This window comes from Polyodon spathula, chromosome 5 (assembly GCF_017654505.1).
Source record: "Polyodon spathula isolate WHYD16114869_AA chromosome 5, ASM1765450v1, whole genome shotgun sequence".
NCBI lineage: Eukaryota > Metazoa > Chordata > Actinopteri > Acipenseriformes > Polyodontidae > Polyodon > Polyodon spathula.
The window spans coordinates 10,617,127-10,669,256 of NC_054538.1; the positions used below are offsets into that span (position 1 = coordinate 10,617,127).

Sequence of the window (52,130 nt, forward strand, 5' to 3'; positions counted from 1 at the left end):
TAAGAACATAAGAAAGTTTACAAACAAGAGGAGGCCATTCGGCCCATCTTGCTCGTTTGGTTGTTAGTAGCTTATTGATCCCAGAATCTCATCAAGCAGCTTCTTGAAGGATCCCAGGGTGTCAGCTTCAACAACATTACTGGGGAGTTGATTCCAGACCCTCACAATTCTCTGTGTAAAAAAGTGTCTCCTATTTTCTGTTCTGAATGCCCCTTTGTCTAAACTCCATTTGTGACCCCTGGTCCTTGTTTCTTTTTTCAGGCTGAAAAAGTCCCTTGGGTCGACACTGTCAATACCTTTTAGAATTTTGAATGCTTGAATTAGGTCGCCACGTAGTCTTCTTTGTTCAAGACTGAACAGATTCAATTCTTTTAGCCTGTCTGCATATGACATGCCTTTTAAGCCCGGAATAATTCTGGTCGCTCTTCTTTGCACTCTTTCTAGAGCAGCAATATCTTTTTTATAGCAAGGTGACCAGAACTGCACACAATATTCAAGATGAGGTCTTACTAGTGCATTGTACAGTTTTAACATTACTTCCCTTGATTTAAATTCAACACTTTTCACAATGTATCCGAGCATCTTGTTAGCCTTTTTTATAGCTTCCCCACATTGTCTAGATGAAGACATTTCTGAGTCAACAAAAACTCCTAGGTCTTTTTCATAGATTCCTTCTCCAATTTCAATATCTCCCATATGATATTTATAATGTACATTTTTATTTCCTGCGTGCAGTACCTTACACTTTTCTCTATTAAATGTCATTTGCCATGTGTCTGCCCAGTTCTGAATCTTGTCTAGATCATTTTGAATGACCTTTGCTGCTGCAACAGTGTTTGCCACTCCTCCTACTTTTGTGTCGTCTGCAAATTTAACAAGTTTGCTTACTATACCAGAATCTAAATCATTAATGTAGATTAGGAATAGCAGAGGACCTAATACTGATCCCTGTGGTACACCGCTGGTTACCACACTCCATTCTGAGGTTTTTCCTCTAATCAGTACTTTCTGTTTTCTACAAGTTAACCACTCCCTAATCCATGTACATGTGTTTCCCTGAATCCCAACTGCGTTCAGTTTGAGAATTAATCTTTTGTGCGGGACTTTGTCAAAAGCTTTCTGGAAATCTAAATAAACCATGTCATATGCTTTGCAATTATCCATTATCGATGTTGCATCCTCAAAAAAATCAAGCAAGTTAGTTAGGTATGCATGAAAATTAATTCAACTTCCCATTCAGAACGGAATCCAACATTCCAGTACCTAATTTAGCCGAGTAGTTTTACCTAGTTAATTTAGTTTAGATGTGATATACCAAACTAATATGTTATCAACCTCAATTGATTATATATTCAAATTAACTCAAATTCTGTGCATTTATAATGTAACTCATTTGAGTTGCAAATTTCAATAAACTAAATACATTTCTTAGACACTCTAAAACATACCGTTATAGTCTTTTCCTAGAGCAGTTTATCCACTAACTTGATAACATTGGCTACAGTTAATTTCTCGAGTCATAAAGTAATTAATATGCTGAATACTTATTGATTTTCAACAAAGAAGTTAATCTGTGTTGATGAACACTACAGCTCTCTGGATCTGAAGATCCAATGAAAGAAGATGGTACTTTGCTTGAAGTATGCATTGTATTGCGTTGGCTTGCAATAAACAAATAGTTATTTTCAAATGGAGGTCAGCTTGTTAATTTCCAGTAGTCTGGAAGCATTATCTTTGTTGTTGGCAGTTTTCCAACTGCAAATAGTTCTGTTGATCAGACGTAACTCAGTTCAGATACTGCGTTGCAATTAAAAAGTTATGTAGTTTGTAGAGATGTTCTCTTTGCAATTCTTCTGTATGACTAGTACATGACCTTAGGCCCAGCTGCTGGCTATGCTTCCAACTGTTTTGTGCAGCTATGTGGAAACCAAGACCTGCTTTCAGATTAAAGCAGTATCTCGTTTACTGTTTTAGTCTCTCCTAGGGCAAAGTGCTACGGCTCTCTTCAAGCTGATTTTAGCCATTCTTCAGAACATTGGTTCTTCCTTGCCTTCCGTGAATTCGAGCAATTATGCTCCCATGACTTCAGAAACTTTCTTCAGAGTAGTTTAGTTTTCATTTCAGAACTCACCACTTCCCCTCAGAAGCACTTCTCCTGATTGTCAAATCTCAGAGACTTATTTCTCTGTGGAGCCTTAGGTCTTGACTGGAGCACTTGCCTGTGGAGCACACTGACTGGGAAGTGTGCCGTTTCTCCTACGGGGAACCTGTTTCTCCTGTGTGGAGCTTGCTTAGTGTGGGGAGCTTGCTTAGTGTGGGAAGCGCGTCATATGGGAAACATATCTTTTGAAAGTCTCGCGGCTACTTTTGTTATTCTCACTTCCACCCTGTGATTAGTTAGTTTGTTTATTTTGGGCTGTTTCGGAGTCAACGTGGGGTGTTTCCCACTGATTGCAGGGCTTGAATTTCATTTTTGTGTGCTGGCGAGTTTTATATATACAATGTTTTACTGCATCATCATTCACACTGGTGTTTCTTTAAAATAAGCTGCTTTCAGATTAACTAACAGCTGCTCATCAGTGTGAGACTGCTCCATTTCTTTTAACTAGAACTACTCTGAATGTGCTCATAGTGCTTTCGTCATTGACACCCACTCCTTAGATAGTTTTAGAGTTTCAGGCATTCTAAATTGGGTAGAAAATACAGTAGCTTGGTGTCTTCAAATATCTCTACACCATTTTCCCGCACTGAAAGTTGCAGATATGCAGGAGCAATTTGGAAAATGCGCGATTCCCACGATCCTGTGCTGAAATTCAAGCCCTAGGTTCTTCTCATTCCTAGATAGCCCATTGTTCTCAATTGGTCCGTGGCTTCACCCCGTCGGCTGTATTATGAGGGGTACTGTTCTCGCTCAGCGTTCCAAAATCGTCTGATTTCACCTTTTGAAAGACACTGATGGCGCCAAAGGATTTATTCAGAGATGGTGAAAGACAAAACACTAGTCCAGCATTTAGTTTACAACCCTTTTTAAAAGCATTCTTTGTCTGTGGGGGAGTTTTTTGACCAGAAACCAAGTAGACACAGAAAATGGCTTAGGACCCCCCCTTTTATATATTTCAATTCTGTTAATTTCATACACAGAATTATATTATGACTCACTCTGATGCTACAAAGGCAATCAATAAGGAATACAATATTATAACTTCGTAGCACTTTAGATTACAGTGCACAAATAACCATGTAATTACTGTGTCATTTTTTGGTAATAATCAAGTTTTACTGTGTAAATAATAACTGTCTTTTTTCTTTTTATTGTAAGAACATGTTTTTGTACAGTAGTTCAAAGTAACATTACAGTTAAAATGTAAGGCTCTAGTTAATGCATATCCCATAAGTTAGCATTAAAGTATGCACAGTATTTAGTGAAAGTGTCTTTACATTTAAAGCTATTGCTCAATTAATATATTTAATTATTTTCAGTTAACTTAGAATATAATCCAATATTTAATGTAGAATCACTTGAGCTTGAGACTTCATGCAGTCTGTGGATTTCTGGAAAAAAAAAAGACATGATATTAAGATTCAAAATGATCTTTGATATTTTAGAAATTTTTTCATAAAGGTTTAACTCATTAGTAACTGAACCGTATAAACGCCTTTAGCAAGAAGTGTCATTTTACAGTCCCCCATAGTGTGCCAATGGGAGGTTTACAAATAAAGTTTTTAAATTTCTGTTAGAAATCTATCAATGGATTGATGCATTTACTTGTAAAATGCTTAAACATATTTTAATATGGTAGAGTAGGGGCCTGGAATTCTTTTACACGACAATTTGGAATGTTTGGAATGTTTTATTTTAATGAATTAAAACTCCACTTAAATCATGAGTTAAAGCTTTGTGAATATGGTCCATTGTTTCATAATTTGTATTACTATGTATGCATGCTACACATATGTAAATGCTACTAACATTCAACAGACATCCGCTGGAATGCTAACATGCACAGTACCACTAAAACACAGCACAAAACGTTAGGTTACTTACCGTAACCCTGGTTCCCTGAAAGAGAAGACGACCACCAATATACTTATGGGATATGCCTGCCTTAGGTAGGTATTCACTGAGCTTTTTCTATCAGAGCTGCCCTTCATTTCAAAGATGACCACCAACATACTTACAGGAAAGTATACCAGAGCAGTTGCGAAGGAGAAGGAATGTATCAGATGAGGGACGCACCAGAACCGCATAACCCAATGTTAGCAGTGTGAGCTTGCAATCTCAAGGACCTAATGAAGGTAAGGAAGGATCTATCACATTAAGGTGGTAGAACCTGAAAAAACTATGCAGCTATCCCAGATGGCAATCCAGTGCGACAGTTGCTGCTTTGAGATGGCCTGTCCTAGGGTCCCTGTACTGTGAAAGACAAACAGCTTGTCAGAATGACGCAGAGCTCTTGTCCTATCCACATAACACCTCAATGCCCGCACTGGGCAGAGGAAATTTAATCTCCTATCCTCCTCCAAAGCAAACGTACGTGGATGGAAAGACTCCAGTTCCACAGACTGATTCATGTGGAAGGCTGTAACCACCTTGGGAAGGAAAGCAGGGTTTGTACGTAGTGACACCCTGCTGCCATCATTCCAAATACACATACAGGAGCTGTGCACTGGCAGCACCTGTAGCTCACTGACCCACTTTGAGGAGGCGATAAGAGGCAGGCTGTCTTCATAGACAGATACTTCAAATCTATGGAGTGTATAGCTCAAACGGTGCCCTCGTGAGAGCCTCGAGTAGCCAAGAAATGCACACCCAGAGATATAGAATCAACTGGGGCATGGCATGCAGAAATGGCCGCCAAATACACCTTCAATGTAGAAGGTGAGTTATTGGCATCCTGGCAAGATAACTGGCATAAGGCAAGATACTGGGTCATGACCCCTAGTCAGGCACCAGTTCTGAAAATATCTCCACTTATAGGTGTATAATTACCTAGTCGATCCTGCCCTAGCATTGTGCAGCGTGCCCACGACTGCATCAAATACCTCCACCAGCGCAGGGCTGCTGAACACAAGCAAGACACTGTCAGCCGACTATGACTGCCATGCTTTCAATGCAAGTGGAACACACTGAGCCACGCCTGCAGCAGGCGCATGAGCAGGAACCCCAGCTTGATGGCTGATACAGCTGCGGCCATCAGACCCAATAATTTTAGACATAACACCAAAGTCACCTTTGACCCCTGCTGGAACAGGGAGAGGCAATCTTGAATAGCTGCTACCCTGTTGTCCGGCAGGTATGCACTCATCGTATTGGAGTCCAGTTCAGGTAACAGTGCGTGCCTGGGGAGGTTGCCAATGGCTCACCCTGCCCCTCATCGAAGCACAGGGAGGGAGTAACACAGACATTTGCCGAGACACTTTGCATTCTCGGTGGGAGCGCTGCAGGATATCCTCCCCTGCCGGTCCAAAGGTATGCCCTGGGGATATCCGCGCACCTAACAGCGCCGCCTTATCCGCATTGGGGACCCTCGTCTGTGACAGCCATAGCTGTCTGCAAGCCACCACCAGACTTGCCAGGCTCAGGTCTAGGGCTTGCCCTTGAAGGCCGGAGATCTGCAGCAGCGTGCCTGAAAGATGAGCTCTTTCAAAAACACACTCAGTTTAGTAAACACAGATGCTTACCTTATGTTAGGTGAGAGGCAAAAGAAAAAATGGCTTCTGTGGGCTTACTGTTTAATCCCTCGGGAGGTGGGACCGAAGACATCACCCCAGGAAGGGGCCTATCTGCAGCTCTGACATAAAATGATCAGTGAATACCGACCTAAGGAAGGCATATCCCGTAAGTATGTTGGTGGTCGTCTTTGTATTGAAAGGGAACCAGCACACGGGACAACATCTATGGCAGCAAGCAGAACAGACAGACAAACTGTAGGAGAGCAGGTGGAAGGTCTATGACATCAACACCCAATGAGTCCAACAAGGGTGCATTTACTGTATGTGATTTATGTCTTCAGAAAACCAAGGTGGAGTCTCATTCCACAAAATCAACCTTCACAGGAATGCAATAAAAAGAGAATTCTAATAGCACTTCAAATACTGTGTAAAATAGGGGTGTGTCCAATATTGATAGGAACTGTAGTTCATCACGTCAAGTTATCAGCAAGAACTGCCAGACTCTCTATACATCAAGGATAGTTTACGTGTTTTCAGGGTATTGGTGCAGCAAAAGCACCATTTCACTTTTAATTTGTAGTTCCCAACTATTAGGTGAAATGTAGAAAGAAAAGTCAATACCTCTTATACAGTAAGAGAAAGAAGTTGCCAAGTAAGGTAAAAATGTCCTTCTCCTTCTTTTTTAGTTTTTTTGCAGATTTTTGCAGACCTCAGGCACTTTTATCCACGTATATGAATATTACAGACCATTGGGCCAGAACAAATCAAAGTTAACACTTAGCGAACAAGGACGCAAAAGCATTCATGGTAATAAAACACAAGAAAAATTCCAAGCAGAATTTTGCGAAACCAAAACAAGCCCCTTTCACCCTTTAAAAAGCAGCTATCGCTTGTTGACTTCAAGTAGGTTGAGAAGGGGGAGTGGTTTGCTATTGCCTGACCAAATCTACTCAATTCCAGCTTTAAATCACATTGCAAGACTTTCGCAAGACCGGACTTTATAGTCAACTTCATGCTTGTCGAAAGCTATCGCGTACATCCTGACATTTGCAAAAAAACAATACATGCCTCAAGATGCTCCACTGACCTTATACAGCGAACATTTGCACACAACACTGAATAATTTCAAATTAATAATTTGCAGTATCAAATATTAGTATATGTATTTTTCATATTATCATAATATATGCACGCACTTTTTTGTTTGCAATAGTTTGAGTTAAATGTTTAATAAAGCAATACGTATTATTCCTTTAATATGTACAAACAATAAACTATTTTCTACTCAGAGAGCAGTGTCTCTTTTAGTGGTGATAAAGCTTTTTAGATATATTTTCTTTCATTTCTTATCTTTGCAGTAAGCTATGACTACAGTACATTTTTATTTTTAAGTCCATGGACATACTCACACAGCATCTGTGACGTCACCTACTTCCGTTCAAATTATTAATTTCTTAAGGCACAGTGCTCAATTACATTGAACTTCGACCAAACTTGAGGCTAGCAAATGTAAACAAACTGGAATATTAATAAAGAACGCATTAATCTTTTAACCACTTTAAAGATATTGACTTTCAGTTTTTAACATTTGGTTACTCTTGTAAAGTACTTCAACATGTAGGCCTACACAGAAACATTACATGAAGCCCAAATTCTCGGCACGTAAGAAAATGTTGGTTTCAATGTCAGTGTAATGCATATTGTGGTCCCTCTTGGCACAAGGAAGTACGGTTTCCTTTTAATACTGTACAAAAAGGAACGTTAATTCCTGAGAATTGGCTGTGCTGAAGTATAGCCTATATATTTGGTAAAAGTAGAACATAAATAAATACTTAAATAAATATTGAAATAAATTAATACATAAATCAATACATAAACATGTATTTCTTTATCTATCTTTACATTTCTTTATTTCTTTTTCACTATCAGATATAAGCACAGCCATTTAATAGTCTATGAAACAAATATAAATACTCAACAGCTCTTGTTCATTTGCATATTAGTGAAGATTTTTGATCATAAAGGTTGTCATGCTTTCATATATTTTTACCTTCAAATTAAAAAATATATTTAACAACCCAGACAGCTTTGTTGCTGGACTTGTCTGTTCAGTATGTCTCTTCTGTCTTTTATGTTACATGCATTGTAAGTGGAACAGGTCATGTTGTTACTTAGCATGGGAAGGGGGAGTGAGTGAATGAGTGGGGAGAATGTGAGTTGTTGTTTTTCGGGGGTTGCAGACCATGGATGTGACTGGTTGATGAGCCGGACAGCGGTGGGAAACTTCGGGAGGTTATGCAAGGGGGTACATGGGTGCTTTTCATAACTTGGTGTTTTTTCACACTTCTAATGTGCTTTTGTTTCAGATACAAATAACAGATACAATCGTAACGTTCAGGCAAGTTAGAATGTAATTAAAAACATGTAACTGGTATGAAGTACCAGTCTGGTTGACAAGAAAAAATAAATAACTGTACAGGTCGGTTGCTGACTGGAGGCAAATAAATAAATAAATACATCATTATCACGTTTCATGATATTTTATAGTATTAAATAAATAATACAAATCTCCAGCATACCCCATAACTGGTTTTAAAATCCTTACATTTTGGTCTTTGTGGGTGTAACTAAAGCAGGTATTTTTCATTTTTTATACTTACTTTTTTTGCCAAAGATATTATATCTATCACTCGAAATACCACTGGTTGTGTTCTGTAACAGGAAAATAAAACACAGTAAGTCTATGTTCTTATTCATCATGAAAGCACCTTTCAAGTGGGTACTAGGGAGTTATCTGCTGCATAGCTCTGTTTACTGTAAGTGCTGATAACAGTGCCTGCAAAAATATGTGCTTCTAGATTTGTATGTATATTTTGGGAATAGAACATTGCTGCAACTAATTCCTACTTTGCGTGTGTTGGAATAAAATCTAAACAGATAAGGTAACTGAATACATGTTGGATTTCCATAGTAGAGGCTGTTAATGTTACACTTTTTCATATTGCATGTCTAGCAGACAGTATAAAACTCACACCAGAACTAACACCATTATCACAGCCAGTAAATTAAACCCAAACCTACAGCAGCTACAGCACCAGAAAGAGTTGAGGTAAAAAAAAAAAAAAAAAAAAAAAACAAAATACAGAAATCTGAAGACCAGAAATTTGATAAGTTGATAAATCTGCAAGTTATTTCAATTTTATTTACAGTATGTCATTTATAACAGGGACAGACAACTCCGGTCTTAGTCCATTGCAGGTTTAGTAGATATAATTGATTTATTAAGCGCATTATGAGTGGTCAAATTTAAAAGATTCAATTGACACATTTGGAACAAAGGTCTCAACTAGAAGTGTTGATATTGTCTACTGTTAATTTACATCTGTAGCGACATGTAAAGCTTGTTTTTCAAGCATGTTTGGAAATTTCTTTGGGATTATCATCTGAACAGTCAGACTGCTCTAAGTAATTTACACAGTATATGCTCCCTGGCTTAATGTTCTTGAAGTAGCTTTTGAGAAAGTGCTTTGTGGCAGAGCAAAGCTCTGCTCTTTAGAAATTGGCAGGGATGGGGTTAACTTCCCCTACCTGCCTGGGTTTATTATGTTCAGGTGGCTGGGGTTAATTAGTTGATTAGGTTGATTAATGATCAATCAGCGCCCAGCCACCTGCTATAAAAGGAGGCCTCTGCTTCTCATTTGGGGAGAGGGAACTGAGGAAGCAGGTTGGTGTTTGTTTTGTGGTTTTTGAATTTTCTAAATCCAGTGAAGGCATTGCCCAGCCTGGAAACTTTATTTTTGTGAGTTTTGTTTTTGCTTTATTTGTGTTTGAGTATCTGTTATTTTGCCCTTGTGCACTTTATTTTTGTTTATTTATAATAAAATAGTTATTTTTTTGAACTGCAGTCTGTCTCTGGGCCTCTAGGTGGCGCTATCCCACTTCTGACACCAAATATGGCAGGCTGGCGAGTGGATAGAGGCCCAGAGACAGACTGCAGTTCAAAAAAATAACTATTTTATTATAAATAAACAAAAATAAAGTGCACAAGGGCAAAATAACAGATACTCAAACACAAATAAAGCAAAAACAAAACTCACAAAAATAAAGTTTCCAGGCTGGGCAATGCCTTCACTGGATTTAGAAAATTCAAAAACCACAAAACAAACACCAACCTGCTTCCTCAGCTCCCTTTCCCCAAATGAGAAGCAGAGGCCTCCTTTTATATCAGGTGGCTGGGCGCTGATTGATCATTAATCAACTAATCAACCCCAGCCACCTGAACATAATAAACCCAGGCAGGTAGGGGAAGTTAACCCCATCCCTGCCAATTTCTAAAGAGCAGAGCTTTGCTCTGCCACATGCTTGTTTTAATCTTGCATTAAAAACACAAAATTGCACTCACTGTTTGTTGAGAGCTGTATCTTGATAATGAAAATTTCTTCAGCAGTGCATCTCGTATCTAAAATATTGTACATAAATAAAGTACATAAATATTGGACATTAGACATGTATCATGATTTGAATTATAGGGCACATACTACATACTATACTAAGTATTTAAATAAATAACTATATCACTATAATTGTAATTCCGGGGTCATTTTATTGTAACCATTAGGTTCCTATTGTAAAATGATTTGGTAACAACTTAGTGATTACAGTTATTCATATAGGTGCAATTGTGTAAGGACTACTGAGTACAAACTAATAGCCCTCTTTTGATTATTATTAAACAATTTTGTGTACTGTAGTAATAACACATGCATGATAATGTATGCTGGGATGTACCCTGTAAACTTTACCACTCACCTACATTGTAATGCAAATAGTTAGCAAGTAACGCTTAAAAAAATGACCCAACAGATACACTAGTTTCCAAATAATTTATTTTTATAAATAAATGTAATATGTGGCCAATTGATATTGTTACTGAACATTACACAGCAATCCCAATTACTCAACACTCGTTTAATAATATTAAATTTTTTTTAAGAAGCCTACCTTACTGTCCAACAGTGTTCCAAAGACTAGAACAAAGAATCCCTAATGAAGAGATAAAACATTAGCACATATTATTGCTTTATGTGTTAATGCAGTTGTTCTACCCAGTTTATTTGAGATCCTAAGATATAAGTCCTAGTCTTTTTCCCTTTAATGCTCTTACTTGACCATATAAACACAAAATAAAATAAATAAATAATTTTCAACAGTCAGTATATTAAATGTATATTTGTCTACTGTGTTTCCTAGATCTCTCTTGGAAAACAAGCTGGATGTGCCAAATTAATGAGGTTTTCCTGATGTGTATGTGTAAAATTTTAAATAAACACATAGATTAGTAATAGCATACCCCAATGAATATTTGTCCCTATAATGCATTTAATGAAAAGTGGCCTTTGATTTTTGTATGCATTTTACACTTTTGTTTGCCATCTGGTGGCAGGAAGAATGAAGTACAGCTGCAACCAACATCACAGAAAAAAAAAAAAAAAAAAAAAAAAAATATGTATTTCGCTATGCTGCAGTATATTATATCTAAGAACTGCATCTGCACTCTGCCATTAATTATGGATATACTGTTTCATACACATACCTGAAATGAATTGAGCACTGCGAACACAACAAGGATTCCCATGCTGCAAGGTGCAAGCAATGTTCCAATTCCAAATCCCCAGGTAAGACCCAGAAATGGTGTTAAGATGGCGATGCATCTAGCAACTACTTTTAAGGTGCTTGTTTCTTCAGCCCTAGACATGTCTCCGATAGTTCGTCTTACCATCTTGACAATTACCACAATCAGAATGATGAAATTGATGGTAATTATGACAAGGGCAGGTATAACAAAAGCAAGGAGGACCATGGTGTTATCCCAGTTGAGCCAGCATGCCCCTGTTCTTGTGTAATTACCCCCAGGGGCAGTAACAGCTACCGAAACAACAGCAATAATAAGTGGACAGCCATAGCCCAGGCAGAATGCAATTGCCAGCATTTGTGACTTGCCTAGGTCTTTGAAGACCAGGACTACTCTGAAGAAAAGCAGAATAGCTAAAGTTAACATCCAGAAGAATAAGGCCAGGTAGAAAAAGTGAGTAAAAAAAGTAGCTGCACTGCAGGCTGGGGTGGAGACGTCAATCTTAGTCCCTATGATGAACCATATATCAGCGATCAACAGAGATAAAGCGAGGTTCACAATTGAAACGTGTCGAATGTAAGAGGTCTTATTTTTGTTCACACTCTGCCATACAATTGCTTCAATAAGGAGGCACAAGAATAAGCTTCCTATGGAGATGCCCAATCCAATATAAGTAATGTAGCTTAATGTTTCATCTTTGTGCGGTATATCTTCGGGTGACATTAAGATTGAAAAGGAAGTCAAGTGTTCACACTGACAACGAATGTTATTCTTTCCCGATGCCACTGATCTACAGCCAAATGTATCCCATGATCCTGTGTTGTTGAAGAGATCAAAGTTCCAAAAGACACACTCAGGCTTGCCCAAAGAAGTGTTTTTCATTTCAAAGTCCAAGGAAACATTTTTAACTATGCTATTCACTATTGTCGTCAACACAATCCCGTTTACTTTTTCGTTTGTTGTGTGGTTTCTGACTGGGAGAATGTCTGAAAGACTTAAGTAAGCAATGCTGACGATAACAGGAAGAGTGCTTAGTTCTGATGGAGGAATAGATACACTACCACCGACTGTATTATTAAATTTAAAACTCTCATTGTATGCACTGTTTTTGTTAGTTATTTTAATCGCCTTCAAATTAATGTTGTTTGTTTCTAGGTTGAAGGAAGAATTTGTAGAGAATGACGTGGCGAAAAGTTCCACTGACTTCAGTAAGTGAGAGCTGGAGCTATCAGCATTCTGCTTATTTAAGGCATCCCAGGATAGTATCGATTCTGATCCTATTATATTGTTCACTGTTTCAATAAATCCCTACAACAAAGAAGAAAGGGTAAAAAAAACATTAAATAACACTTGAAATAGCAACATTACTTTCATCTTATTGCAACAGCAACAAGTCTATTTATATATAGCAACTATTGAGAAGTAAACGGGTCATAATGGCAAAATGCACATACACCAAGCTAAAATGTACACCAGCCAAAGGCTGATAGACCCTGGCTATGGGAAGCAGAGTGTAGGCAAAACAGTAATGTATCGACAAGCCTGAAATTGAATCAATTGAACCACTATAATAATTATTATTTGTTGAAAATAAAGAAGCTGCATCAAGGCATACATTGTAGGAAATAACTAGGCTAACTAATCAAAAACAACATACTAATTGTGTATTGTGTATATATACTGTATGTATGTAGTATGTATATATATATATATATAATTCTATATTATATATATATATAATATATATATATATATATATACATGACAGTCACATGTCGTGTGTCAGGCCAACAGCACACAGTCACATGAGCAAAAAATATTTAATCAATGTACTGTAAATATTTCAAAACAGAGTTAGCATATTATCACTTTTCATCAAGGTGAGGTCCTATAGTACTGTACTGTGTCAGACCTGCCTGGTACAGTAAGTGCAAATTAATGGGACATCTGATAACCTATTAGCTGTTTTTTTCTCAGTTAGTGAATGGAAACTTACCTTCAATTCAGTCTCACTAATGATGATATTTTTAGCAGCGTTTGAAAAGATTGTCAATATATCAACCACTGAGGAAATGGTTGCAGCTGATAAAGTTATATTGTTTTTAAACAATGTTGAAGTATTCTTTAGCTGTTCAATTAAGATGGGTAGCTCAGTAATTACTGGTTTTGAACTGCTTTCCAGTTTCTGTTGTAAAGGAAAAATAAACAATATTAAACAATAATGGGTAACAAAATAACTAAGCGGTAAAACATTCTGAACCTGTGATATAATATATTATAACATACTTGGGAAATTCCACCAAAGAATTGTGAACACGTTCCTCTGAGAATATGAACGGAAGACATTACAATACTGTTTTAGTTTAGTCATTATGCCTGGACCCCAACATTACAAAACATTGGTTGATTCCTGTGTGTTATTATGGTTCTGAAATAAGCATCATAGATTTATTTAAGAAATAATAGAAATGCAACCCTATTTTTACTGTATTTTTCATTGTAAACATAGCCAGAGAGAGAGAGAGAGAGAGAGAGAGAGAGAGAGAGAGAGAGAGAGAGAGAGAGAGAGAGAGAGAGAGAGAGAGAGACTTTTTTGACTTTTAAGATCCTTTATTAAATCATTGCAATTAAAATCCATTAAATAAGGTAAAACACAACACAATTAAGATACATGCTAGCTCCAGGGAAACCTCCCCAGGCAAGAGCATAAAATCCTAAAAAACATCATGTTCTCCTTTAAAAACAGATTTGAACCAAATAAAAGGATCATAAAATGTAAATAAAAACAAACAACCCTATATCAAAAAAAAATCTAAACAGTGCTTTTCCTGTAAAAACAGATTAGACCCAAAGTAAAAACACTGTAAAACAATAAAACCAAATAAAATTAAAACTAGAAGTTAAACAGCAGCTCTCTCTCCTCACTCAATGAGCACAAGGCGTCTCCTACACACCACCTCTCCTGAAAAAAAAATCCACCATTATCCGGCTGACTACTAAAATACGAAAAAGTCTGACAACATCTGTTAGTCCTGCCTCTAAAATTTTATTTTTCCTGGATTTTAAAATGGCCGTTTTGCCTGCTCTAAAATAAAGTTAATTAAAACACTCCCACTCCTTGTTTTAAAACTATAAGGGAACCCAAAAATAAAAATCTCCTTGCTGAAAGTCACTCCAAGAGCTTGCAGGAGCCCCTGCAGGAGGTGAAAGAATGACCCCAGCCTGACAAAGTCACTGAACGTGTGGAACACGGTCTCCTCCTCCCCACAGAAACAACACTCAGCACTGATGCTGGGGTCCACTCTGTGGAGGAACCTGCCTGTAGACACAGCACAGTGCAGGATCCTCCACTGCAGGTCCCCTGCTCTCTTAGTGAGGGGCTGTTTGTACAACACCCTCCATACCGGCTCACTCTCTTCCGCTACCTGTAAATGGCGTCTCCATTTTGTGTCCACAGTCCCTCTTAGGTGTTTGGAATGGACTGTTTTAATGTGCAGCTCATACAGTTTTTTCCCCTCTGCTGTGTGGAGAGCTATATTTCTAACTCTCTCCACTTTCCCTATTCTCACTCCATCCCCGTCCTCCTCCTCACCTAAACCTGGGGATAAAAAAAACTGTAGGGAAAAAGGGGTCCCCTCCCTGATCCGACCCCCCAGCTAGCCCCTCCCCCAAAGGCTCCTTGAGCTTCGGGAAGAGAGAGTTCTTCAGCTCATTTATCATTCTCTCAGCCAGCCTCTCCGAGCGCCAGCCCAGCCGTCTGGCCAGCTGAGCCGCTGAGATCCAACTGGGGTGGCCGAACTCAGTCAAATGAACCAGTCGGGTTACTCCAGCCTTAATAAAACTGGCACACAGCACCCCCGACTGAAAAAACTGAATGGGAAAAAGGGGATTAAAGAATAGGGGTTCCTTTAGTAATGACTGCCCTGTCACTGACCCTTCCTCCCTCTCCACTCTTACTATTTGCCACATTTTAAAGATATTAACATAAAAAGAGAGGAGACCTGTCTTGTCTAGCTTGACAAAATCAATTAAAAACAAGTTCCAATCTAGCACCATTCCTCCTACTCTTCTTAAAAAATAAAAGGCTATCTCTCTCCAGTGAGCACCTTCCTCAGCGTACAGGAGCCTTTTCACTGCCTGCAGTCTGAAGACTGCCACTCTGCTGGCAACGTTGACCAGGCCTTGCCCCCCTTCATCAGTGGGGAGGTACAGAACTGCCGGCCTCAGCCAGTGTCTCCCGCTCCAGAAGAAATCCAGCAGTATTTTCTGGATCTCCTCTACCATTCCCTGTGGAGGGTCCAGACATGCCAGCTTGTGCCATAACATGGAGGCCACCAAATTATTGATGACCAGGACCCTCCCCTTGAACGACAGCTGAGCCAACAGCCCCTGCCAGCTGTGCAGCCGCCCCCTCACCTTATCCACCAGGCCCTCCCAGTTCCTCTGCATGAACAGCTCTGTCCCAAAGTACACCCCCAACACCTTAATCCCAGTCCTGTCCCACTGCAGGACCTGAGGCAGCGTGGGGGGCCCCTCTCCTGCCAACCACCTGACAGGAAGGTGTTGCATTTTGCCCAGTTTATCCGTGCTGACGATGCTCTCTGAAACACTGCCAAGCTCTCCTTCAGGGCCTGGACGTCCCCATCACTGCACACAAACACGTTCACATCATCAACGTAAGCTGATACTTTCACAGAGACAGGGACGGGTGAGGCAGGCACCGCCCAGCCAGACAACCTGCCCCTCAGAAGATGCAACAGTGGCTCTATAGACAACGAGTACAGCATGCCAGACAGAGAGCAGCCCTGTCTAATGCCCCTGCTCACCGAGAAAGGTTTGCTCAATCCATTATTAATCTTCAAAACACTAAAAACATTAGAATATAAAAGCTCTACGTAAGAGATAAAAACAGGGCCAAACCCGAAGGCTTCCAGGACTTTCACAAGGTAGGTGTGGTCGATCCTATCAAAAGCCTTCTCTTGATCAAGGGAGACCAATCCCACATTAAAATGACACGTTTCGTTCAGAGTTAAAAAATCCCTAATTAAAAACAGGTTACCAAAAATAGATCTTCCAGGGATACAATAACTTTGATCTTTGTGTATTACTGCACTTATACATTTTTTAAGTCTATTTGCGAGACACTTGGAAATTATTTTCGAATCGACACATAACAGTGAAACAGGTCTCCAGTTCTTTAAAAGGCAGAGGTCTCCCTTCTTGGGCATGGATGTGATCACTGCCCTGCGGCAGCTGAGAGGCAGTTCTTTTTTCTCCAGACTCTCCTTTAGCACCTGGAAGAAGTCCTCCCCGATCACCGGCCAGAAATATTTGAAAAACTCAACGGGGAGGCCATCTATCCCAGGCGCCTTTCCCCTGGAGAGCTGTGTCATTGCAGTAGTCAATTCTTTGAAGGAGAGCTCTGTATCAAGTCCACTCTGCTCCTCCTCACTCAGGCTGGGTAGATCCTGGAGCAGGGTCTCTGTGTCCTCAGGATCACACTGTTCTTTTGTGAATAGCTGCTTGTAGAACTGCACCGCTGCCTCACTGATCTCCTCTCTGCTGTGTAGTTCTCTGCCGCAGGGCGTCCGCACACACCTCAGCTGCTGGCTGCACGCTCTCTTCTTCTCCAGGCCAAAGAAGAAGGAAGTAGGAGCGTCCATATCCCCCAGCTCCACGAAGCGAGAACGCACCAACGCCCCCTTCACCTTCTCCTCCAGCAAGCTGCCCAATACATTTCTTTTTTCTTTTATTTTTTGTAAGGTTTGCTCATTAGAGTGATCATTATTTTCTAAATTTAGAATGTCTCTCTCTAACTCCCTGACTGCTTTGTCCAGTGACCTGGTTGCCTCCAGAGTGTACTGCTGACAAAAAATTCGAATTTGTTTTTTCCCCCAATGTCCCACCACTGCCTTAAATCTTGATACATGTTCTTTTGTTTTTGCCAGACTTTCCAAAACTGTTTAAAACCTTTTCCAAATTTGCAGTCTTTTAATAATTGAATGTTAAAATGTCAGTAAGATAATTTGTGCCCTCTGGATGGAATAAGTACATTGACTCTCAGGCAGTGGTGGTCCGATAGACTACTGGGAATGATACTTGCCCCTACAAAAGAATTGAGGTGACAACGGAATGAATAAAACTGGTCCAGTCGTGCTCTAGAAGTGTAATTATTACGAGACTGAGACCAGGTGTACTGTCGGGCATGAGGGTGCAGACAGCTCCATAGGTCAACCAGATCACTGGACTTTAACACTGCAGTCAGCTCTCTGGAGGATTGAGGATGTGGCTCCTCAGTATTCCTGTTCTTTGTAAAATCTACAGTGCAATTAAAATCACCCGCAACCACTAATACATCATTATTATTACATTTTAAAATGGTTTGTTTCAACTTGTTAAACAATACAGTTCTTTCTCTTCCTGTATTTGGTGCATAAATATTTATAAAAGTAAAGTTAAAACCAGCTATTTGTGTCTTTACTTTTAAAAGCCGCCCTTTCTCAATCTCTTCAACTTGCTTTATACTGACACCCAGGTCTGGTTTAAAAAGCACCGCTACTCCAGCGCTGGTGCTGGAGCCGTGACTGAACACACCCTGCCCTCCCCACTCTGACAGCCAGATCGCCTCGTTCTCCTGCTCAATGTGCGTCTCCTGCAGCATCGCAACCCCAGCCCTTTTCTGCTTTAAAAAATCAAATAACTGTGCTCCTTTAAAAGACTGTCTACAACCATTAACGTTAAAAGAAATAAAAATAGACTTCTCCATGGCAACTAAAATATTTAAGACCATCAAGTTAAAACAAACACTAAAAAATAAAAATGTCGTATTATAAAAATCCATTTTAAAATGATGTTTTCAATCATAGCAACTTCTTTACTGTCTGTACAACTTTTTTTAAACGGTATCTCTTCTGCTGATCTAGCTCCTCGAGCGTGGACTTCCTGGAGACTACATGCGCAGAATGTAAAAACAATTTAAAATCGGGGAAAAAACTTTTAATGTCCACTCCCCTCTCACCTTTGGTACTGTCAAAAAAGTTACTAATATACTGTAATGTATATAGTTTTTTCCTGACGGGTTGACTATCAGGGACGTCCGAGATTAACGAGGAATTGGAGAGCCCCTCGTCATCCGACTCGTACGTGCCCTCAATTTCCTCACCGTCTGCCCCGTCTTCTTCAGCGGCCTCGCCGCTCTCCACAGCCACAGCTTCAGCCTCAGCCTCAGCCTCATTGCCCCCTATCTTACTACCTATCTTGTAGTCAGACTGGGGCAGTTCTGTACTGCTTTGTTCCTCCGGGCAAGGTGGCACAGTCGCCGGGGAAGACGTCAGCTCCTCTTCTGGCATCAGTTGGGGTTCGCCTCCGCTCTCTGTAACTTTCACTGTAAGTCTTCTCTCCGCTGCCCAGACACTAACTCAGAGTCCCGCTTTATTTCTCCTTCTTCAGGCTGTTTGCTTTTATTTTTTTATTTTTTTTTGCTGCCATTTCAAACCCCTCGTTTTGTCCAGCCTCTTCTCCTGAGGCTGCTGGCGCTTGGCTGTGGCTGTGTCTCTTTTGTTGCGATGTTGGCTCGACTTCAGGCACTGCTGACTCGGGCACTGCTGACTCGGGCTCCGCTGGTTCCGGGGGCTGCTCGTCCTCCCGCTCACCCCGATCGCCCCCAACCTCCTCCCCGCCAGGAGCTCCCTTATCCAGCTCTGCTTCAGCTCGATCTCTGTTTCTCGGGCACTGTTTTCTTTGATTTCACTGACTACTACAATTCCACGCTACCTCAATAACTAAATTAGGGTCATTTAGTAAAATAAACGCTTGCCTTCTAAAAGACAAAACATGTTTCACACTGAGATTTCTACAACCTAGAGGGATCGTCTTAATGGGTTACATTAATTTTCCATAACTTGATAACTCTCTTTCCAGTAACTCGTTTCTTAAGAAGGGAGGGACATTAGACAGTATTACTTTGTTTACGAGTGTTACTAAAGGTGAAACTTCAATAAAAGACCCCTGCACACTAAACCCCTCCTCCACCAGCTTATTGACCAAATCCACATCACTTAAAAAAATGACTAGAGCTTTATTCATCCTTGAAGCTGACTTTATTTTGTCAAAGCCCACTACCTCTCCTACTGCCACCAGGCAATCCTCCACCGACACCCCGATATCAGGCACACAGCGGCAGCCATGCCGGCGAGACAATACCCCCCCTCCCCCCGAACTATACGCCATATCGGCGCTTTTTTTTTTTTTTTTAAACAAACAACAAAGACTTAACACTATTACCAACAAACATAAAACACAGAATATATATATAAATAATTGCAAAAGCTTAGACTCTCCTGAATCACAACTCCCGCGCTCCACTCACCACCTGGCTCCTCCCAGAATCCCACAATCCGAGAGAGAGCGAGAGAGAGAGAGGGAGGGAGGGAGAGAGAGAGAGAGAGAGAGAGAGAGAGGAGAGAGAGAGGAGAGAGAGAGAGAGAGAGAGAGAGAGAGAGAGAGAGAGAGAGAGAGAGAGAGAGAGAGAGAGAGAGAGAGAGAGAGAGAGAGAGAGAGAGAGAGAGAGAGAGAGGGAGAGAGAGAGAGAGAGAGAGAGAGAGAGAGAGAGAGAGAGGGAGAGAGAGAGAGAGAGAGAGAGAGAGAGAGAGAGAGAGAGAGAGAGAGAGAGAGAGAGAGAGAGAGAGGGGGGGGGAGAGAGAGAGAGAGAGAGAGAGAGAGAGGGAGATCTCTATTAGAATGATTAGCAACTTCAAATTAAATAAAGCTTATTGTGCATCTATGTTTATATGTTTTGAAAAAGGGACATTACCTGAGCGTCAGAGAGAATGTCACTGATTGCTTTTAATACACATTTCTTACTTATAATATTCCAAGTCCCATTTTTGCATTGTACAGTGATATTTCCAATCTCTTGTGCTGAGCACGCGGTTACAATTGTGGCAAGATCCTGTCCAACACCGTAGGCAGAGTTATTACAGAACCCTTCAAATCCTGGTTTAAACAAAGAAGAACAAGATCAAACATTTCCTCACAGTAGTTTTTTGGTTTTTTTTTACATAGTAAAATATTCTAAATATTAAAGCAGTTCTCATTAATGAACCATGCTTAAGAAAATGTCAATCAACATAAAAGGACTTCCTTGAAAACAAGGCCTCAGTCTGAATGAATAAATCTCCTGGTTAAATAAATTAAATACAAAAAATGTTCCATGTGAACTTGTTGAACTTGTTGTCCAAAGGGCTTGATCGTAAATTGAAACAATCTATGAGGTGTCCTGAAAGCAGTGAACGCTCAAGACTTGGCAGCTAAGGGAATCTGCCAATATCACTTGCTGAGTTCCAAGGTGGTGATGTGTCTGGCCTTCCCCAGTCGCTCAATCAAGTCTTCTATGCAAGGCATTGGGTACGGATCAAAGTCAAGATTGAGACGGACCACAAACTGTTATTAGCCTTACTAGGATCGAAAGCTTTGGACAAGCTTCCACCGAGAATCCAACAGTTTTGTCTCAGGTTAATTAGGTTTTCGTTCCACACTGTGCATGTCCCAGGAAAAGTGTCATTGGGTGACTACAGTCAGCACTCACATATCCGATAAAATTTAGATTTCAGTGACGGTTAAAAGAGTGCGACGCATATCTGATTATTTGGCCCGTTCAAACCCTTGTCCTTTTTTCAGGGAACACAACAAAGAATACATAGCTGAAAGGACTGTGTTTTAAAATAAGTAGACTTCCATTTAAATGTACTGTAGTTAATTTTGTTGGTACAGTAATACATTTTGACCAGAAGACGTATTTTAATTCGGAACAATATGATTCTGAAAATATCACTTGCCAAAAGAGACGACTGTGGACATGTGGACCAAGAGGAAGTGACGGGCCAAGACTGGAGACCTGGAACTAAGGGGCTTGGGCAAGATGACAGTGTGGAACTGTGGCTGCTACCAGGACGGTAGAGCAGCACAGCACAAGAACCGTCAGTTAAAGCAATTGTTCAAAGGGTATTGGATCTGACCTTTTTTAATGCATGTAGTGTAACCAGCTGAGTGTGGCTAAGCCCTGATGTAGTGGGCCCTGGTGCACCTTATCTCCCATAGTAATTTTACTGACTATTTGTGGGCTGTTTTATTCTTTTGGGATTTGGAAAGGCTCTCATTACAGCCGATGCATTATCAAGAGCCCCAATCTTGCAAACACTCACTGAAGATGAGAAACAAATGGAAGGAGTTCAAGTCTTCCTTTATCTTCATTCATGAAAACCTGTCTGCCTCCTTATGCAAGCTGAAATAGATCCAGGAAGCACAACAAGAGGACACTTGTCAGCGGCTGGTCCAGCTGTGTATGAAAGGCTGGCCACAACTAAAGGAACTCTCTTTACAGGTGAGACCTTATCGGAGGTATCAGGGAAAGCTTCATTGCATAGACAGTTTGCTCCTAAAAGGATACAATCGCAATTCCAGACGCTTTGAAATGTGAAATGTTACAAAAGATTTATGAAGGTCAATTGTGAATCTTTAAATGCAGAGCAAGAGCCGAACAGTCAGTGTGGTGGCCAGGACTCAGCACCGATATTGAAGAATATGTAATGCAATGCGCAACATGTTGGAAGCATCAAACACCTCTCCCAGAACCATGATCGTCATGACCAAGCTGCCAAAGAGACCATGGCAAAAAGTAGCCATAGGTCTATTTTACTGGAAAGGCAACACCTACCTTCTTGTGGTAGATTACTATTCCAGATTCATTGAGATCTTAAAACTAGATAAATCGACTCAAATCAAATTTTGCAAGATATGAAGAGCTAATGTCCGACAATGGCCAACAATTATCATCTGATTTTTACAGAACATTTGCACTGGATTATGAATTCAGACACGTCAGAAGTAGTCAACGCTACCAACAGAGCAATGGAGAAGCAGAAAGAGCAGTGGAAAGTGAAGATGCTGCTCCAGAAGAGCAAGGATCCATACAGAGCTCTACCGGCTTACCATGTCACACCACTACAGGGTGGCCCATCACCAGCAGAATTAGTGATGGAACCGAAGACCTATGTCTACAGCACAGTTGAATCCCAAATGGCCGACAGCACGCAATTTCCAAAGGAAGGATGGTGTGTTGAAGAAACAACAGACAGTACACTAAAAACAGAAGACATCACACAGCACAACAGACAGATTGAGATCAGATCAACATGTGTGGATCTCAGATTGCAAATCACCTGGCACAGTGATCAATTGAGTGGAAACTGCCCGCTCGTACACTGCAGAGACTCTATCAGGAGAAGTAAAAAGAAACAGGACACATCTTTGAGTTCTTCCATAAGAGACGTGAAGAGCATCAAGGTAGTGGAGAAACCCAAGCAGCAGGGTCAAACCCAAAAGAAGAGGTGACTGGCATTACAGAGCAGAGAATGTATACCAAGAGGTCGGCGGTTATTTTTATATATGTATATATAGTTGAATGCTTTCACAGTGGATTGAGGGCACATAAGAGTTGATGCCAGAAGCATATGTCACTAGGATGGATGTGCAGGGGTAGGAGACTAGAGACCAGAGAGCCGTGTGTGTGGGGTGCTGGAGCAGAGTATTAGAGGTACAGGTAATGAAGTGCATGTTTATTCACATACCTGTGTCTACATACACACCATAATACAGTACTTAGATGACTGCAATGGAATATTAGCCTGCATGTAAACGTGCTGTTGGGTTCAGGTCTCATCTTTGCTCATGTTACATTTACAGATGTCTAACATTAGTCAGGTGGGTGGTTCCAGGTACTGTCGTGAGTCCTATCTCCTCTATTTCATTAAACACATTCTGATTGGCTTTGAACACATTTTGAACATCTGGAAAAGGTAAATACACACTGCATGATTTGCAGTATAAGTAGTCAGTGTTCACCGTTACTAGTAATTATGTTCTTACCGGTAAAAGATGCTGGATTAACTTGATAGCCTTTCTCAAGAAGAGCCGATGTTATTTTGTTGTTTCCTGCCTGAAAGTCGGAGGATGATAATGTCCCAGTTGTCGCTACCTCATAGTCTACAATAACACTGCCGCTTCTGCATTAATGAAAACAGACATTTCTGTATGAAGCAATCCTTAAAGTCTGCCCCTCAGCCACTCAGAGAGGGGGAAAACCCACACACCCTCTTTCCCACAATGCCATGACTGACAGGCGAATATCGCAGGGCTGCTCCCCTCTTCCCGCAGCACTATGAATGTGCCCAGAGAGTCAGCGCAGGTCTCCCCTGTTACAGGATGTTTCTCATTGGCAGGGACTGGGCCACTTGTCAGGATAGAAGGGAAAATGAATGGAGCAAAGTACAGAAAAGTCCTTGAGGAAAACCTGCTGCCCTCTGCAAGAAAGCTGAAACTGGGATGGACATTCACCTTTCAGCATGACAACGACCCAAAGCACACAGCCAAAGCTACACTGGAGTGACCAAGGAACAAAAAGGTAAAATGTCCTTGAGTGGCCCAGTCAGAGCCAATATATCCAAAACTTATCCAATTATGATCTTTCAGTTTTGTATTTTTAATATATAATTTTCTCAATAAAACCTTTTTTTCCCTTAACAGTGTGGAGTATAGAGTGTAGATAAGTGGAAAAAAAATCCTCATTTAAATGCATGAAACTCTGAGGCATTGACACAACACAACGTGAAAAAAGTACAAGGGGGTGTAGACTTTCTATAGGCACTTTATGTAAGTCTAGAATTACCATTTTGTTCATGTAATTGCCTCGGTATAAGTGGTGATGACCTTTATGATCAAAATGCCCCAAATCTTCAGCTAAACAGAAGATATAATTAGGTTACTTCAACTAAAACTAATAATAATAGACAACTTACCTGAAACCTGTGACTGCTACTGTCTGAACACTCTTTACAGTTCCAGAATAACCCTGCATTAGCTGAGAAGAGGAATTCCATTGTACAGTCGTTATATAAAGGTACCGTTACTGAGATTCTTGTTATGACATTGAGCAGAATTATTATCTTGATATTTTACCTCAGATATAGGGCCATATTCACACAGTATTTACCACAGTGCAAAGTTAATGAAAAACAAATGTAATAACAGAATTACAGAACTAGCAAGATCCAACTATGTGTATACAGGAGTGCTGTTGTTTCCTTCCTTTTCTGTTATGTCCGCGTTATTATTAAATATACGTTATAATTAGGCTTGCCACTAATAGATTTTTTTTATTTTTTTTTTGCCAACTCAAGGATTAATATCGAAGTTTATTTTAATTTTAGAAAGAATTTACAATTTTGTTTAATTTTTATTTTTCATAAATAAAACGTAAAGTAATCAACTATACTTTATATATATAAATATATATATATATATATATATATATATATATATATATATATATATATATATATATATATATATATATATTCATGCCATATAAAAAACGTCTCATTTAGCGAAACCCCTTTATAATATTCAACATGCAACAAAACCATGGCTACCAACATATTAATTGAAATAACGTTTGGTCAAAGCAGAACTGTACCTTGTAAAGATAAAGATCCTACACAAATTTAAAAATTGTCTCAAATAAACCGTAGAAAACGCAACTGATAAAAGTGTACTACACTATTTTATAGCATAAATTTACAAGTAAAAATAATATGCACAGAAGAAAACATTAGATAGTTGAACAGAACTAACTTGCACTTATTATTCGGAGTCTGAGCTCCCCCTCTCCTGCTTCAGCACAGCTGAACTCAGAGTCACTGGAAGTCAAGGCAGACGGACCTGCTTCGTCCTGCCGCGGAGACTTCAGACATTGGCTGGGGTATTGTGCACAATATTCATTAAGTGTTCCTCTTGCACCCCATTTTCAAATCAAACTAGTAACTGTCACCGCATACCTAAAGCAAAAGCTTACCTACACCTTAACCCGCAAATTTCAAAGTAGGCGCTCTGAATGACAAGTGCTGTAGCTGGCAACCGAAAATGCATAGTCGGTGCAGGGCTTGATAATTGACAACCATTTAAACGCATGCGAGCTGCTTCAGTCGAGAAGATCTGTCAGAACACGATGAAACTACAGAACTAACAGACCACTGAGATGACTGAGTGACAGCGACCCCCAGCCATTCAGAGAGCGACGGAGACAGGACAGACAGCAAGTATAAAAACTACACAAACCAGACAGGATTTCTAAAAGATTATTTTTGGTAAGAAAATAAAAAAGTGGTGATGGTTTAACCAAAATTTACCCTATATAAATGTATTTCAGTCGGACTCATATTTTTTGGAAATTCGACGTTTAACAAGTTTTACCGATTAATATTGAAAAGTAGCAAGCCCAGTTATAATCAGATTAGTCATTCCACAGTGGCTGGGTTGCTTTTTTTCGTTGAGTTAACAAACACCTTTCTCTGTCTTACCAGCAAAGAAAATGAAATCTGTTGCTCTTCACTAGGTAGTATAATAACGTACAGCCACTCTGGCTGATCTAGCTTATTCTACATGCATCCTTGGGCTGGCAACTACAGCTGAACAGCATATTTTTTAGTGCCTTAAACACGCGTCTCAAGATAAAAAATAAAATAAAATACAATATGAGTCGTTACAATAAACCCATGTATTGTATTCATGAACTTTTAATTCTTGAAGCATCTTCCTTTTTTCTAGTACTTGATGTGTACTTTGTGATGTGGTTTCTCAGAGATCTACCATTGGAGATCAATCCAACAGACGCTTTGAGCCTCATAAGCTTTCACAGACATAAAGATCCGAAGAAAGCGAGTAACGCGTGCTGTGCATGCAGCTCACGCACATAACAAACAAACACACACACACAAGCACACACAATAAATAAATAAATAAATAAATAAATAAGCACTCACTGCATCTTCAATGTCACTTTTGTACTGATTATATTCCAGGGATGATTTATTATTTAGAGCAGGTACAAATTCGTTATCCATCGAAAAAGTCATTTTTAGAACAAAAGCTGTAAAACAAGAACATTTTCAGGAAATTTTCTAAAATGAAGATTACCAATCTATAATCTGAACCATGTGGGGGCTGTGCTCAAGCTGCAGTGAGTCAAAACTACAGTAAAGTTATAAAAGACAAGCAACACTATGCATTATGAATAATCACCTCATATGTATACTTAAACAGTCATACGTTTCTTATTCCAGTTTGACACTAGTCCTCATGAAAAAAAAAAAACTTCATCATTGCCTTCAATTCATTCACAATTACTTTTTTCAAAACGTGATGATTTTGTTTTACTTTGGAAGTGTGAATAGAGTATAAAATTACAAAGATTACTTTTTTTTAAGTTGCAAAGTAGCATGATAAATTTAAAACTTAGCGTAAAAACTTTGCAAATGAAGTGTAGCTTAAAACAATGAGATTAAAAGCTTTGTATCATATTTTTCTTACAAGACTTTGCCTGGCAATAGAGTCCATATGGTGAAGCCACTTCGATGCAATCACAGGTGTTCACATACTCTCCTGAGCAAGATTTGTATTTGTTGCAGATTGTATAAGACCAGGCATAATCGTTTTCACACTTGCATTGTGTTTGTTCACCATTCTGAGTGCAAACTTAAAAAGATAAAAAATAAACAGTTACACACACTCCAATTTCATTTTAGGAATTAAAAAAGAATAATAATATGAAAACATGTCAGGACAGTTTTTTTTTTTTTTTTTTTACAAAGTAATTTTCATCTAAAGAAAACTGGGTGGATCGTTTCGTGATCTCTTTTGTTCCACTGCGATGCATATGGAATAAAAGAAGCAGCATTTTCACTAGTCAGACAAATTCATACCAGCAGCCACAGTAAAACCATATATTGAGGACCTTTTATAAAAAAAAAAATTAAAAAGTTGTGTGGCTAGAGTACCTGTATCAGCTACCAAAATGGAGCTACCAAAATACTTGAAAATAAATATCTATGGCAAAAAGTTCTTATAGATAACCACTTGTATATTGGCTGTGCTAGTGTACTTACTTGTTGTAAGGACCCCGTCTGTAACACTAACATTTTGTCCAACATCAAGAGGATATGGTATGTTCTTCAAGAATTGCTTCAGTCCATCTAGAAATGACTCATCTGGAATACTGACAAACATCTCAATATGGATAACATATTCCTGAAGATTTGTTACTGCAAAGAGGAACAATGGAATTACTACAAAACATCTGGTGTTTGTAACACTGCAATAGTTAGCAAGTCAATGGCCGGGTTCCACGCAGTTTAGAAAGTTGATACTCTCTTTGATTTTTGTGACATACCCAGCGAGATTTTTTTTTTTTGCAATGCCACGCCAAACTTTGGAAGTAACTAGCCAAACAGTAGCCAAATTGTGTTTTTTAAACCAGCCAAAAACCTGTACTTACATTTAAGACTTATTATATATATATATATATATATATATATATATATATATATATATATATATATATATATATATATGGTTGTTTGCATATGACAAACGTATACAATAAGTGCTACAAATTTATTTAAATTAAAAAATAACACAGGTAAGTAATATTATAAACGATGTATTTATTTATATATGGGCTTTGCTTGTTTTTTCTTCTCACAATTTATGGTACAAGAGTTGCTGTTTCTTATGTGATGAGATCAAATGCTATAGATCCACAATTTCTTTATTTTATTTTATTCATAAGGTTGTATAAAATTAAATTGTCCTGAACTGTCGGCGTATAGTTTATAAAACAATAAAATATATTGTACTTTATATTATATTTATACTGATACAGTTCTTAATTTGTTACAATTTAGTTGAATTTTCATTTGTAATCATATTAACCAGTCCTGAGGAAAGAAGTAGCCGGGTTCTTAATTTTCTTTAGGCGGATTTGTTGAATGCAGGTGTGGGCATTTGAGTGATTTGTCATTTTATTAAATTTTTTTTTTTTTTTTAATTACATATCAACAGTGGCGCCATGCCAAATTGGAACGCAGACAAAAACATTTAAATGCACCCTCCTGTATTTTAATATTAAATAGCTTATTTGCATTTGGAAGGATAATTTATCAGGCTAAAAGAAAACTACATGCAAACACACACAACCCGAAAGTACTACCAAAACAGAATGAGAAAAAGGTGAGACTGATTTGCCCTTTTCCACGGAAGCTGCCCCAATGTTACGGACTCCGTTATTTCAAATATAGGCTCCTTGTGGTGGGTGGCGATGTAGTCACTGTCAGCCTCACTCGAATTATTAAAAATAAATCCTTATTAAATTTTTTTTTATATATTTTGCAACCGCTCTCAGGGTTGCTTTACTAATGCTTTACCATACTGGCATGCTATTAAAAATTATCTAGTTGCAGAAACCAAAGTGAATTAAATAAAACTTAAAACTAATGCTGAATTTAATAGGTTTACAGAACAAAATAATGTACTTAAACAATACTAATGTTGTACTTAAGAGTTTGTTTGTTATTAGTTAGGCAGACCAAAAGATTGAGCATTTTGTGTGTTTTCGGTATGACTTAAGAAAATATGAAATGTTATGGTTCTATATTAAACGTGCTTAATGACTGCAATAAATTGCTTACCTTCACGTTTTTGCCTCAAAGGGGAATTGATTTGATATTCACGATTTACTGAGGTACATCCGACCTAAGATTAAACCAAAAACATGCATGTATTCAGGAATAGTAATGCAGTGTTTCTGAAGCAAACTTTTGTTTTGTTTGGGAATCCCTTTATAGTGACTTTTGATTGTCATGCAACCCCCCCCCCCCCCCCCCCCCCCCATTGAAAACAAAGACATTTACAAATACATTTTAGACACATCAACATTGAGTTGTATAAACAGCACATGCAAAGCAATGCGCACATGGTTGTTTTTTTTAATAAGAGAGAGGTTCACAATGCAATGCAGGCTTATATGGTTCTGATATGGCCATTCTGGAAGACTTTACTCCCCCTGTCGGATGGTCCTTCACCTCAGCTATAGAACTACAGCTCTAGCACGTACAATTTATCTATGAAGATGCAATATTGATAGTGAAATAAATAAAGACACAACAAACAAGATGTTGCTATTGTCCACCGATAGCTATCATTGTAAGCTGTCCTTACTGTAATTTTAAATATGTTTCTCATTTTTCATTAATGCCAGTACACTAGAACCTGCATACTTTATACTTTTTTTAGTTTTAGTTCTGACTTTGACCACAAGTATGCGGATGTAACAATAATGGTGGCTTAAAAAAAATAAAAAAATGACTATAACAATGCAATTTATCTCGTTAATATAGTAATAACTAGAAATTTAAGAATGTTTTTTTCTTATTTACATCTGCAATAATTCTGAGTAGTTATTCATGCTGTTTATATATTTGGATTTGGATAATGCCAGTATTTGGCTTATTTTTATTGTACTGTATGGAATTATTTTCTGGATTAAAAAAAAAAGAAAAGTTGTAAAATGATTACTTACTTTTAAATTGTACTGGTCTTTATAGCCATGTAATACTTCTGCTTGTGAAATGTTGACTAAAAGAAGCAGTATTATGGAATACAAATTCACTGCATGCATGGCCATTTCTGTTAATAAAGAAATAAATAAATCATACATACATTTTAATAACACCCAGTACTTGTTTTGTAATTGTTTGTTCATATTCTTTACAGTGTATGTAAATTACCTGTTGATTATTTGAACTGGGCATACTTCTGACAACTTCCAGACAACACAACACAACATAATTATTTTAAAGTCAATTAGAAATTATAAAAAGAGAATATTCATCATAATAATTATCTGGAATAAGTTCATGCTTTTTAAAAAAAAAATAAAAAATAGCAAAACAGGCCTATTTCACATATTTGGTTCCCCAGTCAAATGCCTGGAGGTAGAGTTCTGCGCGGGTTCAATTTTTACGACACGCTTCTGACCCAAACCTGCAACCCGCTGCAGCAGAGATCCTTTTGGTAGATTATACAGACCCCCTATATGTTTTTCAGTCCTAACAGATTATCAGATTATTAGTTGTTTTCGACTAAATACACAAGCAATATTAGACTTATGTAGAGAACCACAACGCTGAGTTGGTCGCCAAATCTGCTGATTCTTAGCCTTGCGGGAAGGTTTTATATAAGTGAAGAACTAAATAATTAAATGTAGGTGATTCTGAGCCCTGTCTGTTCATCACCATCCTAACTGATATTCTGCCTAGTCATTGAACATGTTATATAATGCTAGAGATCGGCTAAGAAGATGCAACAAATATTTAAATTACTGTATTGCGGCTGTCTTTATATAAAAACTAAAAAAAGATCATTTGTGCACTACAATGTCTGATACTGACAAGGAGCTAACCAGTATAAGGTAAATACATGTTGTTGGAAAACATGGATTGAGAATTGATTAGAGGTTTGCTACGCATGTGGACTAGCAGAGCTATACTGGTGTTCTTTTCTGAAAAGAGACTAATATTGCAGATAGCAGACTGTTTGGTTCAAATTGCATGTACTGCTAACCACTGATAGAGACGATGCGTCTACAAACTGCCCAACAATGACTGCAAGCTAATGAGATAACAATGCTGTGGACTAGAAGGGAACAGGCTCTAGACTTCAGAGAGATCAAAAGAGATAATCCCACTGGCATCAATGGGGGTCGCAAGGAGATAACAAAAGGCAGATGTATGGACCTTTTGTCTCCAGGAGTGTGAAGAATGCACGCAGGAAATAAAAATGTACATTATAAATATCATATGGGAGATAATGAAATCAGAGGAATCTATGAAAAAGACCTAGGAGTTTTTGTTGACTGAAGCTATAAAAAAGGCTAACAAGATGCTCGGATACATTGTGAAAAGTGTTGAATTTAAATCAAGGGAAGTAATGTTAAAACTGTACAATGCACTTGTAAGACCTCATCTTGAATATTGTGACCTAATTCAAGTCACCTCAAAAATCTAAAAGGTATTGACAGCTGTCGACCCACGTGCAAAGACGAGCGACCACATTCCATGGGTTTAAAAGGAGATGAGATAAAGAGACTAAAAGAATTGTCACAGTGTCGACCCAAGGGACTTTTTCAGCCTGTGAAACAAGGACCAGGGGTCACAAACAGGAGACACTTTTTTACACAGAGAATTGTGAGGGTCTGGAATCAACTCCCCAGTAAGTTGTTGAAGCTGACACACAGACAAGAACACACATTAACACTCACACAATAAATTAAATTACCTTTGTAAACAATTGGTTAAGTGTCAGAGAAAGGGGAGGTGGACCATCTATACAGAAGGGTATTTAATGTCATGCAAACATTGTAATGTTGAGTATTTGTTTGTCCTGTACCTGGGACCAGACTCCCTGCATATTTCAATAAACCTGGCAACTGATTGAAGAAAAGGACTCTGTGCATTTTCTTGAATCTATTTACTCACCATCTATTTTTCAAGTACTTCACATGTAATAAAGGTAGGTTTTGCCTTCATAAGCAGGAATTACAGAGGATGCCAGTGATATGTCAAGTTTGGATGCAAGTTTTAATTTCTAGTGTGAGCAAAATGCAGGCAAACTGTATATCCATGCAGAAATATACAGTATATTAATATATTAATATAACTATTACATGTAGATAAGTTTTAGGGATGGTTTGTTGTGGCCATAACACTTTTGTACAGTATATAAAATAAATTATCTATCCATATATCTTTAACCATTAATACACAGTAAACTCCATTTAATGTCATTCCTGCTTATGTCAGTCTCCACTCATTATCACCACTTTGAAATGACCCGGCCAGAATATAATGGGGACAAGTTCCTAATATCACTATGGTTACACTGGTTAATATCATTAACATTGAATCTGATACAACTAATTTTCACCCCACTTTATATCACTTCAGGAAATAAAAGCATATACTTAAAAGGTTTACATGGCAGTATGTTTCTGTTCAGTATTTTAATATTAAGTATGGTAGCACAGTATAGCAAGAACAATGCATGTGTTTCAAGCAGTCTAGCAGACTGCATAGAACATACATTTTAATTAATGAACAACCTAGTATTACAATATATATTAGCTCAGTATCACAGCAAAACAAGCATATTTGTTGTGTCAGAGTACTGGTGAAGTTAATTCTGTCTATTTTTTCTCAGTCCCTTTTGGAATTATATTAAAAGGGGTTGACTATAATAGGAGTTACAGACACTTATATTCTGTAAATTAAAACAACGAAAATGAAGAACCAACATATATTGTATAGAAAATCAAGGTGGTGTAAGCTTACTGCAGACTTCTCCATTGAGTGTGCGGTTTTGCATCAAAATACCATAACAAGCCAAGTTATTTGTAACCAACATTTTGCACTACAATATATTGCAAATATTCGTCCTTGTGATAAGTGTAACACTTTGCATTTCAGAGCATACTTGAGCATGTGAAACCAATTCAAATCGCTTTCTGGACAGTGTTGTTGAGCAGTACTGCTGTCTAATGAAACATTTTTTAAGTTACTGTATAGAAAATGTCCCATCTAGGTAAAAAGCTTCTCAGAATTGCTTCTAAGACTGTTCTTGTGTAGCTACCTGTCAGGAGAAACATCTGATATTCAGAGTCAAAGCTTTTTACTTCATTGTGCAAACTGTACCATATTATTGAAAGGAAAACATGCACTGGTGAGGTTGGAAAATCTACTGTATAAAAGTCTAGTCTGTAAAATAACCCTCTGGTTTGATTTCACAAATGTTGTATTATTGCCAGTTCTATTTTGCTTTCACAGAATTTGTGTAAACAACATTGAGGTAAAACGCCCTAATAATTATGGTGTTTCACATGTACTGTATGACTATTACAGGCTTGTAAAACACAAAGTACAGTACAGTAGTTGTATAAAACTTGATATAAAAGTATAAATCAATAGATACAAAATAAAAATAAAAACTTGGTGAAAAAATGTTTGGATACACAAACCCAATAACAGCTATTTAAAAGAAAACAGGCTTTACATTATGAGAACAAAAATTGTATTGTTTGTTTTTAATAGTTATGGTAACAATAAAATAAGCATAGATTCAACTGTTTCTTACCTTTCTGACAGCAAGTTTTCTGTTCCGCATAGGGGTAGTTGTGAAGACTTCAGTTCCTAACCTGCAGTAACAAAATTAGAAATCTGTATTAGAAATCTCTTTATATTTATGTGGTTCAGTTAGACTTTTCAAAGGCATTTGTAGTCCTCTGGCAATAGAGGGGTATTATGCAAGACACGCCTAAAATGAATTACTAAAACAACAAGAGTAATAGAGAACACACCTGTCTAGCAAGTTCATGTATTCATATTTCCTCATGCCTGTTTAGTAGGTGCAGGATTTATATTTTTCCAGTCACGCTTTATTTTAAGGGTAGTTTTTTAGTTTATTAACTGTTAACAAACATTTTTCTTGTTTAGCTAAGGGTTAGGGTTAAGGTAAAGGTTAGGTTTAATATAAACCTGATTTCAAGCATCTGATCAACTGGATATTGATCATCCGCAGGGCTCTGGTGTTTGACTGATCATCCACAGGGTTGTGGTGTTTGCAGTTTTAGCTGGACTATTATATAATATTAACTAACAGTTGACAAAAAACAATGTACATTAACATGTTTATTAGCTGTTTGCTAACAGTTAATAAACAAAAAAAACAGCCCTTACAATAAAGTGTGACAATTTTTCCTTTTTAGTTTTTCGTGCTGAGACTTATAAGAAATAACACAAAGGATATAATAAGCAGAAACCTGCTACTGCTGCACATGATTATAATAGGGTTCTTATGTGACAACTAGGCAACAAGCAAGTTTACACAGGGGACCTGAACCAAAACCAATGGAATCTGAACGAAAGGTCTACTTACATCCTGTTCTTACTACAAAAGTAAAATATGCAATCATCGTGCATCTAAAAACATGATTGGGAATCAATGTAGGTAGTTTGATGAGGGTATAAGTTCATTATGAACAAATACCAATTGCAGTTGCAAAAGCAGAATTCCCAAAATATAATTATCAAAACGTTTATCACCAACACTGAAATTGCTAACTTATTTGCAAAACACACACTACTAAATCCTGAACAATCTTTACGATTCTCTTAACACAATTAAATTGCTGTTGTACATGTTTTTGTGATTAGTTCCTCTTTAAAAGGTAAAGTATTTTGTTTGCAAATGATAACAACGAATAGCTGAAAAAATAAACATTCCAGTTTTGGAAATTCAATTTGCATACCATGCATGCTTTGTTTTCATAAGTGCTAAAGCACAATACTCCTAACACAATTATCTAAACATTTCTCTCTTTCACACAACCTTCTAAATTCTGAACTTGATCAACATTTCTCTTAACAGAATTTATCTTTGTTTTGGTACACAGATAATAATCGCTGTCAATTGTTAATGAGGCTGTTTTCAACTTGCGCAAAAGCTGCTGACCTGGCAGAGAGATCACTGGACAGCACGGCATTGCAGAGGTACAGACCCGACCAATGCTGAGGGAACGCAATATATATAGGAAACTTTGAACACAGGTTGTTGATTTGTCTGGTGCTTAGTACTTTAAGAGTAACCATACTTCAAGTAGTATCTCTTATAGAGAGGATACTATTTCATTTGTCTCCCTGGGGGACCAGGGGTGCCATTTAGGGGGATCAGGGGAACAATACACGACTGAATGTAAACCTGTCAACTCTCCCTTATTAGCCAGGACTGTTCCTGTTTTTTTGGGCCCTTCTCCCAGAAAACCTCTGGGACAGATTTTTTCCCGTATTTTGCGCAAAACTCTAGTGTTTTATTTCTGCAAAAGGCATGTACTGTCTGTGGTTATTTCAATCCCTGTCTCTAAAAGTAGGCTTTAGGACCCAGGGGAGCCATGTGACAGGCATGAATTCAGTGCTCCAGGCTAGCTCACATAGTTGACCATCTACAATGACTGCGTGTGTGATAGGCCCACCCAGGTAAAAAATAAAAATAAATCTATCTATCTATCTATCTATCTATCTATATATATATATATATATATATATATATATATATATATATATATATATATATATATAGTGGATATAGTGTTTTTGCGACATCACCCTATATATATATATATATAGTGGGTGACGTCAGACCAGAACCAGGAACCAACACAGAACAGACAGAGACATGGAGTTTGGTGAAGCTGAGCGCTTGGTTGCGCTCAGCATTTAATGATTAAACAAACAGAAAATAAAAGGTTGAAAGACAAACAAAACACAGGAATATGGCACGTTCAAAAGGCAACAAAAGGTGAAAATTTTGAAAAGGAGGTGTAGACTTTCTATATATATATATATATACTATATATATATATATATATATATATATATATATATATACAGTACTGTGCAAAAGTTTTAGGCAGGTGTGAAAAAATGTTGTATAGTAAGAATGCTCTCAAAAATACACATGATAATAGTTTATATTTATCAATTAACAAAATGCAAAGTGAGTGAACAGAAGAAAAATCTACATCAAATCAATATTTGGTGTGACCACCCTTTGCCTTCAAAACAGCATCAATTCATCTAGGTACACTTGCACACAGTTTTTGAAGGAACTCGGGAGGAAGATTGGACCAAACATCTTGGAGAACCAACCACAGTTCTTCTGTGGATTTAGGCAGCCTCAGTTTCTTCTCTCTCTTCATATAATCCCAGACAGACTCGATGATGTTGAGATCAGGGCTCTGTGGGGGCCATACCATCACTTCCGGGACTCCTTGTTCTTCTTTACGCTGAAGATAGTTCTTAATGACTTTCGCTGTATGTTTGGGGTCGTTGTCATGCTGCAGTATAAATTTGGGGCCAATCAGATGCCTCCCTGATGGCATTGAATGATGGATAAGTATCTGCCTGTACTTCTCAGCGTTGAGGAGACCATTAATTCTGACCAAATCTCCAACTCCATTTGCAGAAATGCAGCCCCAAACTTGCAAGAAACCTCCACCATGCTTCATTGTTGCCTGCAGACACTCATTTGTTTACCACTCGCCAGCCCTTCGGCGAACAAGCTGCCTTCTGCTACAGCCAAATATTTCAAATTTTGACTCAGAGCACTTGCTGCCATTTTTCTGCACCCCAGCTCCTGTGTTTTCGTGCATAGTTGAGTAGCTTGGCCTTGTTTCCACGTCGGAGGTATGGCTTTTTGGCCACAAGTCTTCCATGAAGGCCACTTCTGACCAGACTTCTCCGGACAGTAGATGGGTGTACCAGGGTCCCACTGTTTTCTGCCAATTCTGAGGTGATGGCATTGCTGGACATCTTCCGATTGTGAAGGGAAGTAAGCATGATGTGTCTTTTATCTGCTGCAGTAAGTTTCCTTGGCCGACCACTGCGTCTACGGTCCTCAACGTTGCCCGTTTTTTGTGCTTCTTCAAAAGAACTTGGACAGCACATCTGGAAACCCCTGTCTGCCTTGAAATTTCTTCCTGGGAGAGACCTTGCTGATGTCGTATAACTACCCTGTGTCTTGTTGCTGTGCTCAGTCTTGCCATGGTGTATGACTTTTGACAGCAAACTATCTTCATCAACCTCACCTTGTTAGCCGAGTTTGGCTGTTCCTCATCCAGTTTTATTCCTCTTACACAGCTGTTTCTGTTTCAGTTAATGATCGTGTTTCAACCTGCATATTGAATTGATGATCATTAGCACCTGTTTGGTATAATTGTTTAATCATACACCTGACTATATGCCTACAAAATCTCTGACTTTGTGCAAGTGTACCTAGAAGAATTGATGCTGTTTTGAAGGCAAAGGGTGGTCACACCAAATATGGATTTGATGTTCACTCACTTTGCATTTAGCTAATTGATAAATATAATCTATTAACATGTCTATTTTTGAAAGCATTCTTACTTTACAGCATTTTTTCACACCTGACTAAAACTTTTGCACAGTACTGCATATGCAAATTTCAAGATTCTTGGACAACATATTCTCACATAATCCAAAGAAGCGTTGGGAAAAAGGCACATTTTCAGTAAACTATGCAGGACTGATTTTAATGGTGGGACATTGGAGCAAGAATTACGTTTGTGGTAATCTTGAGAAATCACAAAACACCAAAAAGCCAGTGACAATCAGAAAAACAGCGCTTCAATGACATCTTTCACTGCCAAAGGAAAAGTGGAGATCAAGAAAGTTACATATACAAAGAACCTACACGTTGTGACTAGTTTAATAAATCTGTATAGACATGTTCTCAGACTCACAAATTGCAAATTATTCTGCAGGAAAATAAAAAAGTCACACAAATAGTTAATGATCATTTCTATTACAATTTCAACATCAAAATTTCTTTAGAAATTCAGACTGATTGATAATATGTGTTCATATACAGCTGAACCCCCACTGTCCTAGTCTGCATATTAACTGAACCACCCCTTTCCACTTTGCCAGCAACAGCACACACCCAGAAATGCAATAAATGTTCCTGTGTACTTCCTTGTAACAGTTTCATTCTGCACTGTAATAATGCTGTGCTTTTTCAGCCCTGTGAAATGGCTTCAATTGCCTCAGGAAGCAAGCGAAAATGTGTTGTACTGACTTTACCAATTAAAGATGAGATTTTCAGTCGAATAAAAAAGCAGCCCCTGGACTCACGATTGAAATAAAGTATTATACACATTACTGTCAACATGATCTAACCGTGAATTAACAGAATGTTTCCATTAGATGCTTGAAATGTAAACCGAGGTATTGCCCCTTGTAACATCAGCTTTAATACCATATGTATTTCAAAAATGACCGGATGGGCTGTCACAACATCCAGTTTGTCCATCCTATTGAAACTTGCTGGTGGCATCAACTACAGTTTCCAAAGGCATGTGGAGTCGTTTGGCAGTACAGAGGTATTATGCAAGACACCTAAAAAATCCTGAAACAGCAAGAGGAGTTCACATATTTCTTCATGTCTGTTTAATAACCCAATTCATGGAACAGGAGCAGGGATGGGCTGCGAGGAATAAGCCCTAAGAACTATTTGCATGAGACTTTAGGTTTCCCCCTTGACTTGTGGAGAGCTGCCCTCTCGGCAGTAAGACTGACGCTTGGCCTCCAAGGCTGGGAAGCAAGCGTTACTTCCCCCAGGAAAATGAAGAGAAGGATAGAGTATACATTTGAGAACACTAGAAGTCACCCCGACTAACAAGGAACGGCTACACTTCGGGAGATCGGTGCAGCCAGACCTCTGAGACAGAGCCACGTGGGGTGACAGGAATTCTGAAAGGGCTCTAGAGACCAATTCATTCTTTGTGTTCCAAGAAGGCTTAGCAAAATACAAGAGACGACCCGGTAGTAGTCGTCCACATTGGTACAAACAACATTGGAAGAGACAGACCAAAATCCCTGCAAAACAAATTCAGAGAGCTAGGAAGGAAATTAAAAGTGAAAACCAAAACTGTGGTATTTTCTGGTATACTACCGGCACCTTGCAAAGGACCATATGGACAGCTGGAAATAATTAATCAAAACGCATGGCTGAAAACGTGGTGCACACGGGAAGGCTTCACCTATCTTGATCATTAGGACCACATTCTACAACGAGGACTATCTGTATAGATGGGACGGACTGCACTTAAATAACAAGGGAACCAGTCTACTTGGAGAAAAAAATCCTCGAGCAGGTTCAGAAGCATTTAAACTAGAAAGGAAGGGGGGAGAAATCAACAAAAAAACAGAAGGGAGACCGAATCAAAACAAGAACAACAACTCAGGTAAGACAACCATTAAATGTATTTATCTAAATGCTAGAAGTATCAGAAACAAAATTCTAGAACTTGAAGCTACTGCTCTAACAAGTAACTACGATGTGATAGGTGTTACAGAAACTTGGTTGTCTGAGAGTGATGGGGACGAATATAATATTTGTGGGTATACACTGTATAGGAAAGACAGGCAGGACAGAAGAGGAGGAGGGGTAGCGCTATACATAAGAAACAGTCTTGAAGCCCAGGTGTTAAACCTGGACAAAGAAAATAAAGCCGAATCAATATGGGTCAGAATAATGGACAAAAATTCAAAGGGCATAATAATAGGAGCATGCTATAGACCGCCAGATTCAGACGGTGAGCAAAATAATCTGTTATACAATGACATTAGAAATGCGTGTGGCAAAGGAGAAGCCATACTAATGGGGTATTTCAACTTCCCCCATATAAAATGGGAAAACCCGGTGGGTAGCACGAAGGATGAAATTGAAATGGTGGAAATGACAAATGACTGCTTCCTAACACAATTTGTCAAGGCACTGACTAGAGGGGAGGCATGCCTTGATTTAGTCTTTTAAAATAACAAAGACAGAATAACTAGAACAGAGGTCAGAGAACCACTGGCAAACATTTGAAAAACATTTGAAGTGTTTTTTAAAACCCCAAAAGTAATGACTAAAGCTAAGGTTTACAATTTTAAAAAAGCAAACTATGAAGGTATGAAACAGAGACTAACAGAAGTAGATTGGAGTAAAATAGAGAAAACACCCACAGAAGAAGGATGGTTGTTCTTCAAAAATGTAGTACTAGAGGCGCAAAACAATTACATCCCTAAAGTAGACAAATCTAAATGTAAAACTAAATTGCCAAAATGGTTTAATAGATCAATTAAAAAAAATTTTCAGCAAAAAAGGGCACTTTATAGAGCATTAAAAAAGGACCAAAAAGAAAGTACGCAGAAAGAGTACACGGAACTGCAAACGCAAGTCAAAAAGGAAGTTAGAAAGGCCAAGAGAGAAATAGAAATGAACATTGTTAAGGGAGCTAAAACCAATTCCAAAATGTTTTTCCAATATTACAACAGCAAGAGAACATTCAAAGAGGAGATTAAATGTCTAAGAGATACAAATGGCAAAATCATAGATGAAGAAAAAAAATAGCAAATATATTAAATGATTACTTTTCACAAGTTTTTACAAAGGAAGATACTGACAACATGCCCCACATGTCATCCAGTTCCTATCCAGTTTTAAATAAATTTAGCATAACTGAGGCAGAAGTGTTAAAGGGACTAGGAGCTCTTAAAATAAACAAATCCCCTGGGCCGGATGAGATCCTCCCAGTAGTACTCAAATAAATGAAAGAAGTTATTTACAAACCGCTAACCAAGATCATGCATCAGTCTCTTGACACAGGGGTGGTACCGACAGACTGGAAAATTGCAAACGTAATACCGATCCACAAAAAGGGAAACAAAACTGAACCAGGTAACTACAGACCAGTAAGCCTGACTTCTATTATATGCAAACTTATGGAAACTATAATAAGATCCAAAATGGAAAATTACCTATATGGTAACAGGGTCCTGGGAGACAGTCAACATGGTTTTAGGAAAAGGAGATCGTGTCTAACTAACTTGCTTGATTTTTTTGAGGATGCAACATCGATAATGGATAATTGCAAAGCATATGACATGGTTTATTTAGATTTCCAGAAAGCTTTTGACAAAGTCCCACACAAAAGATTAATTCTCAAACTGAACGCAGTTGGGATTCAAGGAAACACATGTACATGGATTAGGGAGTGGTAAACATGTAGAAAACAGAAAGTACTGATTAGAGGAAAAACCTCAGAATGGAGTGTGTTAACCAGTGGTGTACCACAGGGATCAGTATTAGGTCCTCTGCTATTCCTAATCTACATTAATGATTTAGATTCTGGTATAGTAAGCAAACTTGTTAAATTTGCAGATGACACAAAAGTAGGAGGAGTGGCAAACACTGTTGCAGCAGCAAAGGTCATTCAAAATGATCTAGACAAGATTCAGAACTGGGCAGACACATGGCAAATTACATTTAATAGAGAAAAGTGTAAGGTACTGCACGCAGGAAATAAAGATGTACATTATAAATATCATATGGGAGATACTGAAATTGAAGAAGGAATCTATGAAAAAGACCTAGGAGTTTTTGTTGACTCAGAAATGTCTTCATCTAGACAATGTGGGGAAGCTATAAAAAAGGCTAACAAGATGCTCGGATACATTGTGAAAAGTGTTGAATTTAAATCAAGGGAAGTAATGTTAAAACTGTACAATGCACTAGTAAGACCTCATCTTCAATATTGTGTGCAGTTCTGGTCACCTCGCTATAAAAAAGATATTGCTGCTCTAGAAAGAGTGTAAAGAAGAGCGACCAGAATTATTCCGGGCTTAAAAGGTATGTCATATGCAGACAGGCTAAAAGAATTGAATCTGTTCAGTCTTGAACAAAGAAGACTACGTGGTGACCTAATTCAAGCATTCAAAATTCTAAAAGGTATTGACAGTGTCGACCCAAGGGACTTTTTCAATCTGAAAAAAGAAACAAGGACCAGGGGTCACAAATGGAGATTAGACAAAGGGGCATTCAGAACAGAAAATAGGAGGCACTTTTTTACACAGAGAATTGTGAGGGTCTGGAATCAACTCCCCAGTAATGTTGTTGAAGCTGACAGCCTGGGATACTTCAAGAAGCTGCTTGATGAGATTCTGGGATCAATAAGCTACTAACAACCAAACGAGCAAGATGGGCCGAATGGCCTCCTCTCGTTTGTAAACTTTCTTATGTTCTTATGTTCTAAAATCTCAGGACCTACCTCAAAACTGTGATGAATCAGGGAAACCTGTACTTTGCATAGATCTATATTGTAGTTTACAACTAGAGCTGATTTTACAATCCTCGTGTTGTTGAACAACTATTTAGCTTACACTTTGTGAGGGATTTGTGTTTCACATGCTGTGCTCATTGTTGTTGTGTGTGACCCTGATAAAGGTGCCTCTGTGACAGAAAGACTATGATTCCTTGTGGTAAATCTCCCTCCCGACCTGTGAGGACACTAAGCAACAGGAACAGAGTACTCTAGACTACTTGGCCCAACACTTCATTCCGAGGGTTAAAAGGAAGTCGTTCATATAGAAAAGGGGTGGAGCTTCGCTACACTAACTCATTGACCCAGAAAGGAAATGATGTGGCAGCCGCAGATTGTAGAGACTGAAGAAACCATGGACTAGAAAAGGTTCAAAAGATTCCGAGAAAGGCTTCTTTAACCCTTTGAGGTCCATTTATTCAGTGCCTGTCAGGCACGTCAGGTCTAATTGATTTTCACACAAGCTGTATCTTTTAAATTTTAAATGTTAATAAGTTTAAATGTAATTTTATTCACAGTAAACCAGGTGCTGCATATCAACAGGACGCTCAATACTCTCGGAAACCTCCCCTAGGAGCGTATCTTTGGACTTCGTCTTCCTAGCCTCATCATAGGTTGTCCCAAGGGTCAACCCAATAGACTCTGCCTTCCTGGCGCCTCATAGGCCGCCATGGTACCTTAGCGAGCCTACTAAATGACCCTCCAACCTCTTTTGAATTATAGTTTGCTGCCATGTCTTCTACAAACTTTAGATACTTCTCTGAAAATGCTTTTCTTGAACCCGACGATCTTTAGATGGATTGGTCAACTGACAAGATGACCAGACTTATAAGACTTTGAAAATGTACCCCTGATGGCTTTGATAGTCCTTTAGGCATCCCTTTTGAAAAAGTATTAAGGATCTCCAAGGGGCTCCTGGCTTTGTAAAACAAGCCGATGGTGAATTGAGATTCTAGGTTCCTTACAAAAGTTGTGCATAGCTTCTATAATGCTTTGGCTAATTAGACGGTCTCCTAAAGTTACAAACACTTGCGAACACATTGTAGCTACGGGGTAATTTATAATCCCTGCCAGGCTGGCCACAACTAAATCGGTACCATCAGCCTTAGTAGTTTTGCATGAAAGTCTTAAAAGAGTATTATTCAGCTCTTCCCATAGCTAGTGATCAACTACCTAAAGGAAAAATAAAAAAACTTCCGGTGATGCTTATTGTAAACACTGACCCCCAACACTATCCTGGAGACCACTGGCTGGGTAATTATCTAAAAGAAGAGATAAATTGAGAGTTTTTTGATTCCTATGGTAGCCCCCCAGATTTTGCTTATTTTCCTAAAACTGTCTCAAACTTTTTATACAGCAACACTAAACAAACGGTGTACAATAATCAATCTCTACAAGGCCTTCTGCCCACTACCTGTGGCCAGCACTGTGTTTTCTTCTTACATCATTGAACCAATGGCCTTACTTCCCCTGAGGTTATGGCTCTCTACAGCTCTGATTTTAGCAAAAATGATCTGATGTTGTCCAGATGTATACATTGTATGCCTAACCCTAAAAAAACAGAACCATATAAGTATGTTTTCATGCGTGCAGTGTATCAAGACTCACAAGAATTTAAAAAAATATTATGAAGGTTAGTCTTTATAATGTAAATAAACAAACAAAAAAGACAACTTAGGACCACACAATGGAATATTTTTATTGTATAAAGACTTATAGTAACAGAGTTCAGGATAGGGGCTGACATAATTCTGGTTTTCAACAGTATTGAAAAAATGAGGAAAATATCCTTTTCTGGCTTCAAAGCCCATAGTTGAAGGCATTGAATTTAACATCATGGGCAAAAAGTTTAGGGAACCAATGTTTCACATCTTAATAGATTAATCTGTAAAACACATTAGCTTGCTACCCTGAGCTATGATATGAGGGATAATACCATTGATGACTAAATAATTCATCAGTAAATAACCATCATATCCTTTGCAGTTATGGGCCAAGAAAGTATATTCTGTGTAACTGGGCCTTCGATACCCTTCAAAGAACTTTTTCACACAATCCTCCCCCTCCCAAAACCATGATTCATCATCCATGTTCAAACAGTACAAATAATTGGGAACTTGCAAACCCTCTTCCTGACAGCATTCATAAAAGTCATAAAACACATATTTATCGGTGGGGTCATAAGGTTTGGAAGCTTGGATTAAGCATTTGTGCACTTTGTGAGGTAACAGCACAGCCTTACATTACGGTAGGGACTAGGGCATTTATGAGCTTTAGGTTTAGAGGGATCGCATGTATAGAGAGAATAGCATCTTGTACACAGTTTTAAGAAGTCACACAATATCGACAATATCGATGGCAATCATGGCATTTAACCTTTACAGAGGCATTGCTATTACAGGCCAGAGAAAAGCACCCAGTACACTGTCCCTCACAGCGATGTCAAGACCAGTTACTGTAGGCTGTGTAACAGTAATTACACCGTGTAACAATTTTTTTTTTTTTTTTGTTCCTGGGTAGTGAAATGGCTATTATTCCCCACAAACTTTGCTTTTGTGACCAGGACAGTGATATTTCAAAATATCACTATTTCCAATGAGAAAACGGGCAAATTTGTGTCTTTCACATAGAGTTAGAAAAAAACAACATATGAATTCAAATTAACATGTATTTATACTAAAGTAATACAAAAATGACTGCAAAAGATTTAGAAGTGAGTAGTTTTTCGAGATTTACGATTATACTGTATTATACTGATTATACTGTATTTACTGTATAATCGTAAATCTCAAAAAACTACTCACTTTTAAATCTTTTGTAGACATTTTTGTATTACTTTAGTACAAATACATGTTAATTTGGATTCATATGTTGTTTTTTTCTGACTTTATGTGAACGAAAAGACACAAATTCGCCCGTTTTCCCATTGGAAATAGTGATATTTTGAAATATCACTGTCCTGGTCACAAAAGTAAAGTTTGTGGGGAATAATAGCCATTTTCTAAACTTTTGAGGCATAAGCAATTAGGAAATAACACTTACTACCCAGGAACAAAAAAAAAAAAAAAAAATTGTTACACAGTGTAATTAGAGATGCTATTAATAAGGTTGGACATCCTGAACACCTTATGATTATTACCAGTTTTTTTTTTGTTTGTTTGTAGAGAAGAATGAAAATATTTCAGCTCGATACAAAACAAGTTGTAATTAGGTTTGGATGTTAAAAATGTAGCCTTATGAATGTGGCATTTTCCCAATAAACATAGAAGCTTAATAGTTCCATTGATATTACTTTTACCATTGTAGTTATCCAGGAATAGGACCATGGTGAAGCTTCTAAATATCAGAAGGGACATGTCATTCCAAAAGATTTCAGAGAACTTACATGTATAGAATGAGCATTTACAAATCTGTAAATTACATGGATAAAAGCTATTAGTAATTTTAAAATGAATTTCTTTATTTTTGTTTGGTACCAGTAGTTTATTTGGAGAATTCCAAGCATTTTTCCAATTAATGTTAATAAATAAGGATTTCCATGGGAGCTATCTTGATACAGCTAGTATCGGATATTCAAATTATTATTATTATTATTATTATTATTATTATTATTATTATTATTATTACTGTATGTATTTGTGTGGACAAACAAAAGATGTCGTCATTGCTATTTATTGTTTGAGACCGGCGAAAAAGCCAGTCTCATAAAATATGTTTGGCATGGATGGGGTTGATTCCCCATCCTGAGTAGTTTGTGGGAATGTCGTTGGAGCCTTAGTACGATAATTGTTTAATAGGTAATTAACCACAGTACAAAAGACCCACTCCGGGCTCAGAGTTAAGGAGAATAAAAAATGAGAGCGAATGTTACAGCCAGAGAACAAAGGTACTGGTTTGATAATTATTATAGTGTGTGTTATTTTACTCTGGGCAATGTGCCCTTTTCTTTTTGTGTGTTTTGTTTAAATTTTTATTTTGTATTTCATTTAATAAACGCACTGATTGCAACCATAACGCTTCAGTTTCGCCCTGCAGTTCTGTGTTTATGTTTCATTTCCCTGGTCTGATGTCACCCCTGCAACCCTCACTGTCACATGTGTCAATGTACAGAGATAGAGGAGAAAAGACATGTCTCATCTGCTAACTGGCTGATAACTAATGTGTTTTGATACCTTCAATCCTGGTGTGTCACTAGGAATGGAAATTTGGGTGGGCCCCAACTTCGGATGGACAGACAAGTACCTAAAGTTTGACGTCACAGGAAATAGTTTATATTACACATGATTTCAATCAATTAAAACTCTGAATACATCAAATATCTCCCAGGGTTTGAACAAAGCAAAGTAGCCAAGACTGAAAATGTATGGTGCGGAGTGAAGCAAGGCAAACATTTTTGGCAGTTTATAACAGTAGTTGTACATATACACTACAAATACAAAGCAAATATGCATACATACAATCTACAGAAAAAAAAACTCACTGTGCACATTAACTGCAAAAATCATTTCGTTTGACAAAAAAAGTGCAAACAGTAACTATAACAATCCCCAAAGAAAAAAGCTGTATTGCTTTTTTTCTTAGCTGTATTGTAATCTCTTAGCTATATTGTAATACTGTAAGTCGTCCTGCATAAGGGCATCTGTCAAGCAAAAAATTAAATCATGCTAAGCTCCTGCTGCCTTCAAACCAAAACTAAAATTTTAGCTGTGCTGAGAATACCTTGTTTCCAGCTAAATATGTCTGTGTTTGTTTTCACTGCATTTTCTCAAGTACAGCTAAACAAAGACATCTCGTTGGCTGCAAAAACATAACAAGCAGACAAAAACAGATTTTTTAAAAACAACTTTTGAGTGACACAATGAGCAACATGTTCAAGTTTTGTAACCCTTTTAAAATTATGTTGACATGCTAATGAAAAGGAACATGCAATTTCCATATTTTGCTGCCTTTAAAATAAATCTTATACAATATATATATAACAAACTTCTAGTATTATCCCAAAACACCTGAAAAAATTCAAAGGGTAAAACGTCTTGTCCAGGTAGATTTATTTTTGGGAAGTTTTTTAATTATTTGATCTAACTCATGCAAAAATAAGGGTCCATCACAAAATAATTGATCATGTTCATTGATCTTGGGAATAAAATAATCTTATTAAAGAAATCATCACGATCAGATTTATTAAAGGCAAAAGAATAATGTTTTTGTTGAGAAGTTTACTTTCAGAAGTGTAGTTATCATTAATATAAAGAGAATACATGTAATCATTTTTACATGGTGAGTTTTTTTTCCCCAAATTCCAAACATTTAGCTCTAGAGCTAACAAAAGCACCTCTAGCTTTCTCACGGCAGAAATTTTTGTAAGGAGTAAAGAGCTTCTTCATCATCATCATTGCTGGGACCAGAAGATTGTAAAATATTACTGATATCTTTTGTCCTCATTTGTTTCAGAGATATATCTGTATCAAAAGGTACCCTACCTGCCCTGCAATGAATTGGCAAAAGTATGTGGATAATCTGCTCTGAAAAGACTTAATCACTTGCCATGTAATTTTGTCCCATCAATGAAAGCAACTGAACCTTTAAAGCCAGGGTGTCCTCGGCTCACTGTGCACCAACGACCCCTGTAGACTGGCCAGGCACCTGTGGGCTTACCTGTAAACTGCCAGAGCTGGGTTGTCCTCCGATGCTGTAGCTCTGGGTTGGCTGCATGGCTGGCCTGCGGGGTGAAAAGAAGCGGTCGGATGACGGCACACGCTTCATCCATCGGCTGAAGTCGTGTTCATCTTCGTCGCTCAAGAGTCAATGCAAGGGTGCTAGCGGTGAGCTGAGCCTAGAATACAACCGGAAATTTCAAATTGGGAGAAAAACAGGGTAAAATCTCTTTGAACAACACAATGCAAAAAAATCAATCTCCACAATGGAAGAGTCCCATGACAAATTATACAGAAGTCTTGCAGCTTAGCAAATTTTATGGAGTTGGTGTAGAAGTAGAAAAACACCTAGAAGTAAATACATACATAATTAAGATATACCAGGAAGGTTATAACAGCCCTACTGTATACTCAACAATTCAAAATAAAAATAGACAGAGATCATGTTATCTGCAGACGATAATGAATCACAGGGTTCTATGCTTGGTTATATTAAATACTTTCTCTCACATACACACAGAGGTAAAGAACATGTGTTTGCTGCTCTGACTCTGACATTGATCCTGAAGCTATACAGTGTTAGAAACACTGAATCAGACACAGATCTGCTTGATTTGCATTTTAATTCCAAACCTCTGTTTGTAGCAATCCAAAGTGACAATATGTATTTTTTGAGTGCAAGGTATTATGGGGGACCAGAGTGGTTAAGCACATTGCTATGAAAAATCCTACATGATAGGGAAATTTACAGTTTTGAAATTGATAATAAACTGTTTTATAAGCTGTGACAGGGTACACCCTGCTTCTGTATGTATTTTGTTTAGTTTGTATTGTCTATTGTTGTTTAAAGATTTAAATGTATGTATTGGTGCACGGGGTGTGGTTTTATTAGTGTTTAAAATGTGTGTATCGGTGCACAGGGTGTGGTTTTATTAGTGTTTAAAATGTATGCCTTTGTGCTCGGGGTGTTTCTGGTCAGCAGGGAAGGATTGACTGTCTTCCCTGCCAAAGCAGTTCACGTGCAGACTGTGCCTGGACTTGACTGAATGATTAACAAGCAATCGAGCCCAGGCACAGCTGCATAAAAGGAGGTGAAAATCTCTCACTCTGGGTTTGGTGTTTAGAGGTGTAATGAGAAAGCGAGATGTGAGTTTATAGAGAAATACAATTTAAAAACAATTTCTACTTGTGGTGGCTTTACACCAGCACGATACTTGTTTTATTTTGTGTTTGATTATTGTTTTGTCTGTCTGTTTTGGCCACTGTGCCGTTTACGTGGGAAAAGTGTTTTATGTTCAAACTGTCAATTTTATAATAAATACACGCACCAGCGCTTCACTTGCAGTAATGTGTCTGTCTATTTCCTGGCCTGACATGACCACAATAGTTTATGTATAGTTTTCTCTTCTTAGCTTTGCAGTAAAATTTCCAGATGACCCCATTAGTTTCACCAATGGTTGTATTTGTGTGTGTGTGTCTGTGTGTGTGTGTGTGTGTGTGTCTATATATACACACACACACACACACACACACACACACACACTTACATAAGAGTGTGTGTGTGTTTTAAGGTCTGAAGGGAAAATCTGGACCTACCTTACAACATTTCATTGCCATACCACAATGTATCCTAGCTGATGTTTCAAGAGTGCTTATTTTTTATGGCATGCCTTTTTTTTAATCTAAATGAACATAAAATATGAATTTACCTATCTTTGACTTTTATCTAAGTACAAAATTTGCTGCAAATAAAAGCAATGATTAGGTAAATATTTTTGTTTTTATTATTTTTTGTGTGTGTGTGTGTTTTCAGTAGTAACTATATAACCAGGTATTATTGTGAACAGGATGGCTTCGCAACAATATAGTTTTTTAGCATTTTTTTAAATGTATATCTAAGTGTGTGATGATGTTGATGAGGTTTAACACAATAATCAAATGCATACTATAGCATCCCTCATGTACATGGTTTACAGCTTTGTTAGATGGCTTTCAGCACCCCCATTTAAAAAACGGTTCCAGCGCCACTAGCTAGCGTCAAAAGAATGTCAAGGCGTATGAAACCAAGGCACACCCCAGGCACTTGGAGCAGCAGAGGAAGGTGCGCTAGCATTGAAAGAGTGTCAAGGCGTACTTAATTGTTTCAGACACCACTCTGCTCATGCACTTAATGGGGACATAGTACATAGTTTGTGCTTGAATTCAGTTCAGCATGCTGCTGGAGCATGTTTGAAAAGGAGTTAAGATGTACACACATGTGTATAACCGAAACACACCGGACCAGTGGAAAGATTTGTGAATCACACTTTTTTTTTTGGTTTCAGTACAGTCAGCGTCCCTTTATTGGGATGCGTCAGTAGAAGTAAAAATATCCCGGATAAATGGCTGTCCCAATTAAACGAGAGGCATTTGAGACAACTTTAGTTACACTTTTTTGTTCCTAAATGGAAACAAAAATGATGAAATTGCATAACATTATGATTACATGTTAAAAACATCATTTAAAATATGAGTCAGTTGTTTTTTTTTTTATTCCCAAACAAATGCAATTGCTGTTTTTTATTTTTAAATGGTGTGGAAATGATGAAATCACATCTTATCACAAAACTAGACACTTGCGATGTTGACACACCAGCTTTCTTTGCCACAGCAGCCTAAGAAACCACAGGAGACTCCAGCTCCTTCAAGAGTTCAAAACGGTTTACACAATTTACACAAGTCACAGCGTAATCACATACTCCCTGAGATGTGCTACGCGACCTGTCTTGCTCTTCAAAGCGATCTCCATTCATCATTTGAAAATACTGTATACCAATTAAATGAAGTGGCATCCCAATTAAACAACATAAATAGCACTGGGAAGAAGCGTCTCCCAGACTTCCATTTAAACAAAAATCCTGATTATCAGTATCCCAATTAGGCGGCAATGACTGTATTTGCCATGACAAATACTTTTTCATTCATCTGTTAAGAAAACCTAACCACCAGTTCAAACTATCAAAAATATGGGTACTTTTTAATACCAGTTAATATACCTCATCATTTATTAGAATAGTATTAACAAATTCCGACAACTATATCACTTTTGAAACTTAGAAAACAGAAGGTAACTACCTAAAAAAAAAGTTTTATCTGAAATAAGAGGGCACAGTTATTATGATGGCGTGATTCAAACCTCTGACAAACATCAACTAGAGTGGAACATAGGCCTAACAACAATAATGTAATAGTGCCCTCTTATGTGGTGCACTGCTATTACATATGATGTTATAAGCACACTTTTTTACAATGATTAAGCCTCCGCTCTGTAACACAGAATCACTCTGTCCTCAGTTCATTCTATTTCTTTATCTATTATTCATTGTTACTTTGTCAATTTACGTACCCAAATATAGTTTATATTGAGGTGATCCAACCAAATAGGCCTCTGCCACTTTTTTGCAGTAGTATAATGTTATACATAACTTAAAATACAAAAAGGTGCTGTCTTTTTCAATATGTTAGTTTTGATATCCTGAAATTGAACGTTTTACAGGAAACACTAATGGTGTTTCAAAAGCCCTGCCGGTGTGTGTGTGTGTTGGTGTGGGGAATAATGGGCTGGCAGGGAAGGGGTTAAATGGTTCCCACATGGGAAGACCTTTTATTTTGGCCCTTGTGCCGTTTTGTTTTGTTAATGTGTTTTTGTTCGTTGTGTGTTTGTTAATATTAAACATGCACATTATTTCAATATGTTGTTGAATAGGGTACTGAAATTGCTATGCTCCGGATTGGAAATGATCTCCTGTTCAATGCTGATGCTGGTGCTCCCATCTGTTCTTGTCCTCCTTGACCTAACAGCTGCTTTTGACACCATAGGTCATAGCATTCTTCTTGACCGCCTTCGGAAGTATGCTGGGATCTCTGGAACCTGTCTCTCCTCGATGTCCTCTGATGCTAGATGTAGCGGTGTCGCAAACCCAGTCACTGAAGGTGTCCCTCAAGGGTCTGTTCTTGGGCCTCTTCTCTTCAACATCTGCATGCTTCCCTTGGGTTACCTCATCTGTCAACATAACCTCATGTTTCACTCCTATGCTGATGACACCCAGCTCTCCTTAAAACTCAACCCTACATGTCCCTCTGCCATGGTCTGGCTTTCGGCTTGCATTCAAGACATCGAGGCCTGGATGTCTGCAAATTGTCTTCAGCTCAACACTAGCAAATCTGAACTCCTCCTAGTAGGATCTAAAATTTGATTTAAGAATCTCAGTTTAGCTGCCCTGAACCTCGGAAACTGACTGCTGCTGTCTTCCCCCACAGTATGAAGCCTTGGTGTACTTCTGGACAGCAACCTCTCTCTCTTTTGATGCCCACATCACATGGAAAATGACATTTAACCACTTCAACATCATGACGTGCGCACGTACGTCAAATGAAAACCCACTTACAGTACCAAGCCTTACGTCTAGCTTTTCAGGTTTCGTTCTCTAAGGCAGTGCTAGTGGAAGTTTTGACTGTTCCAGCGTTC

The 52,130-nt window shown here is 38.2% G+C and overlaps 1 protein-coding gene across 1 annotated transcript; it reads right to left on the minus strand.

Moving 5' to 3' along the window:
- Positions 1-1,850: 1,850 nt before the first annotated feature.
- On the minus strand, positions 1,851-33,528 carry LOC121315536 (adhesion G-protein coupled receptor F1-like). The gene is made up of 15 exons (XM_041249709.1): positions 33,383-33,528; positions 29,775-29,881; positions 28,885-28,948; positions 27,304-27,459; positions 26,729-26,893; positions 26,182-26,288; positions 24,160-24,221; positions 23,231-23,367; positions 20,118-20,299; positions 13,302-13,490; positions 11,267-12,613; positions 10,675-10,716; positions 10,076-10,132; positions 8,334-8,385; positions 1,851-3,552 (listed from the first exon to the last, which is right to left on the minus strand). Exons 2-15 carry the CDS (start codon positions 29,877-29,879, stop codon positions 3,467-3,469), a joined length of 2,751 nt encoding a protein of 916 aa, XP_041105643.1. The 5' UTR covers positions 29,880-29,881; positions 33,383-33,528; the 3' UTR covers positions 1,851-3,466.
- Between the last annotated feature and the right edge of the window lie 18,602 nt (positions 33,529-52,130).

Excerpts from the sequence above, each read along its gene's own strand:
- LOC121315536 (XM_041249709.1), bottom strand. The coding sequence starts at position 29,879 with ATGGCCATGCATGCAGTGAATTTGTATTCCATAATACTGCTTCTTTTA. Across the intron at positions 20,300-23,230 it reads TAATCCAGCATCTTTTACCG|GATTTGAAGGGTTCTGTAAT; the intron begins GTAAGAACATAA and ends TGTTTAAACCAG. Across the intron at positions 8,386-10,075 it reads GATACAGCTCTCAACAAACA|AACACAACCAGTGGTATTTC; the intron begins GTGAGTGCAATT and ends TTCCTGTTACAG.